Genomic DNA, 72,089 nt, shown 5'->3' on the forward strand with positions numbered 1-72,089 from the left:
ATGTTTTAATCAACACTGCTTGTTTTGGTCTTAATTGGAAAAAAAAAGAGGATTGTTTCCTTTAGCTATCGCGATTGTTGATTTGGAGAACACTGCCAACGGGTCTTGGTTTTTGGGACACCTTGCGAATGTGGTGAATGGACATAGAACACTTACGTTCGTTTCAGACCGACATACTAGATTGATAGAATCAATACCCGTCGTATTCCACACCGCTCATCATGCATTCTGCTTACAATATTTGCAACGCAACTTGCAAGACAAAATGCGTTACGTGAACAGTTCTTACCGGGCTGGGTTGTTGGCTAAATTTTGAGCGTGTGTATATGCTCCAACAGTCGCTGCATTCAACCATAGTTTAAAGGAGTTCATGAAATCCCGATGTAATGTCGCTCCAGCATTTTTGAAGGATTTGCCCCCTGCATATTGGGCGAACGCTTATTCCAGTAACTTTTTCGGAACCATTTTCATTCATGCCAATAGCATATTGAAGTTGTTTTTTATCACAACCTGCGTGAATGTTTCACTTTGCTAATTGTTTTCAATTTTTTTTCATTTTTTATCCACTAGTGGTGCACGTTACGACGAAATGAGTTCCAACGCAGTTGAGTCATTTAACTGATGGATACGAGATGCGCGACACCTTCCAATAACTCAAATGGTAAACAATATTCGGACTCAGATTATGCGGCAAAAGGCCAAACGTCGACGCAAGGCAGAAGCGTGGCATGGTGTTGTATGCCCAAGATGGAAGCACGTTTGGTTAAAGCGTATAATAAAGGCAGATCATGGCTTGTGACCCAATCAAACGATGGCGTATCTGAGGTTCACTCTTTCCCATCAATGCTGGTTGATGTTGGGAGGCATACATGCTCATGTTTTCAGTGGCAAATCAAAGGCTTCCCGTGCGCTCACGCAGTCGTTGCAATCCGTAAGAGTGGCAAAGACCTTTACAACTTTGTTGATGCGTATTACCATGTAACAGAGTACCGAAGTTCATATGCACACAATATTATCCCTATTCCAACTGTTGAAAAACCACCGTTTAACGTGGATGATTTTGTCATTCAACCACCAATTGTCAAAAGACAACCAGGCAAGCCCAAGAAGAAACAAATGCTTTCCAGGGGGGAACAAGTTCAACAAATTCGGTGTGGTCGGTGCCAACGTTTGGGGAACCATAGTAGGAAAACGTGCAAGGAACCAATCTAGCGTTCAAGTCAACCAAAAAGTTTCCGAATATTTAGTTCCAACTTTCAAATTTTTTTCCGCACAAATAAAGGTGTGTAACAAACACACCCATTTAGACATGTATGATGTTTATATATCTCATACAGAACAATTTTATTTTCCATAAGAACAATTGTGGCTTTGCATGTTTCCCTTCAATCTGATTATACCATTTACAACGTCTTTTCATAGCTTATTTTTAATTTTTGTACAGGCAAATCCGTGTAAACTGATACACAGTTATACTGCCACAACTTTTGTAACCTTCCGCACACTCACACCTTCAATACAACCCGCAACACACATTACCACATCTAACACTGCACTGTCGAATGTATTGTCCCTAACGACATCACAACACCTGTAGCACTAGCACATACACCAGCATCCATCCAATAATTCACTAAACAGCATACTCCATAATTTTCCTGTTTGCTTTTAAGTAAATTATTGTAATAGCAAACTACCTATATACAACGAACTCATAAAACAATTACAACAAACGCGAACAACACGGTTCCATCCAACATTGCTTATTCTATTTTCATTAAGTAGTAACTGTTACACACCCACAACTGCACAATTCCCAAAAAGGTGCATACATAATGCCCAAAAAATAGTACGACATGTATTGTCACTTACAACTGGATGTAACAATAACAACCCAAAAACCTAAACAAAAATAAACAACCTTCAAATCCAATGCAAAAAAAACTACGGCATAGTATTCATCCTTTTTTCCTAACCAACATGACGCCATAACACAAAAACTTCAACTACAGTCCTTAATTCCACGCACTGGATCATTAAAAAAACCCTTAACTATGTTTGCACATAAGACGCTGCAGTTAGTGCCTTGCAAAGATCGGGTCACGTCACACTGGTGCACATACTGCCGCATTATCACACATACAATCACCCCACAATCAAGCCTGCATACAAAGCCATTACGTGCAATAAGACATGTTTGCACCATTAACATTATACAAAAACAAATTCCAATAACACCTAAAACACCTGACACTTACGTGTCTGGTTTCTGCTGCAGGCACTGTGAGACAGCTTCAAGTGGCTGACTAAAATCGACTTCACTACCTGCCTCCTCCATTCCAAACGCACATAAGGACTTCTTCATCACATTGGACACATGTTCCTTCTACCATACATAATACAAAAACGGAAACAGAAAGCATTTAAAAAAAATAAAAACATTATTCAACCACCCCATGCAACACATTATCATCAAAGCGTGTACTCATTTTTACCAGAAATACAGCTTCACTGTAATGCACGTCTGTTCGCACTGAACGTTGACTCATCGGATTAAAATGCTTCCAAGTACCATCTTCAGTATCATAAACAACAAGCGTCCAGTGTGCATCATGGCAGATGAGGAAATGAATGTATCTGCATGTGCTTCCCTCTATGACATTCCTTGTAACATACTTTTCCATCGCACGAACGTCATTATTTTTCACCATTTCCTGCCACACATATGCCAGCCACGTCAAACTAAACTCATACACAAATTGAACATACAACATTCGCCACCCCAAACTTACCAGGCAGATGCTACTAAAAAAATAGGACTTGTCTGCGGTCTCATCATTTGCATACATTCTATGTTGTTCAGTTTTAAGCAACTCCGCATAAGCATCAATAACCTAACATGCACCAAAAACAAATTGACCATATTAAATACATACAACATCAGTAACCAACTACCACTATTTTTAAAAATTCACACATACGCAAAACAAAACCATCTAAAATTTAATATTTTCTTTATAAAACAAAAATAAATAAAAAATAAAAACTTACATTGCCACGGATAGAACTTAGCCTAACAAGGGCCTTCACTTTGGTGACATACACGAACACTCCATTAGTACTGTCCCCCCACATGACAATCTTACATGACAACACAGTTGACACACATTAGTCTACACATGTTAACATAAACAAAAACGTAATATAGTACTAACCCGTCTTTGTGTCGCTCATAAGCAGTTGTGATCTTCGCCTTCTCTACGACCGTCATCATTTTCCAAACACCCAAACGATTGTTTATACCAAAACCGGACCACTTATTTCCATGTAAAACAACTGCATGCACATCAATAATATCATCTCCAACAACACTTGTGTCTTCTCCTCTAACATTGCCTACAACCGAGGCCATTCTTGTCCCACGTCCAGCTAAGAATGGGTATTCAAACTCAGGCATCTTCCACTCTTTTCTCATTTTACTCTTAATGTTACGCACATAAGACTTCTGGACACCAAACCTCGGAGTTGCCTGCAACACTTGTGGTATCACTTCTATTTTAGAATCAAACATGTTCAAATCACAAGGCCCATCCACCTACACCATCCTATCATCCATTCCCAAGTTCAAATCACTCTCCCCAAAATTATTTACACACACTCCAACTGCACGTAACGGTGTCACATCGCTAAAACCTTCACCTCCAACGCCGCTGCTACCTGCACCAAGCCCCCCAACATTACAATCAATTTCCACCGTACGAAATGCTAGTGTCACATCATGAATATCACGATCTGTCAATTGGTCTTCAAGAATCGCAATTTGTTTATGCAAATCCATGTTCTCCTTCTTTAACTTCTCAACCTCTTCGTCCTTCATTTTCAAAACACACCCAAACCCACCTACAATATGGACAGCTTGCATCTCATTCTCTCTCTTTAGCCTAGATGCTTCAACTTCAAGCATTGCAATCTTGCTATCTTTCAGTTTGTTATCATTTTCTAGTGCTGATATTGCATTGCGTTCTTGTTCATTAATGACACCATCCACACCGGCACACTTTCCCCCATCATAGGATCCACTCACAATATTTTTCAGCATATCAACCACATCACCACGTGGGCAATGAATATTCTCCTCACATTTACCACCATTCTCTACCGCGTTTTCAATTTTATCCTTCACACCAAACACAACATGCTCACTTGTTTTATTTCCCTGGTTCCCTTCTTCAACAAAACTATCACTACCACCTGCCTCTTCCAGAATCCCATCAACAACATCAGTCACTTGTCCCCCACCCACTTCCCATCACCTCTCGTTCATACTCAAAAGATCTCAACCTATCGACATTCACATATGCAATTAAAACAAAAAAATAGATGCCACATTTCTACATTCACTAATAAGAAACATCCACCGCATACATACCACACTACTGAGCACAGATAACATACCTGAAACTTGACAGGCCTCGACAAATCCACCCCTTGACAACTACTAAGCAATTTCCCAATGTCCCACTTCAAAAACCTGGGAAACATGTTTTCGCTTTTTGGCTGAACTATGTCCGAATGTTCACAAAGCCAGAAATGCATGACAAACAACACATATTGTATATGTTATTCCAACAACGTGCAAAATTTAACAACACATTACCCACAAAAAAAAAACAAAAACAAAAACAAAAACAAAACCCAACAACATAACAAAATTAGCCATACAAATTATACCAGCAATACAACCATGCGGCCAGTCACCTTTCCAGGCGTGCGATGGAACTCCTTCACTAATCTCATCAATGTTGTTAGTATCGCGCCAGTCCAGTCATACATTCTGACTGTAGTCAGGTCATTGAGGTACCGAACAAACGCCCAGCTTATAGTTCCCCCATGTTTGAAAAAAAAGAGTTTCCCACACATGTACAAAGCTAACAGCTTCGTCGTGTCTTACTCATCCTGTCTTGTGCGGCCACTAGCTGCCTCTAAGAACAAAGTCTTCACCAATTTCGACGTTACTCGCAAAATGCCACGCGCGGTACGTTGCACAAAATCTGACACTGGCCTCTGCCCGGGTGATAGATCAATTCGCCTCTTCTCGCATTGTAATCCAAATAGTAGCCTTATGTCGCAGCTCCCAAGCTTCACATTTGACCCACCAATGTTGAACGCATTTTTCCATGGGTTATATGCGTTTATAATTTTGGAAATAAGCTCGTCACACTTTCTAAAATCATTGTGATTTAATTTATTCACATGAATTGCCTCGACCATGATTCAAAACGGCGTCCTTTTCAATTGCCATAAATGTGCCTCCCGCAAATTTGCCGAGTTGATAACCTTAATTATTATAGCTATATTTGACCGAAAGTTCAACCTTGTTTGAGGCTGATGTTGCACACCAGCCGCCACATTTCCCACATTACGCCCAACCCCTTGCGTGACAACTTTAGCCTGTTTGAAGAGTATACGATCTTGCATTTTCACCCCAAGTTTGTTTGACTTCGAACCAATACCCTGCTCAACCAGCCTCTTTTCACATGAACGTGTTCATGGACTCGTACCCTTCGAAGACCCTGAAATAAAAACAACACAAACTTCTCAGCTTCATTGCAATTTTCAACATTTAGAAAAAACACATACACCGTCACACAACACACATGCATCATGTAACACCCACCCACATCAACACAATCCATGGAAACAAAGACAAAAACACACACCACACACACTTCAAATAAAAGAAGTCCAACTCCCTACCCCCAACCCACTACCACCTCACCCATGACCTGACCCACATAACCCAACAACATTTATCCCAAACCTTTCACAACAATCAACTTACATTACAGAAATCCACACTACCTACCAACAAACAAAGTAAACAAATGGGACCCCAAACATGAAACCAACTAAAAACACATACACATCTACACCCTACATCAACAAAAAAAGTCATACCATTGGACCCCAAACATCAGCAGCAAATGACATCAAACACACTCCACAAATGTCACCACAAACAGCAACAAGACAAGATATAATCTATTCAAATGGCTCCCCACATATCTATTAAATACAAGAAACAAAAACAACTTTGTCACACTACCCCCCCCCCCCCCAATATAAAGATCACACAAAAAAACAAAAAAACAAAATTCCACTTCAAAACCCCTACACACAACACATACACACTTCAACTCAAACAAACCCATATCACAAACCCATTTCGCCACACAACTAACCTCACCCACACAACCCAACAACATTCAAAAACAAGCAAAATACATTACAGAAATCCACACTACGTACCAAAAACTAAAGTAAATAAATAAATGGGACCCCAAACATGAAAACCACCTACAAAAACACATACATATCTAAACCCTACAGCAACAAATTAAGTGATGACATGGGACCCCAAACATCAGTAACAAATGACATCACACACTCCACAAATGTGACCCCAAACTGCAACAACAAATCATAATACATAATCGCCGCAACTGGGTCCACACACATGCTACTAACACACGCAAAAAACAACTACGACTTGTCACATACCTTTACCAACCATCGTTTCAATCGACAGTGTTGATCACTGAAACATGCACGATTTCAACTTACCCTCGTTATCCCCGATCGCCTCAAGTGTGATGAACAAATCGGCTAAATCTTAGAATGTGTCGTCGTACCACTATCTCAGCTTCTGTACATTCCTATCATCCCCCCAAATCACGCACAGAATTGCATTTCAAAATTTTTCAAATTTCGTAATTTAGGGTTTCACACAAATCTATATATCTCCCCTTCAAAAAGTATTTGGGTCATAGGTGTGGGTTGCAGGTTTGGTGTAAACAATTTTCTTCGGGTTGGCTGTGTGCCATGTCACAAGTGCCCCACTAATGCAATAAACACAAAAAACCCTTTAGTGTGCTCCCCCTATCTGTGACACCCACAATGTGCCACGTGCCTAACCCAACCCAAACAAAACATACGTCCACTACACCCCTAATACACATAAGTCATGTGTGGCACACGTGCGCTTCTCAAAACAACCCAACCCATACGAAAAACGCTCAAAAAAATGGCAAATATGTCATTTACAAAAAAAAAAAAAAAGGACCAAACAGAACATTAGAAAACAAATGGGACTAATTGGTCTACAAGTATAACTTATAGGATTTATTAGTAAATCTCCCAAAAAATAAAAAATAATAAAAAACTATTTTTTGAAAAAAAATAAATTAATTAAATAACAAAATAAATAATATTTTATTATTATTATTTTTTTTAAATAGAATTTTGAAAAGAGTTTGGTTATGAGTTTTCAAAAGAATTTTTGAATTGTGTGTTTGGTTATGAGTTTGGAAATTTTTTGATCTAAATCGTGATTTGAGTTTAAAACCAAACGCTACCTTAATATACTTTAGCTATTTGAGTTTGAACTTATTCAGTTCATTACATTAAATAATTTAATTTTAGGCTATAGATGAAATTAATTAATGAAATTGATCATGCTCCATTTGTTTAGGTGAAAAATATTTTTCAATGGAACAATTTTCTGTGGAAATTTTTTTCTAGAAAATGTTTTTCGAAGAAAATATTTTTTTATGTTTGATGGTAGCGGTGATGGAATGATGGTGAAGGTAGAGGTGCTAACATGGTAGTGGGGTGACCGCGGCGGTGATGGCAACAGTGATGGTGGCGGTGACTATTGTGATTGTGGTGTGGTGGTAGTGGTGGTGATGCTGGTGTGATGATATTGATAAAATTTTAATTCAGAAAATATTTTTCGTTTTTAAAGTGAAAAACATTTTATGTTACTTTTATTTTTTATTGTACCAAACAACAAAAAATACGAAAAATATTTTAAAATATTTTTCGTCAAACAAACGAAACGTAGTATCCAGTAAATTTGATTTTTAGACTTATTTTGCATTAGCCTTATTTTGAATTTATTTTTTAAATTTAATTTTAAATGATACCTTTTACATACGAATGCAAAGTTGCACCTTCCCATCACGGAAACATGCATGTTGTTTGTGAGAATTTATTCACCGACAAGCTAGAGGAATTTATTGGTAGAAATGGTTTTGGAAAAATTAATTTTTTCCACAATTTTGGTCTAATTTTTAGGTGGGACTTATGTGCCGAAGTTGGTGGGTCTAAGTGGTAACGTGTTCTATGTCGCATTGTGATTCACGTAGTATATTTGGTTGCTCAAAACCATTATCAGGTGAATGAAAAATTGATACCAAAATGGGCTCAATGAAAATGGTGCGTTTGGTAAAATTTTCTTAAAGGTTTGAATTAAGCCTTGTCCCAAATTGGTTTGGTGGGCAAACTTTTAGGGGTTTATAAGGCTTAGGTTTGTAACTTGGGGAGGGCCCCAAGGGGTACCAAAGTTTTGTAGAAGGGTGAGATTATGGGCAAAGTGGGCTAGACCCATTGGACCAAACAAATACACAATCAAGCTAGGCTTGGGCCTGGGCCTAGGCACTGGTGCATGGTGTGAGTTGGGCCTGTCCCAATACTTATCTTTTTGGGCTAAAAATATTTGAATTTTATTTTATTTTTTGGTAAAATAAAATCTATCCAATTTTAATTTCAAATTTTGGTTGGAAAAAATTCAAATTTGTTTGCACCTTTTAAGAATTTCAGTACAGGTTCCAGGTATGGTATCTATTCAAACAGATCTGCTACCTATTAGATTCAAACCGAACAGCCACTATTTTATCTACAAATAGGCAGTTCCTCATTTGGATTTAGCATTCAATTTTTCGTTCTTCTCTGCTGTTGTTAACTTTTGCATTTTGCTGCATTAATTTTCTTGTGAGAAAGAGTGTAAATACAAAATGTGTTCGTTGTGTGAATAGTTTGTGGTGTTGCTACTATTCACTGTTGATTATTTTATCCTAGGAGATAGACGTCCACAATCTGAAAGCACCATAGAGAGGATGAATCTGTCTTAAGGACACAGTGTTAAACACTAGACTTAATCAAAATTTTATTTGAGAAATAAATAAGGTAAATAACTAATTTACTTTATGTTTTATTTATTTTTATCAGATTTTGATTTTGTTTTTGTAACAAAATAAGAATCTGTTTTGATTTTTGTAATCAAATAGTTTCTCTCATTTCTTTAATTCTTCGAATACAGTAAAGATTGTCCAACAATCTTAAGACAAATTAATTTTGGTGTCTTCATTGTATTTATTTTCCGTGCTTTTACAAAGTGATATTCTGGTTAAAAAATACAAATAGTAGTCGTATACTGTTTGATAAATAGTAGGAATATATTATTTGTCATTAACAATTTCAGAATATTAGTTTGTGTAGCAGTGTTATAGAAAATTATTGTGTAGTATTTTATTTTTTTGGTTTTAGTAACTAGAAAAGTAAAATTATTTTGTGTTATAATTTATTTTTTGGTTTTAGTAACTAGAAAATTAATTTGTGTATTGGTTTTTCTGATTTTTGTAATCAGATATTATGGCTACTACACCTAAAAGTGGAACTCCAATTGTTACAACGACTTCAGTCCCTATCCAGAACCATGTTCAAGTTCCAATAAATCATGTAGAAAAACCGAAAAAATTTAATGGAACTGAGTTTAAAAGATGACAGCAGAAAATGTTATTCTATCTTACAACTCTTAATCTTGCCCAGTTTCTCCGTAAAGAGACTCCAGTGCTTAAAGAGGATGATAGTGATTGGCAAGTTGTTGCCGCTGTAGACGCCTGAAAACATTCTGATTTTTTGTGCAGAAACTACATCCTAAATGGCCTAGACAACATGCTGTATAATGTTTGCAGTCCTCTAAAAATAACAAAAGAATTGTGGGATTCTTTGGAGAAAAAATACAAGACAGAGGATGCCGGCACAAAAAAAATTATTGTTGGTAAATTTCTGGACTTTGTTATGGTAGACTCCCAAACGGTAATTTCTCAAGTTCAAAGTTTTCAATTAATTTTGCATGATATTGATGTTGAAGGTTTGTCTCTTAGTGAGTCTTTCCAAGTCGCTGCGTTATTTACCACCGGCTTGGAAAGATTTCAAAAATTATTTAAAACATAAACGCAAAGAGATGACCATGGATGAATTTATTGTAAGATTAAGAATTGAGAAAGATAACCGTAAGGCTGAAAAGAGGAATGGTAAAAATCCCATTGAGTTCAAAGCTAATGTAGTTGAACATGTACCCAAACCACATAACAAGAAGAGGAAGTTTGTTGGAGATGGTCTTAAACCAGACGACAACAATGGCAATAAGAAGTTCAAAGAAAAATGCTATAACTATGGCAAGACCAGACATCGAGCCTCTGATTGCCGACGCCCTAAGAAGGATCGCGGAAGTACAGGTAAGAAGACTACTAATTTGGTTGGAAATCCCAAGGAATGGTGGGTTGACACAGGAGTAACTCGTCACATTTGCGCGGACAAAAAGATGTTCACTACTTACAATGAGACTGCAAATGGTGAACAACTATTCATGAGAAATTCATCTACTTCTGTTGTGGCTGGACAAGGGAAAGTTGTTTTGAAGATGACATCAGGGAAAGAACTTACCCTCAACAACATGTTGCATGTACCAGACATCCGGAAGAATTTAGTGTCTGGTTCTTTATTAAGTAAGAATGGTTTTAGGCTTGTATTTGAGTCTGATAAATTTGTATTAACAAAGAGTGGTATGTACGTTGGTAAAGGATACATGAGTGATGGTCTCTTCAAGTTGAATGTAATAACTGTTGTACTAAAACTTTCTATTAGTAAGAATAACACATCTTTTGTTCATATTCTTGAGTCAAATTTATGGCATGGTAGATTAGGACATATAAATTTTGATGCGTAGACTAATTAGTTTGGATTATATACCAAAGTTTGAAATTGATCCTAATCACAAATGTGAGGTTTGTGTAAAAGCAAAACTAACTAAGGTTCCATTTAAATCAGTTGAAAAAAAAACCGAACCTCTAGAATTAATTCATACTGATGTGTGTGATCTTAAATTTGTTCAAACTAGAGGTGGCAAAAAGCATTTCATAACATTTATCGATGATTGCACAAGATATTGTTATATATACTTGCTGAGAAATAAAGATAAAGCCTTAGAAATGTTTAAACTCTACAAAACTGAAGTTGAAAATTAACTTGGTAAAACCATTAAAATGGTTAGAAGTGATAGGGGTGGTGAATATGATGTACCTGTGAATGAATTTTGTGCACAACATGGCATTATTCACCATACTACAGCACTCTATTCTCCACAACAAAATGGAATTACTAAAAGAAAGAATAGAACCCTTAAAGAAATGATAAATGCCATGTTACTAAGTTCAGGCTTACCACAGAACTTGTTGGGGGAAGCAATATTGTCTGCTAATTATGTTCTTAACAGAATACCCCACAAGAAAACTAACAGCATTCCTTATGAATTGTGGAAAGGCTGACCATTTTTCTACAAATACTTAAAAGTGTAGGGATGTTTGGAAAATGTTAAAGTTCCTGTTCTGAAAAAGATTAAAATAGGACCAAAAACAGTGAATTGTGTGTTTATTGGTTATGTTCAAAATAGTAGTGCATATCGATTTCTAACTTATAAATCAAAAATACCTTATATAAATGTGAACACTATTATAAAGTCAAGGAATGTTGTGTTTTTTGAACATGTTTTTTCCTTAAAAGAAAGGATAGGAATTAAGTTCACATAAAAGAACTTATGATTGTACACAAAGTTAAGAGACTAATGACAATCAAACGCAAGAGACTAGTAATGGTCTCGACTAACAGGATTTAAATGATGTTAAGCCAAGACGAAGTAAAAGAGCAAGAAAATCAAAATCCTTTGGTCTGGATTTTCTGACATATCTGTTAGAAAACGAACCTCAAAGCTTTAAGAAAGTAATGACAAGTCCTGAAGCACCTTTGTGGAAAGAGGCAGTTAATAATGAAATTGAATCCATTATGCAAAATCATACTTGGGAATTAATGGATCTTCCACCCGGTTCTAAACCTCTTGGATACAAATAGATATTCAAGAGAAAAATGAAAGCAGATGGTTCAATAAACAAGTATAAAATAAGACTTGTGGTAAAAGGTTACAGACAAAAGGAAGGTCTGGACTATTTTGACACATATTTCCCTATGGCAAGAATAACATCCGTCCTCATGCTTATTGCTATAGCAGCGTTGTATAATTTAGAAATACATCAAATGGATGTTAAGACAGCTTTCTTAAACGGTGATCTAAATGAAGAGATCTATATGGAGCGGTCGAAGGGGTTGTAGTGCCAGGACAGGAAAAGAAAGTTTGTCGGCTTGTAAAATCTCTTTATGGATTAAAACAAGCTCTTAAGCAATGACATGAAAAATTTGATCATGCTATGCTTACTAATGGGTTTAAGATAAACGAATGTGGCAAGTGTGTCTATGTTAAAAACACTGACAAAGGTTATGTCATCGTTTGTCTTTATATAGATGACATGCTTATCATTGGAAGCAGATCAAATTAACTAAACAAATGCTTAACAAAGATTTGATATGAAAGATATGAGAGTCGCAGATGTTATATTAGGAATGAAAATTACTAAAACATCTTATGGGTACGCATTATCTCAATCTCATTATATTGAGAAAATTCTTGGTAAATATATCAAGGATGATATGAATGTAGCAAGAAAACTTGTAGATATCAGTCTTTATTTCCAAAATACTCCCAAATCATTGGAAGTCCAATGTACCTAATGAATTGCACTTGTCCTAATATAGCTTATACTGTCAGTAAATTGAGTAGGTACACTAGTAATCCCGGAGAAGACCATTGGACAGCGATCATTTAGGTTCTTAGATATCTAAGGTTTACCCGTGATCATGGCTTAAACTTTGCTCCATATCCAATAGTACTCGAAGGCTATTGTGATGCAAATTGGATATCAGATACTAAAGATTCAAAATTCACTAGTGAATATGTCTTTACTCTAGAAGGCGATATTGTTTCTTGGAAATCTATGAAATAAACATGCATCGCACAATCTACAATAAAATCTGAGTTCATTGCTTTAGACAAAACAGGAGAAAAAGCAGCATGGCTTCACCATTTTTTATAAGATATTTCAATGTGGCCAAAACCCGTGTTAGCTATTTGCATTCATTGTGATAGTCAATCTGCAATAGGCAGGGCACAGAGTCATATATATAATGGTAAGTCACGATACATTCGTCGTCAACATAATACCGTAAAGCAGTTGCTTTCAAATGGAATAATCTCAATAGATTATACAAAATCTAAAGAGAATATTGTGGATCTGTTAACAAAAGATTTGACAAAAGAGCAAGTGTATTGTTTATTGAAGGGGATGGGATTAAAGCCTATTACATAAAAGTCATCAAAATGGTAACCCTACTTAGATGACTAGAGATCCAAGAACTAAGTTCAAAGGGACAACTAAGTTATATGTGACTCACTAGAAATCACCAAGGGATTAAAATTCTCCTCTCATTCCTGTGGTGAGAGTGGTATCCGTAACATGTGTTGTATGCAGGGGTTTAAGGATAAGCTTTGCTTTTAATGATTACTTATATCTTGATTTAGGCATAAAAGTGAAGACGACTATAAGAGATACTCACAATAAGAATCACCTATATGAGTGTCGAATTGGGACCAATTCTATGATAATGAAAAGGCTAAATCCTCTAGGAGCACTCATGAACAACCAGGAACGTTCAAGGCCAAAATGAACACAACCGTGAGAACCACGATGTGTCAGAAGATATTTTGTGTAAAATCTATTGTCTTGGCTTATACAAACGGCTGAACAATTCAAGACATCGCGTCCATTGGTTAGCTAGTGAGTCCGATAGGTTATCACTAGGGAAGGTTCAAGGTCGAAAACTACTTATCCCGATGTAAGATATTTTCGATTTACACTCTTTCAAAAAATTTTGCATATTGTTGTATTTCCATTGTCATCAAATTTCATTCATGTGGGGGATTGTTAGAAATGGTTTTGGAAAAATCAATTTTTTTTCCACAACTTTGGTCTAATTTTTATATAGGACCCATGCCCCAAAGTTGGCGGGTCTACGTGGAAACGCGTTCTATGCCGCGTTGTGATTCACGTAGTATATTTGGTTGCTCAAAACCATTATCGGGTGTATGGGAAATTGATGCCAAAATGGGCTCCATGAAAATGGTGTGTTTGGTAAAATTTCCTTAAAGGTTTGAATTAAGGCTTGTCCCACATTGGTTTGGTAGGTAAACTTTTGTGAGTTCATAAGCCTTAGGTTTGCAACTTGGAGAGGGCCCCAAGGGGTACCCAAGTTTTGTATAACGGTGAGGTTATGGACTAGACCCATTGAACCCAAAACAAACACACGCGCACGTCGCCGCTGTCCGTCTGTCTGGTCGGGCGAGCTGGGCTTGGGCGCGGGTGCTTGGTGTGAGGCTGGGTTGGGCTTGTCCGGCCAAATACTTATTTTTTTGGGACAAAAACATTTGAATTTAATTTTATTTTTTGGTAAAATAAAATCTGTCCACTTTTAATTTCAACTTTTGGTTGGAAAAATTCAAATTTGTTTGCACCTCTTCAAAATTTCAGTACAGGTTCCATATATGTCCAACCAGATCCGAATCTGTTCAAATTCAAACCCAAACAGATCCGAATTTGTTCAAACAGTGCCGAACAGGTATGGTACCTGTTCAAACAGATCTGCTACCTGTTAGATTCAAACCGAACAACCACTATTTCATCTATAAATAGGTAGTCGCTTATTTGGATTTAACATTCAATTTTTCATTCTTCTCTGCTGTTGTTAACCTCTGCATTTTGCTGCATTAATTTTCTTGTGAGAAAGAGTGTAAACACAAAGTGTGTTCGCTGTATGAATAGTTTGTACTGCTACTACTATTCACTGTTGATCATTTTATCTTGGGAAATAAACGTCCATAATCTAAAAGCACCATGAAGAGGACAAATCTGTCTTAAGGAGGACACGGTGTTAAATACTGGACTTGATCAAAATTTTATTCGAGAAATTAATAAGGTAAGTAATTAATTTACTTTCTGTTTTATTTATGTTTATCAGATTCTGATTTTGTTTTTGTCACAAAATAAGAATTTATTATTTTATTTTATTTTATATACTGTTTTAATTTTTGTAATCAAACAGTTTCTCTCATTTCTTTAATTCTTCGCATATAGTGAAGATTTTCCAACATTTATGTCCACATGCATGCTTCATTAAAATGATGAAATGCTTGTCTCATAATTTGTTTTTAAAATGACTAGTCACAAAATGATGCTTCACAGGTTCAGGTCGTGGGAGGTGTCGCATGTGAAAAGGTTAGGCAATTCGGTTGCCCACCGTTTGGCTCGCATGGCTGCTGAAGTTGTTGGGCATTCGGTGTGGGTGAAAGAAGTTCCTCCATCTTTGTTTTCTTTAATTAGGGTAAAAAATTTCATTGTTTTATCTGTTTCTAATTTTTTCATTTGACTATATAAAAAATAATAATTTTGATTAGCCACAAAATCTCTATGAACATGCATAACGCTTATTATGGGTTTTTGTTTTGATAATTTAAAATTTTTATTTTATAAATTATTTAGACTCATAGAGTTTATTATGGGTACTATTTTTATCATTTAACTTTTTTATTTTATAAGGTCCTCTGTATATATTATTTTAAAAAAATTAAGTCAATTTAATAATTATAATTTTTTATTTTATTATATTTGTTTTCAAAAAAGTGGACCAACAATTTTCAAAAAACATGTTTGTTGTCTATTTTTTTTAGACAAATACGATAAAATGAAATATTATGATTACTAGATTGACCTATTCTTTTTAGTCAATGATATACACTGAGGGGCCTATAAAAATAATGATTTGGATAATCGAAACGGAACCCGTGATGAATCTTGAACCGTTCTCTTAAATTCATATTTAAAGGTGAGAGAAACTTAAAAAATTTATAGAAATGCATACCCCATTGTGTGATGTGTACGACATCCAATTATGACATTTGTGGCATTTGGTTAGGGCAATTCTACTTACACCACATATTTATCTCCTTACATCCTATTTCTTATTACACTATCTTTCAGGAAATTCTATTTTCACACACCTAATTAACTCAAGACAAATCTTTTCTTAATACACACACTTATTAATTTAATTATTAACTAATTTTCTCAATCCATACCCTTCAAATTACAATTACATCCTTCACTCATAACCATGGTACACACATTTTACTCTCAAATCCACACACTTCTATTGACCCTAATTTACATTTTTAGTTCCACCCATAAAAGTGAAAACCAAACTGACTTTTGTCACAGTTGAAAGAAAAACTTACTTTCGTTCAGAAAAAAAAATAAAAAATAAAAAATAAAAAAGTCTTTAAACTTTCCTCATCTCCATTGAAGACTTTGAAGACCTCCATTGAACCTCCACTAAAAACCATTGAAAGCCCTTGTTTAAGGTAAGAAATCTTTCTATTTTATCATTTTATTATTACATCGTTGGCCAACATGGGCATATCGAAAAGGGTTTCTATTGCTCGATTTATATGACCAGCCACGTTGCCATAGATCTTGATAACATTGTAGAAAAAATCGTTAGAGAGTTTTTAACTTCTTTCAAGTTTGATTCTTTCCATGATATCTTCAATCCCATCAGGTGTGTGGAAATAGAATTTTCCCTACTTTTCATCTCATTACACTCTCCATGATTCCTAATATATCCTCATCCCTACCAATTCATCCTCTTTTTTTACCCATTCACGTTTGAAATCCTAATTTCATCCCACCACTGTCTCATCCACCTTCAGCCACCATCGCCGCTGCGACAATCGCAACCACAAATCTTCACAACCCATCGCAAACCCAATCCTGCAGCCACCCACCACCGCTCACGAACCCAACCTTTGTAGCCGCCACCATCGTGAATCCACCCCTACAACCTAAGAGAGAAAGAGAGAGCGAATTTAAGATCTAGGGTTTGGAGGATGAGGAGGAAAAGAAGGAAGACGTGCAGCTTTTCAATTGTTTTATTTTTTTCGTCAAAACAGGTGTGCATAAAAGCATATAAGCATTGATCTAACGATTTCTTATCAAGCAACCATGAAGTCATTGGATTTGGTCATTCAATATTGTATATGCATATCTGGCAACCAATGAATTCACTTATTGATATCATTACTTTCCTTATTGTATACACACAGATATAATAATCATTGTTTCTTTGTTGTATATACACATATCCAATTATAAGAATTCTAGAGGGAGTTTCTCGTGGCCAAAAGTGTGGCAGCTTAGGCAAGTTGGCATTGGTCAAAATCACTATCAATGTAAGGAGGACAGATGATGGGTTGTGTAAGTTGAAATCGTTATGGAGGGCTATCGGAGGTAGGGAAAAGAGTGCTGGGGGTTGGAAAAGAGTTGTCAGAGGTGGGAAACGGTAAGGGAGGATTGTCGGAGGTGGGCAAATGGTGATGGAGGGTTATAGGAGGTGAGAGCAGAGTAGAGAGAGACTGAAGGGTTGGGTGGGATGAGAAATTGGTTGTTCAACTTTTAAGGGATTAATTGGTAACTTTACACAAAAAGATAAAATTGTGATAAAAAAATAAAAATTAAAGAGTAATTCTATTTTCAGCCACCTGATAAACTTAGGGTACACACTTAATGAAAAATTAACTTAATGACAAGTATATCCTTATTAAAAATTACTATAATAACCATTAATCAACACTCCTAATATTATATATATAAATTCTCTATACACATCTTTTGGAAATAAAAATATCTCAATATACACTTTTTGAAACAAAAAAATTAAACCCTAATTTTTTTTTTGTAGTCACTTTACTTCTTACACACTCTGTACTCCTCTCTGTTATTTGCAAACAAAACATCTTCCATATTGCTTTAATCTTTAAGTTTATACTCGATTATTAACATCATTTAATTATTAGTTCAATAATTTTTACTTGATTTTGATGTGGAAGAGTTGCAAACCTATAGAAGTTCAAACTCAAGCAATGGTGACAGCAAAATCAGTGATGAAAAGGTAAAATCATGTAGTATTTTTTTAAGATTTTTTTGTGTTTTTTAGTCAGAAAGGCAGTGCCGAATTTGTTGAATTAATTCGGAAATCAAATACCGTAATAATATGAATGGTTCGTTCCTTAAAAACTAATTTTTTTAATGTATTTCAGTTTTAGAGTGCCGAATAAAATTAATAATTTCGTCATTAGTGTTTCGAAATTTGTTATTATTTTCGGTTTTTTATTTCTGAATTTATTTATTTATTTCGGATCTGTAGAACCGAATTAAATTTTTCCTTCTCCTTTTGAGATGGCATGCACTGAAGAACCTGAGGTTCGATCGGATATTATGGTGGATTGTACTAGCTATTTTACAGCTAAATAGGTAATTTTTAACATAAAATTTGAAAGTTCATAAATTTGTATTCGTTAGTTTGTTTAGTTTGTTATTATGAAAGTTGTGTGATATTGTATATAGGTTTTCGACAACAAAGATGAATTGCTCACTTGGGTACGTGACATTGGAAGGATAAATGGCTTTGTTATTATTATAACTGGTGCACCATGTATAGGATCATCATCCATGGCAATGTGCATGTCATCATCATGCACTCGAGCACGTCCACGTCCACGTCCACGTCTCTCTAATTCATGGAGTCTTCTGTTCGAAGCTGTTACTGACCGACGTTCACTAGGACCGACATCCATCTGCATAAGAAAAGTTGTTCTTATCAACCCAATATAATGAAACATAATAAGCACTCCCATAAAAGGATCACATCAATGCGGGTAACAAGTAGCATAACCATGCCACCTTAATGAAATCTAATACGCAGTTATAAACCATTAAATTCACAATTTGGATGATGTGAAATTAACAAAATAAGTTAAATACATAACCCTACTACTTATGAAAGATTTAGACTAGGATTTGTTGAAAAATTACAATACAAACATGGATATAGTAAAACTATTTGTATTCTATACAGACCATTCATCAATTAGTTTGGTTGATGTTCACAACATGCAAAAAACAGATTAATTTCATTTTGGCCAATTTACCAAGGCAACATGGTCATTAATCAATACCAACATCATTTTTCAAACAATCAAAGGACTGCCCATCACTTGTCTTTGTACATGCCATTGATTGTAAACTTGTTGTAGCTGTAAGCATACAACCAAAGACCAAATTTGGCACCAATTTCAATGCTTTGAAATGACAAACCTCAAAGACAAAATAACTCAAGCTTTAATAATCTATATAATGCAATTGTTTTGTTCAGATATTTAGCTAACAAAATTTATGAAGACCCAACTACTAAGCTAATAATATCATGTGGAAATACCAATACTGCACAGATTTTTGTTTCTATTGTTATGCATTCAATTTCGTGAAAAAAAAATAAATACATAAACATACCCATAAAATAAAATTGTTGAAAAAGAACCTAAAGTAAAACAAATATTGGTGGCCTATGTAACCTGGTTCTATATCATATATTACCACAAAAAAAAAAAAAAAACCATTCGGCACTTCAGGACCGAAAATACAAACATATTTCAACAATGAAGTACCGAAATTCTTGCAGTTATTCGGAATTAAAAGGACGAACTCATGTATTTTTTTCAAAATTCATTGGTCGAAATTATACATAATATTCGAAAATCAAGGGCCGAATGAAACACACATCTTCGGCAACCCAGTGTCGCGATCTACACAGCACTTACAGCTCTCGGAAAAACATACTTTTATGCCAATGGAGTGAAGAGAGATCCGAAAATTGTCAATGTAATATCAAAATGATAAATGTAATAATAAAATTGAAAGATTTCTTACCTTAAACAAGATTTTCAACATTTAGTACATATTCAATGGAGCTCGTGAAATCTTCAATGGAGGTAAGGAAAGTGTAGATTTTTTTATTTATTTATTTTTTTTGTTTCCTGTTTGAACTTCTTCTTCTTCCTGTTTGAACCAAGGCACTTTGGTCTTCACCAAAGTGGGTGGAAGTAGATATGTAAATTGGGGTAAATTGAAGTGTGTGTACTTGAGGGCAAAGTGTGTGTACAAGTTATGAGTGAAGGATTTATTTGTAATTTTAAGGATGTGGATTGAGATAATTATTTAATAATTAAATTAATATGGATGTGTATTGAGAAAAGATTTGCCTGAGTTTATTAAGTGGGTGGAAATAGAATTTCCCAAAATTAAATGGTGTAATGAGTTGTTTTTGTGGTGTAAGTTGAATTACCCATTTGGTTATGACCTATTATGATATTAATTTTTACTCGATCATGACTCATTGTATTATTAGTTATAACTTATTGTAATGTTCGTTATGACATATTGTGATTATTCATTTGGTTATAATCAAAAAAGTTTTTAGTTATACTTTATGTAGTTTTTGTTATGATTCATTATTATTTTTTTAATTATGACTAAAAATGATTTAGTTATGACATTATAATTAACACCATATATAAAATATCATAACTTATATATGATACACAACCCAAAAAGATTGTGTATAGTAAAACATGAGATGATTTAGATGTGCTATGTGGTCTTCGTCACATCGAAAATGAATCCAAAACTATACAATAATTTTTTTGATTAATTACATTAATTTCTTGTGAAATTTTAAAAAATACATTGAATTTACAAATATGGCATGTGTTATTCTAATGTTTTAATTCTGTTAGCACCATAAATCTACAATTTTATTATTATTTATTTTTTATATAATTGTAGGACACGTGGCATCTTCTTATTCATTCGGAAATTAAAAGAAGTTATGGAGATGATGGAGAATATGAAAGACAAAGTGGATGAGTGGAAGGACACATGGCAAGACAAGAATGAAGATGGAAGAAATGGGTAGTTACTAAGTAGTTATTGCTGTATTTTTTCCTCTATAAATAGCCATTAATGGCTACATTGTGAAGAGGGAGAATTCAAATCAAATACAATTGATTTCAGTATTTCTAGTCATTTTCCTTATCTTAGGAGTAGTTTAACATAGATTTATATTTCGAACAATTTATTTTCAGCATTTCCTTTTCGAAGCATTTTATGAACTTCCTTTTCGAAGCATAGGAGTAAAGGTAAGTAATTATTACTTTGATTGTTCACTCAATCATCTTTTTCTGTCTCCCTCATTCTTCTTTTAATTTTTCTTTTTTCTACACTTGGCAATTTTGAAGTCCTCTTTGTTGAGGCAAAAGAACCGTTTACGCAATCGCTTGATAATTGGCTTGAATTTAATCTGTAAGGATTTTTCAATCTTTACTGGCATGCTCGCATTTATGATATTTTCCTTCATAGAAAAAATAAGCCAACATATATTTTTGGCACGCCCGGTGGGACGTCAAGTGTAAGAAATGAAAAATGAATTGGATTCGTCCATTTCAAATAGTCTAGATGAAATCTATTGGCGTAAACAAAAAATTTTAGATCTTTAAGAAGAGATCCATTTTATTTGTGAAACAAACTTTCATTCATTACAATATTATTTGGTGGAAGAAAAAAGACATGATTTAATTGGAGAAATTCATTAACTTGATATGAAAATTTGCCAATAGAATGATGAATTGTCAACTCTCACTACCAAGTCTTTAACTGAGGATTTAATGGTCGAAATTGGTGAATTTTTTCAAAATTTTTCCATGGTTGAAAATAGCAAAAACAAAGAGTTGATTTCATCAATGGCTCGGGGGGTTCAAGAGCACGTTTTTAAAGAGCCAAATTATGAAATTAACATAACGAAAGAGCATGTTTTTTAGCCAAATTTGGCTAAGAATGATGTTTCATACATGGCTCGGGGGGTCCAAAAACTAATTTTTAGAGAGTCAAGTTATGAAAATAACATTCTTACGGGGGATTTTCATAAGCCATTAATGGCTAACATGGAAAAACAACCCACTTTGCCAAAGAATTATGAAAATCAATTCTGTGAAAGTCATGTTTTTACACCAAACATGGCCGAGAATAATGAACAAGTCACTGTTCATGAATTCAAAATTTTTGAAATTTTTCAAAGTGTCAAAAAGTATGAATTTTCATGGTCACGCTATACCATGACTTTTGTTGTTCAAAATCTATTTTGGATTTGTGGATCACATCAAACGTTGACTTTGATGAAATGGCTAGCAAATAATATTTCGTTATTGAAATATATTGGGCCAAAAATATGGTTGATCCATAAAACCATCATCATTTAGTTTTGTGGTTACCTTTGAAATATGTCCCAAGACACTTCGAAGCATGTTATTCATTGAAATATCATTTTATAACCATTAATGACTTGTTAAAATGCCAAACTAATTTCATAGTAATCCAACTATTTGGATTTGGTATGAAGAAATGTCGTGAGCACTTTAATTTTTACAAAAAGGTGTTTAAAAAGTAGAGCAAATAGAAATAAATATTTATTTTTTGATATTTCTTGACTTTTTAATTTCTTTTGATAACATTTACCTTTTATATTTTTTTCAGTGAGTTGCCAAACGACCTCTCGTGTTTCATGCTCTTTTTTTTTGGTTTTTGGTTTTGTTTTTTTCCTATCACAGATCATTGTCAATTCTCTCAAACATTGTACGTTGCATCAGACAACAATATCAATTAAAAGAAACATTGCACGCGGACTCAAAGTTGACCACATGTTTCAGCACAAGAAAGCAAGCAAGATCATGGAAGAGTCTGCTGGCTGACCAGCGACCTTCATTGTTTAACAAATTACACTCACATCTCCCAAAATTTAGAGGAATTATAATCAGTGTGTTTGGTTTGAATTTTTTAAATTAAATTTTTTAGAAATTAAATTTTTTTGTTTTCATATTTTTTTATTTTTAGTAAATATTTTTAAAATTTTAAATATTTTTTTTACTTTTTTAGATGCACCTTACTTAGATGTATCTAAAAAGTAAAAAATTTGTGAAAAAATATTTTTAAAAATTAATAAATACATAAAAATACAAAAAAAATGCACTGAATTTTCGTTTTTTTTTTATATTTTTGGTACTTAGTGAATTTTTAAAAGATTTTTTTCAAATTTTTTTTACTTTTTGGGTATATTTATGCTAGGTATGTCTAAAAATTAAAAAAAATTGCTCAAAATATTTAAAAAAAACTCAGTAAAAATGAAAAAATACGAAAAATAAGAAAGTATAATTTTTTGAAAAATATTTTTAAAAAATTATAACCAAGCATTTTATAATTTTAATATAATTATATTAAATTTATTTAAAATTTTAATTCACAAACACTTAGTTTTCTTTTCATTAATAATTTATTAGTCATATAGATGAAAAAAATAATATTATAATTTTTTTTATATTAAGATATATATTATTTTATAATTATTCTAGTGTTTTTATACAATCTATATTAATTTCGGACCCTATAACCATATTAAAAAAAGTTAGCGTAAGTATCAAAACAGTGGGGCTGTTTTTATTTTTGAGGTTAGTGAAATTTGTCCTTCAATTTTTATGACAAATTCTAGGTTTGTCAAATAATTTAAAGTTTTTTTTTTTCATTTTGACTTTTTTGTAAAAAAACATATGATTAAATAAGTGTTGGTCAATCAAATAAATTTTATTTAAAAACTCTTTTTATGCCAAAAACAAAAGCTTGGCTTTTTTATTTGGGTTTTTTTTTTAAGGTCCTTGATCTTATGATTTTATAGCATAAAGGACATCAAATATTTTTATGATGTCTAAGGTCCATCAACAATATTTTCATAATGTCTAAGGTCCCTCAACCTTGATCCAGAGAAATTTCAGTCCAGAGAAAATTGGTAGTCCAGAGAAAATTCGTGCAGAGAAATTTCAGTCCAGAGAAAATTGGTCCAGAGAAATTTCAGTCCAAATTTCTCTGGAAAATCTAATTATTCTCAGAATTTTATGCAGAGGGAGCCACACATACACCATGCATATTTTTGGTGAATGTTTGTGCACTGATAATCAAGAAATGTCTTTTTTATCTTGAAGAAGTTTACGAATGATTTTTTTTTTCCCCTTCCCTTTTATCACTTGATGCAAGTTCTTCCCAATTCCTAAGAAAAAACAATGTATTGGCTGTAAATTCAAAATTCTTTCTACCATTGTGTTTCGTATACAATTCGTGGCATTTATATTTCCGCTTCAGTCTTCCATTAATGGGAGAGTTCTACAACTTCTTCAGCGCCGAATCATGACCATTGTCATCATCTCACGTCACAGAGAAAATTGGTCCAGAGAGATTCTGGACCAACCCTGATAAAATTTAGTTCAAAAATCAGAGAATTTCTCTGGTTTCAACCTAGAGAAAATTCAATTCAAAAACCAGAGAATTTCTCTGGTTTCAACTTCAAATGAAAAAAAAAAAATTCAATTCACAATTTGGAACCTGGAATGCTTAATTTGAAACCCAGAGAATTTCTCTGGACTAGCATTGCTATTGCTTGTGGTGAACCCAACACAACTGCAATTGTTCCAGCACTTTTCCATACAATCGCTAATGCTTAAGCCCGAATTATCGTCACGGTCACTGGATTCGGCCGAGTTGGAAGTGAAGGCTCGGAGCAATAATGAGATGAAAAGGACTTTTACTTGACTACTTTGCCTCTTGTAGAACACAGAGATGCTGAGGTTTTGAACTCCAGGTTTATCTTCTTGTTCGACATCTTCATCAACCTCTATATCAGTAACTAAACAGCACAAATGCTGCACAAACTTTATTACCAAGAAACAACAACAATACCAAAAGCACACATGTACAAGAACACATCATTTGTGTAGTTGACAGATATAATACAAGCTGTAGAAGGGGAAATTGAATCAGTTAGACTCAACTAGTCAGAGAAAATTCGATCTAGAGACTCTAGACGAATTTTCTCTGGACTTCACAGAGAAATTCTAGTTTACAGAGATTTTCTCTGGTCCAATTTTCTCTGAACTTCACATTTCACAGAGAATTTCTCTGGTCGAATTTTCTCTGGACTTCACAGAGAAATTCTGGTTCACAACAAGTAGATGGCTGTCCACTAGAAGCAGAATCTTCCATCCATGTATGATGTGATAAAAGAACTTTTTCTCTGTCCATAAAACATACAAAAGTGCATCCAGAGTCTTCCATCCATGCATAATCTTTCATCCATGTCTATCCACCAGTGCTTCAAAAGAGCATCCTGCAAAATAAGATCATTGCTCGCTTGTGCTTCTACATCTTGCTTCTCAGTCTTTTCAATTTCAGGAACTAAAGCATCTGTTTCAAACATAGAAGAAGTTGAAATTTTTTCCTCCCCAAAACTCTTAGTCTCCCCAGGCTCTGAAACAGCTGCATCTCCTACAACCAGACATTCCATTTCTTGTTCTTTTGCATCTTGCTTCCCAGATTGATCATCACACTTGTTCATTGTAAGGTGCAAATCTAAAGCATTAGGGACAGAAGAGTAAGGAAAGTGTATGAAATAGACTGTAAAAGCTTGACGGAATAGTAGGGAAAACAGGGGATGATGAATTAAAATGAAATTGAAGGGGTTCAAGAACTTGAAACCCTAGAATGAGAAAGTGTATGAAAGAGGAGGAGGAAGAGGAACCTCGTTGATTATCGCCCTACATGTCCACAATTCCACTTCTTGGAGACCAATTAAGCATTCGACGAATGATGAGAGTGATGATTCATCGCCGATTGCATAGCAGCTTCGCAATTGGAGTTTCTTGAGCTGTTTACAACTCCTCCAGAGCCAACTGAGGCCGTAATCGCAGTGTTGAATCCCGGACAAACCTAGGGTTTCTAATTGAAGTTTGGTTTCGGAGTTTCCGATCATTGAATCGGTCAAATTGAGTTTGTGTAAATCGAATTGTCCAGTGTTGAAGACGATCGAGAGGTCTTTCAGTGAGTGGAAAGAGATGAGCCAGTGAAACTTTCATCTGATATATGTTTAGGGACCTTAGACATCAAAAAATAATTTTGTGGATCTCTTCCATTACGAAAAGTGGAAGAGGGACCCTAGACCGATTTTCCCTTTTTATTTTTTATTTTTGTAAGCATTTGACTTTTTGACTTACTAGTCTAAGAAAATAAATAAATGAATAAACTGCTAAAAAAAACATTTGCTAAAAAACTACCAAAAGTGCTCCGTGGATATGGGTTGATCTTTTTTGGGTAAATTACTAATAGGTTTTAATAGTTGGATTTAATTCTCATCAAGTTTTATTGAAAATAAATCTTAGCAAAATTGTCGCTAAAAATATTTTTTTGTGACAATTTTTTACATATGTCAGTAAAAATTGACAATTATTGACTTTTTTTTGTCATAATTTTTATAAATTGTCGCTAAAACTTATAATTCTCATAAGACCTATTGGACAATAAATACACTTATTAAGACCTACACGTAAGTACCCCATCTTTTTTTGGGAGAATGAATATGGGTTGATCTCTCTCTCTCTCTTATATATATATATATATATATTTATTTTCATGGAGATAAGATTGAGAGGACATAATTTCTTAAAAATAATTCACTAAAAACGAAATTAACTAAAAAAATTATAAAATAAACAAAAAGCCACCAATTATAATTGATTATTACTAGTGTGTTAGTCTCCTATAATTTTTTTTTTTTTGGTTAGCAAAAAGATTTTTTAGTAATAGTATTTTTCTCATTTCTTTTTTCTTTCTCATGTAGTTGTATATATATTTTTTCCCATTATTACTTCTTTTTTTTTTTTTTACCTTTGACTAGGTATTTTTAGAACCCTTGACTAATGTAATGATAATGGAGATTGTTTTATCAAAAATTATTCAGTACTCTTAAAATAGTACGTGATTATGTCACTCATTAATCACCAAACACTATAATTTTTACTATTCTCTTATGTCGCAAATATAAAATCATAATTTTACTTAGTAATCACGACCCTTTTAAAATATCACTTAATTATCTCAAAATCATGTTTTATTTGGGAAGATGATTTGTGACTAAAATAGTCACAAAAGACAAAATAGGTTATTTTAGTCACAACAAACAAAATATCACATCTAATTCATAATCATTACACTCTTCTCTCACAAAAAAAATTAAAAAATTCTTCTCAAACTAAACATTTTAACCCAAATTAAAAATTTCAAAAAAATCAAAAAATTAAAAAACCAAACCACCCCCAAAACTAACCGTGAGTTACTTGTTGGAGTCTTCGCAAGCAAAACTACACCTACCCAAACCTACCAAGTCTGTTGTCTCTTTTCCTTGAGGTGTGAATGGGATTTTAGAGCCTAGTTGCCCCAGCCTGTTTCATTATCATAGGTCCAAATCATCATAGGTCGTGGATCATGAGTCAATGGAAAGAACAGAACTATGCAAATCAGTCAAACCTAACCTACAAGGCTGTTTCGTCATAAACAAAAACGATGATAAATGGGGTTGGTTAACACTAATTGTCGTTTGACAAAAGTTGTTTTAATTAAAAAAATTTAGTTTGAGATTAAAAATTTATTTGGCAAAAATTTTTAATTTTTTATTTTATGTGAGAAAAAAAATAAAATAATTATAAATTATGGAATATTTTGGATACATAATAAAAAGTTAACTTTTTGACTTTTTAACTTTTTTAACCAAAAAAATTACAAAAAAAGTCGTAAAAAAACTAGGGGTATATTTGGTTTGGATTTGTAGAGTGATTTTGGAAAAAAATTTCTAAAAAATTTGTTTGGTTTGTGAATTTTCTAAAATAATTTATAAAATCACTTTCTCTCTCTTATCTAACAATCAATCACTTTTTCTCTCTCCTCTCTCATTCTCAATCACTTTTTCTCTCACACGCATCTACTCAATTATAACAAAATATCAAATCATTACAAACTCTCAAACTCCAAAACTACTTTCAAAATCACAACCAAACAAACCTAAAAAATTTCTAAACTCTCTCTCCCAAAATAATTTTTAAAGACTACTCTTCCAAAATCAAACCAATTTTAGCACAAAAAAACCAAAGAGTTACAAAAAAAAGTTAAAAAATCAACTTTTTACCAACTTGTCAAAATACCACTATATATAATATCTAATTTTATTTACTTATTTAACCTACTTTATCTTTTATATTGTTTTAGTTCCAATTGAAATAGCCAACGAAGCCTTAGTAATTGGAAGTTGTTCAAGCCTTAATAGTTGGTAGTTGTTCAATTAGGACTGGCTCAATCCCAATAATCTTTCCTTTTTTTTTTCATTTTTGTTTAGGAAAAACATATAAATTTTTTGTAATTGAGTTTGGATAATTTGAGCCTTGCTTATTTAAGCTCCAACTAGAACAAGCAAGTTCGGGCAAAGGTCGGTCTTGGGCTCAACCTTGGACAAGTCTCTCTAACATTTTGGATTGAACTTACCCGAGGTACACTCTTAACAGTTTGGCAAGAAGGTTCGATGCTATGGGGTAATGAGATTTGGGCCTCGTTTGGAAAGTAAGGCCTCGTTTATTTTCAGAGGTAGAATGGAGGGGATTAATAGTGAGAGAATTAAGTAAAATTGTGTTTGTTTTGATAATAATTGTTAGTGTATGAATTGTTAAATTATTTTTATAGAAAATAATAAAACAAATAAAAAAATACAAAAAATTAAACATTAATATTTATAAAAAAATTCCCAATATATAAAAGATAAAAAAAATAAAAAAAAATTTCTAATCCCCTCACTATTTTTCTAATACCATCTCCCTAACCTCCATTTCAATCCCCTCCCCAACCTCCATCTATATCACCTCCACCGTCCTAATCCCCTCCCCAACTCTACAAACAAACACAACACTAAATAACACCTTCACCATCCTAATCCCCTTCCATCTACATAACCCAAAACAAACGGGCCCTAATAGTTTTAGTTTAAAAGTCAAAAAAGTTACTAAAAAAATTAAAAAAACCTGTAACTTATATAAAAAGTCAAAAATTTCATTCTCTCTACTTTCGCACATCTTTTTTGTAAAAAATCAAAAAGTCATTCCAAACATATAAGTTTTTTTTGTCTCATATTTTAGTCAAAAATTACTAAAATAACATGTTTCCGAACGAGGCCTTAGTGTCACTATTATGCCACAATGCATAACAAGTGCTCCTTAATAGGGCTCATCTTGGGCGCATCTTCATAATCTGAATAGTTAATTTTGTAAAACTCATCAAGTATATTATGTATGAAAAAAAATTAAGTTGATCGAATATTAGTAATTATATAACAATATCACATTTGTCATAAAAACGGAAAATTACACCAATAGTCTCTATATTTTTGCTCTTGTGTCATTTTAGTCCCTATAATTTCAATCGACTCAATTTTGACTTTAAATTTCTGATTTTATTTCAATTTGGTTTAAATGACTACAATTGTGTGTTGTTTAATGAAAAAAGCGCACATAAACAACATGTAATATGTTTTTATGGATAAAATTATAAACTTATTCAACTTAAATAAATTAACTTCAATTAACTTATTGACTACTTTTCTTCAAAAATCCTAATTGACATTATTCATTGGACTAAATTGACATCAAAACTAAAATTATGGGTCAAAATCGAGTTAATTGAAATTATGAACACCAAAATGACATAAGAGGCAAAGTGCAAGGATTACCAATGTGATTTACCCTCATAAAAAATAAACATCAAATATGATTTTGAGAATGAACTATTCATTTTTTTAAGACAAACATATTCGACTCGTGTGATAATTGATACTCGATCCAATTTATTTATTTATTTATTTTTTTTGTAAATATAATAATGAATGCTACAAAATATATAAGTTTAAAACATGAAAGTAGACCTAACAAGGGCCCTACGAAAGAACACAACAATGAATAATGTGTCTTGGTGCACAACAATAACACCATATCCAAGGTTAAGCTGAACCACCGAGGGTGGTGGCCCAGTTGTGAAGGCATTGCCTTCCCACAGCCATGAGTCAAGTTCGACTCTTGGGAGGCGCGCAAAATCCTGGATTTTCCAGGGGCTCGCTTCGGCGACCTCGCGCTGTACTCTGATCGAAACTTGTTCGTGGCTGGGGCGGTTGATGAGCTCTACTGGTGCCTCGGTGGTTGATGAACTCTACTGGTGCCTCGGTGGTGGGTCCCTTCCTATGGGTTGGGTTAAATCAGGCCCCCAAGGCCTGGGCTTGCGGATGTAGTGATGACACTCAGAACATCCTTTTTTTGTTGGACAAAAAAAAAAGAAAAAAAGGTTAAGCTGGATATCTGGCAAAAGATTCAAATTAATCTAAACTGTCACAATAATAGCATTGTTCTATATATATATATATACAACTTTGGATACCTAGCACAGGGTGAAAATTAGATTAAAATTATGTATTTATAACATTGTTCTCTAGAAACGACTTTGGAGCAAGCAAGATGGCCCAAATGTTAAGAGCTTTGCATATTCTTCTTAGCTCATAATTGGCTTTCATGTGTGATTTTACCCTATTTCGTCCCTTGATAATACGTACTAATGTCTTTATGATACCAAAAATAAATAAATAACCTGTCGGTGAAGTCATGCCTATTTGACTATTTGATCAGTGAGTAAAAAAATCAGTCAAAATGGCTTGAGTAAATGTGAGAACAAACCAAAAAAATAATAAAAATTGATAAGCCTAGAATAATCATGTTTTCATGTGTTGATGTCTCATTTTTAGGGCACCTCTTAAAGAGAGGTATCGAGGCCATTTCATTTTAAAAAATAATTTTAATATCATTTTATAATTAGAAAGATGATATGTTGTAATATTATCAATTGGACTAAAGATTCACCAGCACACACTTCAAATATTCAGTCAAAATAGCGGAATAAGTAGAGCTAATATGAGTAATGTTATACCAAGGCAAACATCATAATTAAGTCCATGAATATATTAGTTCATAAACCAAAGTTCATATATTTTATTTGTATTTTTATATAATAAAGTACGTAATGGAAATTGAAAGTAACTTATAACAATCTGTAACAAGATTTATATACTTTAGGTGTAGAGTCATGTTGATCATTCAGAATTAATAACGGAAATAAGCAAATGGCAACGGGGGTCATGAAACATGGCAAACAGGGAAGACGTCTCAAAATGAAGAAACTAACTGTGAGTGGAATTCCTTAAATATTATTTTTTTCCTAATTATTATGGACTATTAATGGGAAAATCACTGACTAAAGGTCTTTACGATATATTAAACTTGTGCTTAATTCAATTTGAGCATGATTTAGACATAAATTATTGTATTAATTTTTGTGTTAGAGATTTTTCCAAATTTGTATGCAAGTAAATTAGGGTCTTTCTACAATATATACCCCTAAAAGGAATGTATCATATGCAACTGAGAGGGTAATTTGTAAGCAAATTGGGCCGAGTTAGGACGAGTCTTCTTTGGAAGTTGGGCCGCGCAATGGGCCAAGGAGATATTTTGTATTTCGGCTTTAGGCCGAGGTAGGTACCAGGACGGCTGGATGTGTTGCTGAGATTGGGACCTATTTACCTTATAACCGCGATAATGGCAGGGTGATGGGCCGAGCTAGGTGTAGCTCGGCAGGATACCAACCTCTAGCATGGTCATCACGGCTCGCCCATGTTGAGCATGGAGCCAAGGTAACATCAATGGCGAGGGCCGAGCTGTGTATAGCTCGGCAGGGTGGCGTTCAATAGATCGGCTTTCAATCACACGGTCCGAATGGCAGGGGACCGAGATAAGGCAGTTTGGTCAGGAATGTATAACCGAGGTAAAGGGTTCAGCCATCTCACTTGGCTTGCAGTGATGAGACTCATAAGAGGACTCTGCTAAGGAGAGTAGAGTCCTACTAGGATTATGCAAACCATCTCACTTGGTTGGTAGTGAGTAGGGTGTGTGATTCTTAGGAGGACTCTTATAAGGAGAGTTGGAATCCTACTAGGATTATGCCAGGCAGAATCTATAAAAGCTCATAGCAAGACCTATGGACAGGTATCATAATCCCAATTTTGACTCTCAAATACACAGAGCTTTTGTCTATTGTCTATTTGCTGACTTAGGCATCGGAGGGGTTTCCGGCACACACCCGCCGCTAGTTCACGTTTGTGTTTTCAGGAAGTAAAGTGACAACGTTTGGAGGAGCGCAAACTTGATCAACAGGATCATACGAGAAGAATTATTTCGTGCTCGTACAATTGGTGCCATCTGTGGGAATTCCAGAAAGAACAAAACCTCTTGATCGAGTTTTTCCTCCCTAGTTGAAATCAATGGCGCACAACGAAGATTTTCCGCAATCCGCTACAGATGGGCAAACCCCGGAAGGGGGTGGGAGGCGCGAAGGTTTACCTTCTATCCTACCCATGGCGGAATAAGATCCCCAGCAAAGGAATCCGCGGAGAGAAGCGAGAGAAAGACGGGGCTCAAGTCTACACCGCTCTCAAAGCCCTGATAGACAGAGGCAGAAAATGGATCCTCAAGTTCTCGAAGATCGCATAAGGGAGCAAGACGAAGTAATAAGAAGAATAGTAGCTGACATAGAGTCTATGAAGAGCCAGATAAAAGGCAAAGGGGTGGCAACGAAAGAAGGGCGCAAAGGCAACACGCCCTCTTACCACTCGGAAGATCGTGGCAGACATGTCACGCCATCGCAAGCAGAGAGTAGAAGCCTTAGGTCGGGCAATACACAATCGAGGACTTCTAGGACACGCTACTCCAGGCTTGAGAGAATGAGGATTGAAAGGGCTCGAAGGAGAGAAGACACTCAGGCTCGCGACCCCCGCACAGTCTCCGCACTACAACGATTGGTTCCTAGAATACATGGGAGTGCCGAGGTAGGAATGCCAGAGTCGCGCCTTGCCTATGAACCAGTGGACAAAGTGTTAGTAAGGTCACAGAGCTCGCCGTTCATTCCGGCAATTGAGGACACACCATTACCCTTAAACTTCCATCAGCCCAAATTCATTACTTATGAGGGGAAGTCGGACCCCTACATACACTTGAGCCACTTTTACCAGGTTATGGTCATGTATCGGCGAAACGAGGCTCTAATGTGTATCATGTTTCCTTCCAGCCTTGGTAACCTGGGTTTAGCGTGGTTTAAAAGGTTGCCAGAGGGTAGCATAGCTTCGTGGGCGCAACTAGCGGAGGCATTTGTGACCAGATTCAGAGCGAACACCAAGACACCAATGGAGATTGACCAGCTTCTCTCCATAGACATGGACGAGAAATAAACATTGAGGTCTTACAATAACCGGTATTGGGAGACTTTTAATCAGATTGGAGATTGCCCTACAAACCTAGCTATCGCATAGTACAAACGTGGTTTGCCGGCTGGCAATAAGTTGAGGGATTCAATGACAATGACGTCGCCCCTTACTATGGAAGCCCTAATAGAGAGAATGCACCAACACATCCGGGTAGAGGAAGATAGGGCGCGAACCAAGGAAGAGTCCGGCACAACAGCGATACCAGAACAAAAGCCTTTGGCGAGAGTTAACACGGTTGACAAGTAGGACCGACCATACAAGAGTCTTTGCCCGACTGGGGGGCAATTAAGAAGTTTGGCCAGAATAACCAAACATTTACCTCTATTCAACCGAGATTAGGATCTAAGCTGAAGAACGTTGGCTGGAATAACCAACTTTGAGCTCTCTTCAGCCGAGATCAGGATCTAGGCTGAAGAGGTTGGCCGAAATAACCAACTCCTCGCTCTAGGTTGGCAGGAATAACCAACTTTGAGCTCTCTTCAGCCGAGATCAGGATCTAGGCTGAAAGAAGTTTGGCAGGAATAACCAAACATTTAGCTCTCTTCAGCTGAGATAAGGATCTAGGCTAAAGAGTGGTTGGCTGGAAAAACCAACAATTTCCTAAGCCAAGATAAGGATCTAGGCTGCAGGAAGTTCGCAGGTATGACCAACATTTAGCTCTTTTCAGCCGAGATAAGGATCTAGGCTAAAAAGTGGTTGGCTGGAAAAACCAACACTTTCCTAAGCCGAGATAAGGATCTAGGTTGCAGGAAGTTGGTAGGTATGACCAACAAAACTTTTTTGCACCTTTTAGCCGAGATCAGGATCTAGGCTAAAGGCGGTTGGTAGGTATGACCAACAAAACTTTTGCACTCTTTGGTCGGGGTGACAGTTACCTCGACCAAAGTAGGTTGGTAGGTTTGACCAACAAGTTTTTTGGATTCTTCAGCCGAGATGCGTATCTCGGCCAAAAAAGGTTGGCGGGATCAGGTAAGGCCAAGCTAATTAGTTCAGCTAGGCATCCAGTCGGAATGATGCAAAACATTGAAAAAGACAGTAACCGAGCAAAGAGATCGAAATTTTTCATTACAAAAGGTGGGACATATAGCTCGGTTACACAGAAAGAATGTCTTTTAGTGCGATTGCGAACTTGAAGGATATAAATGTTGAAGGCAAAAATGCGGGGTTGGCTGTTCAAATTTTTGGAGGTACATAACGGTTGTAGCAGGAGAACGAGGATAATGGGGGCACGTCACGTATCCTGGGAATGATGTCGTATCAAACATGCCAGATTAATGGAAGGACGTGTTGAGCAACTGACAAGGCTTATTAGGGCCAAACAAGCTGTGAAACCGAACAATTTTTTAGCTCGGTAGAGTGGGGTGTTCTTAGCTTGGCTGGAGGAAAAATAATCCCAATCATGCTATACAGATGAAATTAAGGGGCAATTGAGAGGGTAATTTGTGAGCAAATTGGGCCGAGCTAGGACGAGTCTTCTTTGGAAGTTGGGCCGCACAATGGGCCAAGGAGATATTTTGTATTTCGGCTTTGGGACGAGGCAGGCACTAGGACGGTTGGATGTGTTGCTGGGATTGAGACCTATTTTCCTTCTGACCAGGATGATGGCAGGGTGATGGTCCGAGCTAGGTGTAGCTCGGCAGGATACTAACCTGTAGCATGGTCATCACGGCTCGCCCATGTTGAGCACGGAGCCGAGGTAACATCAATGACGAGGGCCGAGCTGTGTATAGCTCGGCAGGGTGGCATTCGATAGATTGGCTTTCGATCGCACGGTCCGAATGGCAAGGGACCGAGATAAGGCAGTTCGGTCAGGAATGTATAATCGAGGTAAAGGGTTCAGCCATCTCACTTGGCTTGCAGTGATGAGACTCCTAAGATGACTCTACTAAGGAGAGTAGAGTCCTACTAGGATTGTGCAAACCATCTCACTTGGTTGGTAGTGAGTAAGGTGTGTGATTCCTAGGAGGACTTTTATAAGGAGAGTTGGTTTAGATCTGGGTTTCATTGTCTTATACAGTTGTTCATGTCTTGTTTCCCCTTACTTCTCTTTAAGTTTGGTTATTGGGATGTGTTGGTTGCGTTTGGAATAGGTTGGTAGTTTGTTTTTCCAATTGTTGCTGCCCAGGATTTTACTTCTTCGCTCGAGCAACACATCTTGCGCTCGAGCGGTCTTTATGAATTTTCAGTACTTTTGCAGGTCTGCAGAGATACTAAGAGTTGGCATTTTTCGTTTGAGCGGTCTTTCTTGCGCTCGAACGGTGTTCGCTCGAGTGAGTCTTCTTGTGCTTGAGCGGTGGTCTTCTATCTGTAAAACTTCTGGGAGTTGGTATTCTTCGCTCGAGCGAAGATTCTTGCGCTCGAGCAGTGCAACTTATTGTGTCTAGTCACTCGAGTGACATTTCTTGCGCTTGAGTGATCTGTGTGTATGATAATTCGTGAGAAGCCACTTTTGAATCACTTTTTCATTTCTCTCTCTCTCTAAACATTCCAAAAACCCTAGATTTACACACTCTTTCTTTAAAACTCTATTTCTCTCTACAAATACACCTAGATCCCTTGAGTTCCTCACTCATGTCCCTTTGTTAAGAAGGTAGAGCACGTCGTGGGTTTCCTTTTGATCGGAACAAGTCGATTTTTAGTGTCTTTGAGTTTTCTACACACACTCTCTCTCTCTTTCTCTCTCTCTCTCATCTTCTAAGCTTGATATAGGGATTGCTCCACACTTTCTTATGATTTTTAACTTAGCTATTTGTATTTTGAAACAATATTGTGATTGTCATGACCCAAACCTACCCCTAAGGATTTAGCATCGTAACCAGCTAGTAATTCGTGATTACCAAAGGCCTGCTTAACAGTAATAATAATTATACAATAAGAGAGGTCGGCAAAAGCTTGTAAACATTAATACATAATGTCCAAAAAGCTGTGAAGACTTAAATGAACAGACAATTTCTATATACTGTAGACGTCCCCGAACGTCCTGGGAGGGAAATCCCGTTTTGTTCATTTAAGGCTCACTACAGTTCAGGACTCAAAGTCACGGTCTTGTATCTAATCTCGCAGAGTACAATGCAAGACCGATGAATCGTCAAAGAGTCCAAATCCGGCAAATCGTTTTTGAAAACAGATTTTTTTTTTTAAAGAAGTGCCAAACATGGACTGCTTTGCCAGATACAGAGTCGCCACCTAAATATTTTATTTTGGGGAAAATTTAGGAAACCCTAACTCGTGCCTAAGGCCACGTGTCCGTCATCACCAAAGTTTCCTCGGCTCGGGAACTTGGGTACGATTGGGGAAGGTCACTTCGTGAGTACCCCCGCTCGCCTGATCAAAGATCGGTCTCTACTAACCATGATATCGAGTTTTGAAAACATTATGCGTTCTTATTCCGGTTATTAGCCTAGATTTACTATGTGATGCGCACAGCATACAAGTATAGACTGGATCGCCTGAATTGGAACAAAACATCTCATGTTTGTTTATTTGAAAATGGTTTAATGGTGCTACTAGTAAGTAGGCTAAGACGTGGATTTGCCACCCTCGGGTGGGCTTAGAAAACAAGATGATTTGCCACTCTCAAGTGGGCTTAAAACTCACAATCAAGGCATTATTTCAACTCAGATAATCCAACCTTTACCCACAGGCATTCAAGCAGGTATATCACATAAGCAGTTAGCCTCATGGTAAGCATGCTATCATGGCAGTCACTCACACACACGCAAGAATGCTAAAGCATAAACACTTACCGAGTACTCCGAGCCAAAACAGAAACTAGTTAGTAATCACATGCATGATCTTAGTTCATGTTAAGATGGCTAATGCAACACATGCAGGAATGCAACTACAATAGGCTCGGCTGTTCTAAGATGGCATATGAGATGCTACAACTAACACGTATTAAACTTGAAATTGAACTACAATGCAGTTAGTATGATGCGCCGAGCCTGGTGCATGCAAGACATATGAATGATGCAAACATGCATAGCATAAGGATGCTAATTGAAACATGCCCTAATCTAGCCATCGTAAGCTGGTAAATAAAAGGGAGAAAGAGGTGGGGTTGGAAGACATACATCACACACACACACACACTTATTACAATTGGCCCTCTCTCAGAGGGTCCGAATAAGTAATACAGGCCGCCTAATTAACTAACTAATAAGCTAATTAATTACAAAACCAAATGAATAACTAGCTACAACTAATTATTTACACAACTTTAATTAATTAACAAGTTAACTAATAAACAACAAATGAAGATGCTCCAGCTCTGTTCGAAGAAGGAAGGTATGCATGCTTGCTCTGGTTCCTCGCCTCGGAACGCCTTCCGGTTGCTCTTTAGAGGCTCTGTTTGCAGGGTATCTTCCAGTGTTTGTTACTGAAACTTACCAAAACACTGCTGGAGGGTTCACCAGTAGCCTGCCGGCCATGAAAGAGGCACTGCCGGCCAACAATAGGGCACTGCCGGCCAAGGATGAGAGCCTGCCGGCCATCAGTGGTGCACTGCCGGCCACTGGTGTGCTGTGACACCAAGCTGCAACAAAGCACAAAATAGAGAAATTGGAGGGTCTCCCAAGGGTGTATATGCACTATGCCACCCAAAATCACCTCAAAACATCAAGGGAGAGGTATAGTCGGATCCATGACCATCAATCACACATCCCGATGCATGATGGCCAAAGATCCGACTTATGCAAATCAATATGAAAATAAATGCACAAATACAATAAGTAAAGCCTAGAACTCTATCATGAATCATCAAGAGCTTCGGCGACCGAGAATTGAGATACGTTCCATCACTCGGAGTATAAAACGTCCCTCGTTTCCCGTGTTTGGACTAACCCTAAATCCAAACACAATGCAATATGCATGACATGCACAAATGCAACTAGCATGCAATCCTAATGCAATGCGACCTAACCATGCAAACATGCAAGGATGAGACGCAACGTGCTACTAGCATACACAATGCTATAAACTATATGGCATACACAATATGACTAACAACCTAGCATACGCAATGCAATGGACTAAAATGGCATACACAATGCACGATGGGCTTATACCAATATGAGCGGACCTCAGCCACACACAACTCAGTGGCCATAGGATGGAAATGAGACAACCGAGACACATGCAAACATGCACGATGCAAGGGACCGATCCTAAGGAATCAAATGCCACTCTACCAAACCATGGCAAGGGATAAAAGATGGCATACAAACATGCAATTTCCAGCTCTGAGATATGATGCTCAATGGTCCCGAATCATGGAAATATGTCACCCAATGCATGAAATAGGCCCCGAAACTCAAAACTAGGCAAATGCATTGAACTATAACCATACAAAGCAAGCATTATTTGGACATGAAGCATGAAAATAGAGCCAAGGCAGTCCTAAACATGCACCAAATCAGTTCCAAGCATGGCCAAAAAGTGCTAACATGAAGAGCTAAAACAACATGCAACGTAGGCTAGTAAGCATGGTTTTCACTACATGTATATGAAGCACAAGGGTGGTCACCAAATCAGCCCAAAACAGAAACATGGCATGTCAAATAAACCCCAAAAACCCACTGAAATGAAGTCCACACATGCAAGAATGACGAGTTCCTTTGAAAGACTACAAGAGAGGTTACTCTACACATGCAACAAGGACACTTAACATAGCAAAACCAACTTTGGAAATGACTTATGAGAGTCCTAAAACCCACCAAAAAGAGCCTTAAAGGAGTCAATGAAACATGCAATGAAAGGTCCCTTCGAAATGCCTTGAAGATGGTTGCTCTAAACATGCATGGGGGACACAAAATATGATAAAATGGGCTCTTGAAAGAGCTTAGGAAGACCTTAAAACTCACAAAATAAGGCCTGAAACATGAATCCAATACATGCAAAATAGAGCCCCTTTGGAAGGCCAAAAAGGCCAACAAGCAAGACAAGGAGAGAGAGGGTCACCCCCCTCTAATTTTAGCTCTCAAAACAGTATGCTAGCCACTGAAAATCCACTGGATTTCAGTGGCTAGAAGGCCAAACAAAGCATGAAACAAAGAACTAGGAGCAATGCTCAAAACAAGATGCAAACAAACATACAAGGGGGGAGATGACCCCTAACAGAAAAGAGACCTTAAACAAACTTCAAGAGGAGTTCAAAATAAGGCTTTTCTTAGTTTATGATAAAGCTCGAAAATGCTTGCAAGTAAGGCTAAGATATGATGCAAAATAAGCCTTAAAAGAGAGATGGAGCATACAAGGAGGTAGATGACCTCAAACAGAAAAGTATCCTTAATCAAACTTCAAGAGGGGCTCAAAATAAGGCACTTTTCAGTTCATGCCAAAACTCAAAAATGCTTGCAAATGGAGCTAAGGTATAGAGCAAAATAATGCAAAAAATGGGAAAATGAGGATTTACCCTTGTAGCACAGGAATGCAGCAACTTTTGGACCAAGGAAGTGAGTCTTTAACCTCTGCAAATCAGTTCCAAGGTGATGGAATGGGTGATGGAGGTGTTGTGCAAAAGTGCAAGGAAAATGGACTAAAACAATAATAATATGGAGAGAGAGAGCTATCTCTCTTGTCAAAGTGCTGAACCTTTGATATAGAGGGAGTCCTCTTGCTTATATAGAAGAGAGCAAGAAAAAGCTTCTTCAAGAAGCTTTTTAAGAGCTCCATCCCTCCATACACATGGAGGGCAGAAAACAAAAAACCAGCTGGTTCGAAAGATCTAGAGGAAAACCAGCTGAGACAGAGGGGTCAGTAATGGCCGGCAGTGGCTCACTGATGGCCGGCAGGGCTTCAGCAGTGGCTGGCAGGCACAAGTAAATGACCGACAGTGTGATGCCATGGCCGGCAGTGCACCAAGAAGGTCACTTCGAAAGGACTTAGTCAAGGTCCAAAAAAAAAGGGCAGAAATGATACAGGGTCCGGGAAGCTCGAACCGGTGACGTTCTGCCGCGACAGTCAAGTACTCAGCGAGCAATCGAACTAGTTGTTGGGTGTACCTGCAAGCACAACCAAGTCTCGAGGACGGTCAAAAATGGGGTGTCTACATATACATTTACCGATACATACATAAGTCTAAGTCCAAACATATAATCAACACTTAAGTCTATAGACACCCCATTTTTGACCGACCTTAAGACTTAGACGTCACCAATTGAGCCCTCGGTGATGTTGCATATTGTGCCCGTTCTGAGGCTGCGGAGTCTCGGCTGCGAGCCTTGCCTCCGGACTTCAAGGCTCTTTTGTGCTTTGCCTCGATTTGCGAACCAGGTCCTGCTTTCTCTGTTTTCTCTTCCCGAAGGGAGGGAGAGGTCTCGTAGACCATCTCTCAATGGTCGTAGGCTACGCTTCATGGTCGTAGGCCATTTTTCCCGTTTGGAGCCTAGTTTCCGGTTTTCGGAGCCGTCAGACCGTGTGCCTCGGTTTGGGACCGCTTAACTATTTTTGTTTGCTCCGATTTTTGGCACACCCCTTGTTTTCTCCCTTTAGAGGGACACTGTGGCCCGGGAGACCACCTTCGTGGTCATACGCCACTTCCGGTACCTAACAGCCTGTTTTCGGGGCCCTAGACTGCTCGTTTTGGCCCCCGAACCTTCGTTTTACATCCGTCTTGGCCCATTTTTGGTAGGGACCCTATTTTCATTGCTAGGGAGGTGTTAGGATGGTGAGAGGTCACCTTTTCCCCTAAAAAACCAGTTTTCTCTTTTTCTCTCTCCAAAAGTCGATTTTCTGACAGAAAACTGGTTTTTCTCACTTTTAAGCCACAATTTCTGGCTTTTCATACCACCATTGTGTTGTGCTCATCTGGGAGGCCACCAATATGGATAGGCCGACCAGTAATTCTTCTTGACCCTTTTGAACCTTACTAAAAAACTGGTTTTCTCTCTCTTGGGTCACATTTTCTGGTTTTCCACCATACAGCTGTGTTGCACTCATCTGAGAGGCCACCTTTTTGGAGTGGCCGGCCAGAAATTCTTCTTGAGCCTTTTGACCCCTGGTCAGCCGACCAAGGGGAGTGGCCGGCCAGCCACTTGAACTGGCCGGCCTGCTTCTTGCTTTTTGCCCTCTCTGAATGCATCACAGCTGTGCCAGCTGTGAGGCAATTGGACCATCCTCCATACACGTGTATGGAGAATATGTGAAGCCCTTTTGGGATATTTTAGAGCCTCTCCTCTATAAAGGGGAGGCTGATCTTCTATGGCAAGGGTTGAACAACTTTGAAGGCTTACAACTCTCTCTCTCTCTATATCTCTACACTTGAGCTTCCAAACCCTAGTTTTCTTGGATCATTTGCACTATAACCCTTAGCACCACACCTTCTCCATCCATTCCATCACTTTGGGACTGATTTGCAAGGGTTAAGGGTTCACCAACTTAGTCCAAAAGCTCCAGCTTTGCTGCTCTTCAAGGGTAAGCACCTATTTCCCTTAAACTTGCATGTTTTTGCTCCATTGATTAGCCTTACTTGAAAGTATTTTTGGATCCTCTTAAATATTGATTAAGGACACTTTTCTTTTTGAGGTCTCCTACATCCTTGTATGCTTTATCCCTATTTGTAGGCCTATTTTGTATCATATCTTAGTCCTACTTGTGAGCATTTTCAAGATTTGTCATAAACTAGAAAAAGTTTCCTTTTGATCTTATAAACATGTTTACTTAAGGTCACTTCTTTGTTTGGGGTCATATCCCCCCTTTCATGCTATATTTCTTCATGTTTTGAGCTATGCATGTGAGCACTTGCATTGGCCTTTTAGCCACAGAAACCCAGCAGATTTTTAGTGGCTTAGATGTGCCTTTGAGCTTCAAAATCACAGAGGGGTGACCCTCTCACCCCTCATTCTCTTTACTAGCTTTACTGGCCTCCCAAAGGGACCCTCACTTGCATGTTGTGAAGTCACTTTTTGGGATCAATTTGGTGAGTTTCAAGGCCCGCCTTAGCTCTTTTCGGAGCCGCTTTGGTCTTATTTTGTGTCCGTAATGCATGTGCAGAGCAATTCCATTCAAGGCCTTTTGATGAGGCCTTTCATTGTATGCTTCATTGACCCATTTTAGGGCCAATTTGGTGAGTTTTAGGCTTGTCATATTTTATTTCTAGAGTTGGTTTTGCCATGATAAGTGTTCTTGTTGTATGTGTTGAGTAACCCCTTGCATGGCCCTCCAAAGAAGCTCATCATTTTTGCATGCATTGGATGCATTTCAGTGGTTATTTGGGGTTTATTTACCATGAAATACTTCTATTTTGGTCTGGTTGGGTGAGCCCTCATATGCTTCATATAGCTGTAGAACAACTCATGGTTTACTAGCCTATGTTGCATGTTGTTTTGACCCTTCCTGTTGGCACCTTTTGGCTATGCCTTGAATTGATAATGTGCTCATTTTGGACTACCCTAGCTCTGTTTTTAGGTCTTGTGGTTGAATGATGTTAGTTTTGCATGCTTGTAGTTCAATGCACTTGCCTATCTTCGAGTTTTGAGGTTCGTTGCATGCATGTACTGAGATATTTCCATGTTTTGAGCCTATCATTCATCACATTTCAGAGCTTGTTTGAATGCCATGTTGCCATGTTTTCATCTCTTTAAATGCGTTTGAGAGTCGGGCTTGTATGCCCCATTTACCGACCATTAAATGAGCTCCATTTCGTCGCATTCCGAGCCATCACTTTAGGTCAATTTCCCACTATTTCAGACCTACCTAGGGTCTGTTTGGGGTTGGTTTTGCTTTTGGTGCATTGCTTCAGGTGCCTCTGGTGTAATGCACTTCACTAGTTTCGGTACCCGGGCCCCCTAGCTTGCATTGTGTGCCATATTTGCATGTCTCTGAACCATATTTCATGTTGTTTTAGAGCTGTAATTTATGCTATTCCATGTCATGTTTCATCATTGCCATACTTTGGTAGAGTGGCATTCCATGCCGTATTCGGTTCTCTCATTTCCATCACATGGCCATTGATGTGAGTGTGGCTGAGGTCCACTCATGTTGGTGTAAGTCCATCATGCATTGTGTATGCCATTTCGGTCCATAGCATTGTGTATGCTGAGTTGCGTGTTAGAGCATTGTGTATGCCATTTCATAGCATTGCGCATGCTAGGTTGTATGTTAGTCGCATTGTGTATGCCATCTCAATTGCATTGTGTTTGGGATAGGAGTTAGCCCAAGCACGGGAAACGAGGGACGTTTCGTACTCCGAGTGACGGAACATGTCTCAATTCCCGGTCGCCGACACTCCGGATTACCCATGATGGAGTTTAGGTCTTGCTGTGTTTTCATGTGCATTCATATCACATCGAGTTGTGCAATTCGACTCCTCGGCCATCATGCATCGAGATGCGTGATTGGTGGCACGAGGAACGAGGACTACACTCCCTGAAGAGTAGTCCTGCATACATATGTGAAAATACTTTGCTGTGCCCCTTTCTTGCTCTCTGTTGCAGCAAATCAGAAATCAACAGCCTTCCAGAGCCTGGCATAGCATTCCGGGATTAATTGCAAACAGAGGCGAATCGGGACATCGCAATGGATTTCCACGCCAGGCAACTCAAGCATGCATCTTTCATCATTTGGAACAGAGCTGAGGCGGTCCATAAGCTTGCATGCTAATTTACTTGCTTTCCTAGTTAAATTGTTAATTAATTAGGGTTTTTCGGACTGTAATTATTATTCGGACTGTATTATTTATTCGGACCCTCCAAGCGAGGGCACAATTGTAATAAGTGTGCGTGTGTGTGATGTATGTCTTCCAACCCCACGTCTTTCTCCCTTTTATTTACCAGCTTATGATGGTTAGATTAGGGCATGTTTCAATTAGCATACTTATGCTTGCATGTTTGCATCATTTATCTGTCTTGCATGCACCTGGGCTCGGCGCATCATACTAACTGCATTTGTATTTCAATTCCAAATTGAATACATGTTAGCTGTAGCATCATCATATGCCATCTTAGAATAGCCGAGCCTATTGTAGTTGCATTTTTGCTTGTGTTGCATTAGGCATTTCTGTATAGTTAGGATCATGCATTGATTTCTAACTAGTTTCTGTTTTGGCTTGGAGTACTCGGTAAATGTTTATGCTTTAGCATCCCCGCATGTGTGTGAGTGACTGCCATGATAGCATGTTTACCATGAGGCTAATTGCTTATGTGATATACCTGCCTGAATGTCTATGGGTGAAGGTTGGGTTATTTGGATTGGAACAATTCATCAATTGTGAGTTTTAAGCCCACTTGAGAGTGGCAAATCATCATGTTTTCTAAGCCCACCTGAGAGTGGCAAATCCACATTTTAGCTTACTTGCGAGTAGCAAACCGTTTTCAAAACAAACATGAGATGTTTCGTTCCAATTCAGACGATCCAGTCTATACTTGTATGCTGTGCGCATCACATAGTAAATCTAGGCTACTAACCGGAATAAGAACGCATAATGTTTTCAAAACTAGATATCATGGTTAGTAGAGGCCGATCTTTGATAAGGCGAGCGGGGGTGCTCACGAAGTGACCTTCCCCAATCGTACCCAAGTTCCCGAGCCGAGGCAACTTTGGTGATGACGGACATGTGGCCTTAGGCAACGAGTCAGGTTTTTCTAAATTCCCCCAAAATAAATATTTAGGTGGCGACTCTGTATCTGGCAAAGCAGTCCATGTTTGGCACTTCTTTCAAAAAAATCTGTTTTCAAAAACGATTTGCCGGATTTGGACTCTTTGATGATTCATCGGTCTTGCATTGCACTCCGCGAGATACAGGACCGTGACATTTGAGTCCGAACTGTAGTGAGGCCCAAGGGCGCGTCTACAGTTTCTGGCGACTCTGTTAAAGAATTAGAGAACTTTACTCGAACTCATGATATCGTGTTTTGACTACATTTATGTGTTTCTTTGCATTGCATGTGCATTGGTGCGCCTAGGACACCGTGTTTGCCGTATGCTATTCCTGAACAGTTTGCCAGGGGCTCGCTTCAAGAAGCGTGCCATAAGGCTGACCGGTTGCGTGCTCTGCCACAACGGGAACACAAACTCCAGTTTTACCAGGGCACCCTTTTTTACCATTCGACCTAGTGCATATTCGGAACCCATAGTGACCATTCCAAACTAGGACAGGTTGCTTACCCGTTTATAGGTTGTTTGAAACCGCTGCGTGCATAATGAAACCCTAGCTCCTGACAAAATAGGACAGGGAAACCCTACCCCAACATAGGGGTGTTTTGGCTCTCACTTGTTTGTTATATGCTTTTAGAGTGCGTCTCTATACGAATGCATGCATCAGTTTACAAGTTTGGGCATCAGGCCTGCGGGCGCCAGTTCAGTATTTTGGGTATCAGGCCTGCGGGCACCAGTTCAGTATTTTCGGAATCAGTTATCTGCGGGTATCAGATTCAGCTTCGGGGATAGTGATTTGGGAATAACGATCAGTCTTTGAGAACAGTGTATCAATTGCATGTTAATTATACCCGACTGTGTGTTGTGTTTATTTACGCTGTTATGCTGTCTATTTGTCTGCTCATTTATTTTCTTATCATTGCTTTATTTATCTTTTGTTAGGATAGTTTAGCACAATTGCTTCAGACCAAACAGATATTTCCCAAGCCCTCTGGACAAGAGGCCGTCGACTCAATCGATCTGAGGATATGGTTGATGGATAACCAGTGTATCATTCCCTACCCCCGGTTATCAGACGGAGGTCGAGAAGACGCAATGTATCCGAGCAGAGGTTGCCAGAGCAGTGGATTACCCCATCAGTGGACGACTTGAGATCCCAATTGTTGCTATAGAGATAGACCTGCAAGTAGTTCAGACAGATCAGGGCAGTATGGCGGGACCGACAGGAGTTAAGAAAATGATGCGTCAGATGCAGGACACCATGAGAGCCATGCAGCAGGATGCTATTCGCCGAGATGAATTTGCCAAACAACAGCCCGAGATCATGGCCCAGGAGGCAGAGTTAATTGCCAGGTTGCAACAACAAACCGGGGCATCTACTTCACACTCAGTTCCTCTCCCACCAGGAGTCACGGCACCCGGGGAGGCACCAAATGTCCAGACAGATACGGACATACCAACGGGGCCAGCTCCGCCCCCAATTCTGCCTCAACTATCTAAGGCACCTACGCCTGTCAATCAACTGGACTCTCCCTTCGAGTTTGAGGTAGACCATACAGCACTGAAATTGAGCAAGCTTGAGAAGTTGTTTAAGAAATCGTAGGGGATGAAGTCCATTCCAGACATCAAGGACGGATATACTGATGTGGCTGTGACGCTACCAGATAGGTTCAAAATGTCACAAATCGACCTCTTTGACGGATCCAGAGATCCCATGGTCCATCTTCGGTTGTTCTCAGATATACTGCGACCGATAGGCCTCACCAGACCACAGAAGCTTTCACTATTCGGCCGGACCTTGTTAGGTGTGGCCGCTATCTGGTATGCAAAATTAGAAGATGATGTTAAGCGGAACTGGGACGAGATAGCCGAGGCTTTCATTACACAGTGCTCTTATAACACTCAGATCGAGATTACAACCCGTGATCTTGAGACAACAAGGCAAGAGCCTAAGTAGAGCTTTTCGGATTTTGTGGCCCGTTGGAAGGCGAAGGCCTCAATGATGACCCTAAGGCCTACAAATAAAGATCAAATCCAGATGATTGTGCGCAATCTCCAGCCAAAACTGATGCAGAAAAAATTGTGCTCCCCTTTCCTACCTTTTCAGATTTGCACGAAATGGGGGTACAAATAGAGGATGTTATGAAACAAGGTTTGATTGACCAAGATAGAGAGGAACCTCGAAGAACCTTCAACCGCAACAACAACACAGGCACCAGCAATGTCGCAAATGCTAGAGCTTCAGAGGTAAGCATGGTCACCATCATTCCCCCTCCAAGACCCATGGCAGCTACACCTTTTTCCGGCGCGTCCGGAAGCAACACACAAACCACCAAATTCCAACCCAGAGGCCAAAGAACCTTCACGCCTTTATACATGCCCCTGTCCAAGGCTCTAGGGGTATTAATCAGGAAAGGGCACTTAAAGCCCCTAGAGCCGAGGCCATTGCCAAATCCACTTCCTCCTTCTCATAACCCAGCAAAATACTGCGCATATCACCAACTACATGGTCACGACACTGACCAATGCTTCAGATTGCGTCATGAGATTCAAGACCTCATTGACAAGCAGGTGTTTGTACCTCCAGAAAAACCCAATGTCACAACAAACCCTCTCCCACCGCACAACCAAGCTCCACCTCCCAAAAGAATCAACTTTATCCAGACTGGGGTCGTGTCTTACGATCCCAGCATATATATTACCCCAACCCACCTATCCAAGCCGGAGGTACTCCTTCCTGACTGCACTGACTTGTGCATGTTGGACATCTTCAGAGCCCAACCCAAACCATTGGTGGTGGCTGTCGAAGACAGAACGGGGGAGATTCCAGGGGCAAATGGGATTGTCGAGCCAGGATCTGAGGAATCTGAGAGTTTTTTATACAGTTCGAGCGACTACATCCTATCAGTGGGCCAAGTTAGGCCGAACTTTGAATTGCCGGCGGGGGCAGAGCTTTGTATGATACAAGGGGATGAATCTAGTCAGAGGATAGATAACCTGGCAGCTGTGGAAAAGGACTTTGCTAACCTCCAATTTTTCAATGAACAAGAGCTAGAGGGCATGGTAGTCAATTGGTCAGATTTTGGGGAGTCAGCAGAGGTCACCGGGTGGCTTGATGACCTGCCAGACGTTGTTGACGAAGCTTAATTGGAACAGGGCCCAGCAGGGGCAAGAATATCAGTGGGGGCCGGAAGGGCCGGAAATCAGAATGAATCGCCGGAGAGCGCCGGTGCTAAGAATTCCGCTCGAGACTTGGGCATTATGAATGCGGGAATTGTTGAACAGCCAGCTGTACTGACGCAGTTGGAACAACAAAAGTTTGAGGATGCCGAGAGAATTAGGAAAGCTAAGGGCCCTGAGGGGACTGAGAGTGCTGTGTGCACGAAGATAGAGAATGCTGCGAGCATGTGGACGGAGAGTACTGCGGGTGCAATTGAACCGGAGCCAGACAGGTGTCTGTTGGCTGCCGACGAAATGTGGTGGGAGGACGGTGATTTATGTTTTGCCCACACAGATGAGGATTGGGGGAGTAATCAACCAGATGATACCTGGTATATCGGCGAAGTCGATCATATGACCAAGAGCGGGCGGTATTTCAAGCCCCCGCACCTAGACCAGCCAGAGGCATTTGGAAAAGATAAGGAGGCAGAGAAGCAGAAAGAAAAGCAACTTGAAGAAGAGGCCGTACTGAAGCAGTTGAAAAAGATACAGGCAGACATCTCTATCTGGGGACTGCTTATGGCATCGCGAGTGCATCGACAAGCTGTCTTATTGGCCATGGACAAGGCCAAGCTCTCAATAGACACCACGCTCGAACAGCTGGTGGGCTTAGTTTTTCAGGGAGGAGCTACCGCGATGTTGACCTTTTCTGACAAAGAACTGCCACCTGAGGGTACGAACCATAACAAGCCACTCTACATCTCCGTGGAGTGCAGAAATAAATGGATACCCGTGGTGCTTGTCGACACAGGGTCCGTCATCAATGTGTGTCCAGCGAGGACTGCCTATGCAATCGGTTTGAAAACCGCAGACTTTTTGCCAACAACCCAGGTGATTCAGGCATACGACAACACAAGCAGAGAAGTCATGGGGACAGCGAAAATTCAGACCAAGGTTGGGCCAGGGCAGCATGAAATTGACTTTCACGTCCTAGAGGTTCCCGCCACTTTCAATCTACTCTTGGGGCGGCCGTGGCTGCATCAAGTGAAGGCAGTTTCTTCTACCTTGCATCAAATGGTGAAATACCTCCATGGAAAGGGAGTAGCCATTGTTTTTGGGAATTCATCGATCCATCCATCGCCAGAAGTATCTACGCCAGTTTTGGAAATTAAGCACGGTATGGAGGATGTGTTCTTATCCGGTTTTACCTTAGCTGAGGCTCGGGTCGTGCAAAACATCTTAGCTGTTAATGAGGGGACGTATGTCAGTGCTCAATCAGTATACCTCATGAACAAGCTTCAACACATCCCGGGGATGGGATTGGGAAAGAGCGGCTGGAAGGGCGTTGCAGCATTGGCCGAGGTGCCACATAACCCACATACCTTTGGTTTGGGTTATCTGCCCACCAAAGAGGATTGGATAAGGAAGGGTAAGGAGATGGCTGGGAGAGCCAGAGCGAAGAAGGCGGGGAAGCCTTTTGACTTAATGCACCGGCCCATTCAGGGTACCCTAAACGGATGCTTTGTCCGGGAGAGGGAGGACTTTTCGTTTTGTGGCTTCCCAGAGCCGTGCCTGAACGCGAGAGAAAGCACGTGCCAGGTTTTGAGATTTTCTTTGACCTGCAGTTACCCGAGGATGACGTTGCCGAAAAGCAGACAGACCCATTAGCTGAGGTTGAGTAGAGCAAGAAAATAGAGTCTAAGGACGCCGAAAGTGAAATGGGGGTAGCACTGGCGTGTCTACTTTCAGATCCTCCGATCGAACAGAAATGCTTGAGGGATAACTTCTCGATATGCGTGATCGAGAATGGAACGGCTGCGGGCCTACCAGCAAACATTTTGGATGCATCTATCGCACCCTTTCTCATCTGGCAATATGAAGAGGGATTTTTGTCAAGCAGTACCGGGTCAGGTAGTGAGCCAGAATCCGATTCCACCGAGTCTGTTGAGTCGGAATCAGGTTCCAGCTCGACTGAGTTTGAGTCCGGTATTCCTGGAGATGATAACCCGGATACCACAGTCCTGTTCAGGTCGTCTTTTTCTTTCTCTTTTGAGTCTGTTGTAACCGAAGAATCGGACGATTTGGGTGTGCTTAATAAGAATGATGTGGCTGTGGTTTCTGAGTACTTTTATGTGCCCTTGATTTATTGCATTAACTCAGACTTTCAAAATTTTGATGAAAACGACGAGGAAAAAATTCCTCCGGTTTTGCAACGCTTAATTGAACAAGAGCGGTAAAGATTTGTTAAACCCTTAATGGATGAAATCATTACTGTGAATGTCGGTACTGAGGAGGACCCACAGCTGGTCCAGATCGGGTCCACGTTGTCTTTGGAGGAGCGCGAGCGCTTAGTCGCTTTATTAAAAGATTTCAAAGACGTTTTCGCGTGGTCCTACGTAGACATGCCTGGAATCGATCCTAAGATCGTACAGCACCGGATCCCTCTTGACCCTGAGGCCCGACCCGTTAAACAAAAACTCAGAAGGATCCGCCCGGACTAGGCTCTCAAGATTAAGGAAGAGGTCACCAAGCAAATTGACGCAGGTTTCCTGCTGGTATCCGAATACCCAACTTGGTTGGCCAACATCGTTCGGGTGCCGAAGAAGGATGGTAGGATCCGGGTATGCGTGGATTTCAGGGACTTGAATAAAGCTAGTCCGAAGGACGACTTCCCCTTGCTGCATATCGATGAGTTAGTGAACTTCACAGTGGGGTATGCTTTGCTTTCGTTCATGGATGGATTTTCGGACTACAACCAGATAGTGATGGCACCTGAAGACCGAGAAAAGACTACATTCACCACCCCGTGGGGAACTTACTGCTACAGAGTGATGCCATTTGGGCTAAAGAACGCTGGAGCTACATATCAATGAGCCGCGACCACAATATTGCACGACATGATCCACAAAGAGGTTGAGGTGTATGTGGACGACATGATTGTCAAGTCCAAGGAAAGAGAGGGCCACTACACCGCCTTGCAAAAGTTCTTTCAAAGGATTAGAGAATTTCGGTTACAGCTGAATCCTCAGAAGTGTACGTTCGGTGTTACAGCTGGAAAAATGCTGGGGTTTCTCATTACATAGAAAGGTATCGAAGTCGACCCTTCCAAAATCAAGGCCATCCTAGAAATGCCACCACCAAGGACTGAAAAGAAGATGCGAGGCTTTCTGGGTAAAGTGCAATTCATAAGACGGTTTATCTCAAAATTAACCTTGACTTGTGAACCACTTTTTGGTCTCCTAAAGAAAGGAAAGAAATTCTAGTGGGACGGCCGATGCCAAGCTGCTTTTGAACAGATCAAGGAATATGTACAGAACCCACCCGTGTTGTCACCGCCTGAGCCGGGGAGACCGTTGATATTGTACCTTTCAGTAACTGAGACTACAATGGGTTGCATGCTCGCACAGGAATCAGAGGACAAAGTGGAGAGGGCCATCTACTATCTGAGTAAGAAGATGCTAGAGTACGAGACCCGCTACACACCATTGGAGAAGGCTTGCTTAGCCTTGGTATGGGCTACCAGGAAGCTGCAGCACTACCTGTTAGCTTACTCTGTAATGTTGGTTTCACGTCTAGATCCCATCAAATATCTCTTCGAGAAACCGGCACTTACAGGTAGGCTAGCTCGTTGGTTGCTGTTGCTTTCCGAATTCGATCTGAAATATGTGACGCGCAAGTCAGTCAAGGGAAAAGTAGTAGCAGAATTCTTAGCCGATCATCCAGTGGAAGCAGATGAAGCAGTTGAGTACTTATTCTCAAATGAGGCCATTTTGCATATTGACGACGAGTTTTGGACGATGTATTTCGACGGAGCGTCCAACCAGTACGGGTATGGGATAGGAGTATTGCTGATAGCACCCGACAATTCCCATATCTCTCTAGCCTTCAAACTCCAGTTCAAAGTCTCGAACAATGAAGCAGAATATGAGGCATGCATTGCCGGTCTAGAAACAGCTCTGGAATTAGGGGCAAAACGGTTGGACATTATCGGGGACTCGAATCTTATTGTGTCTCAAGCAAAAGGAGACTGGAAAGTCAAAGAAGAAAAGATGATAATGTATCAACAAACCTTGGACCTGCTGATTCCTCGATTTGAGAAGCTAAACTTCACTCATCTACTAAGAGAAAACAACAGGTTCGCAGATTCACTAGCAACTCTATCTTCCATGATAGACATCTCGTTTGGAGTCCGGATGCGTCCAGTCATTATCGACCAGAAATTTGTGCCGGCTTACGAGTCAATTGTGGCTATAGATGAGGTTCAGGATGAGAACCCCTGGTATTACGATGTTTGGAATTTCTTGGAGAAAGAAGCATATCCACCAGGGGTAAATGCCAAGGATAAAAGGGCAATCAGAAGAATGGCCGTTCAGTTCATCATCTGTGGAGGTAAATTGTATAAGAGAGGTCATCTGGGAATGCATAAGCTGTGCGTTGAAACTGAAGAATCAAAACGCCTGATGGAGGCCATCCATGGAGGGGAATGCGGTGCGCATATGAACGGGGTAATGCTAGCACGGAAAATCCTCAGACAGGGTTACTACTGGTCTACCATAGAGGAGGATTATATCGGCTTTGTTCGGCGATGCCACAAATGTCAGATCCATGCAAACCGCATGAACATCCCGCCGTCGAAGTTGTACAATATGACTTCGCCATGGCCATTTTCAGTTTGGGGAATTGATATGATCGGGGTTGTTACCCCGAAGGGATCTAATGGGCATGAGTTCATCTTGGTCGCGATAGATTATTTCACAAAGTAGGTTGAGGCCCAATCCTATGCGGTGTTGAAGGCGTCACATGTTGCAAAGTTCATCAGAAACAACATCATCTGTCGATATGGGGTCCCAAACGAGGTCATTTCGGATAATGGTTCCCACTTCAAGAAGGAAGTGATTGACTTGTTGGAGAAATACAACGTGGCTTTTCATAAGTCGTCTACATACCGGTCGCAAACCAATGGAGCGGTCGAGGCCGCCAACAAGAATATCAAACACATATCGCAGAAGATGGTGGAGACCTACCGGGATTGGCCAGACAAGCTGCCGTTTGCTTTGTGGAGGTACCGGACTTCAATTAGAACTTCTACCGGGGCGACTCCGTATTTATTAGTTTATGGGATGGAGGCTGTTCTACCTATTGAAATTGAGGTTCCGTCTCTGCGAGTGCTGGCTGAGTGTCAGATAGCCGAAGTAGATTGGCAACAGAACAGATTTGAAGAACTCATGCTTTTTGACGAGCGCAGGCTGAAAGCACTGTACCATGTTTAAGGCTATCAACGCAGAATTGCCCGGGCTTTTAACAAGAAAGTTAAGTCCAGGAATCTAAAAAAGGAGATTTGGTGCTCAAGGACAACCGAGCTCCCATCCACGACCCAAGGGGCAAGTTCAGACCCAATTGGACTGGTCCCTATATCATTAAGTCTATCTGGTTGGGTGGAGCTGTGGTTCTAATGGACCTAGATGGCCTAGAATTCTCACAACCGATCAACATGGACAAGTTGAAGAAATATTACCCCTGAGAGGCTCGCTAGGCCGAAAACCCGAAAGGGCGACCTAGGCAAAAGCCAGAGCACAAAAAACTTGAAATTATAAAAACTGAGCTCGCAAGGTTGAAAACCCGCAATGGGCAGCCTTGGCAAAAATTAGAGCGTAAAAGGAGAGTGAAAATAATCGAGTGAACCTAAGCCTGAACTACGTAAGGCTTTATTCCCATCCCTGGGATACGTAGGCAACTTCATCCTGAAGTTCAGCCATAAACTTTTCTCCGATTAACTTTGTCCATTTGATCATCTCGGCCATCTTTGTCTATTCAGCATTCAAGAGTTCGGTTATGATCTCCGGTGCAGTGCTCTTCAGACTAGGGGCAACTTTCCGTTACTGCGCAGTGCTGCGGTACTATTCAGACTATGGCCAACTTTCTAGTTGCTGGGATTCGGGGTTGTGCATCTCAGTGACAGATTTCAGGCATGCCTAGTTTTGATCCATATCGAAAATGGTTTTGAAAAGTTTTAATAAAAGTTGACTTTGTTCAAAATTAATCTTTTTACAACTTAGACCATTTTTGGACCAAAGCGGAAAATTTTCAGTACCCACAACCTTCAATTTCATTGATTTCTATACAGAGTTCTCCTGCTCTTGCATATAAATTGAAGTTGCTTTTTATTACAATTATAAAGAAAACTTGAAAGTACGAATAAAGCAATAAATCCGAGGCACAGCTATGTCAGGTGTTCCTACGCCCCCTCCCAGAGTTGGTCGAAGCCTCTGATGCCAAAGTGGGCCCTTTCCTGTGCCTCTTTATTAAGCCAATCCAAGCACTCATCAGACAAAGTGCAATTGAAAGTGGGAGCAGGGGCCAAGAGCTCTCTAGTCCTCCATGCTGTAGCATATCGGGCAAGCTGTGCGCCTCGAACCGAGAATGCAGCAGGATACTCTATCCCCTCTAGCGGGCAAGTCTGATCATGTCCGAATTGGCGCTGGAACTGGAACGGAAAATAGAAGACGCAGTGTGTCATGCCAATCAATTGAATCCCAGGTTGACGGGTCATGTTGAAACTCATCGCCGGCAGATTAAGCCAAAGGCAGCGCCAAGCGATGCGGTTTGCAGACAAATTGCACATCCAGCTATACCACCACCCCTCATCAAGGGCATCGACCAGGCGTTGTCGGAAAAAGTAGCCGCGAGCTGAGTATGCAGGGCAAGACTCCACAATTTGTAATTTGTCCATTAACCACACCTAGGGAGGGATTGAAAAATGAGAGAATAAAGAATAGAGAGATGTACGATGAGAGAAAAGAAAGAAAAGGGTTTTGTGAGAAAAATCGAGTCTGAGAGCCGAGTGACGTGAGCAATACATGTGTGAAATTGGGTGGGAAACATTAGCTGTAATAGTAGTGGGCTCCCCGCAAGCCTAGCCGTTTCCCGGCGGTAAAAAGTGTCTAAGCCCATCAATGTCTCAGCCAATGTCATAGCGATGCAACTCTTGCCCTCCTTCAAACCTTGGGCAACCTCGATCAACCGGACACTGGATCCTCTGGAACCTGAGGCAAGTAAGAAATGAGATAGCAAGCATAGGCAAAGCGCGTGTTGCCGATAGCCCTGCCGATGATGGTCGCCGCGGTCACCAGCATCAGAAAACCGGCAAACCAAGCTCGGGATGTCCAACTCCCCGTCATGAATCAATGATCAAGCATCATGCAATGTGAGGCCACACATTTGTCCTAAGGCTTGGACGTGGCCGAATCGGAATTGAGGCAAGATTTCCTCGTTGCGTTCGGACTCCATCAAAACTTGGAAATCCTCAAAAGTAGGACACATCTCTTGCCCGCTAAAGCTAAAGACGTGTGTTACCAGATTCCAAAACCTTGCCGCGGCATAGAGGAAAGGAAGATGCAGCGAAGTACGGCCCAGCGTGAATAGTGCATTCAAGCCGAAGCCCCGAAAGTTCAACTTTTCCGAGCCGTCTAGAGAAGCAATCCAAGCTGTGAGATTTTGGGTGAAGAATGCCTCCATTTTGATGCAAAACTAAGATGAAATGAAAGAGCCACGAGGCTGGAGCTTTTAAAGAGGATAAGGCACTGTTCGGAGGACACGTGTCAAAAATTTGGTGGCTGCCAAGCTAGGTGGTCGGCCGGCCACCTTTTCTGGTAGGCCGACCACCCCCCTTCCCTCCAATGCAAAAAGCTGGTCGGCCAGCTCCCCTAGGTGGTCGGCCATAGAGAGGAAGGTGGCTTTGGTCTTGTTCTAGCTTCTAGAAGAAAGTTCCTAGCATTTCCATGCATTGGGGGTGTTGAAGGTGCGAGTTTTTCTCTGTTTCGGATGCATTCCGTCACCTAGATCATCCGAAATGCATTTGTTTATCGAGTTGTTGTTAAATCCTGCTTATCGAGTTGTTATTTTGCTTATTGAGTTGTTGTTTTGCTTATCGAGTTGTTTAGTTTATCAAGTTATTAAGTTTTGTCGAGCCGTTGAGTCTTGTATATTGAGTTGTTACCCTTTGTTTAATCAACATTGTTGTATTTCTCTTATCGAGTTGTAAACTTGCTAAGGTTCAGTTCTTTCTTAGTAAGTTTAAGTTGCTTTGTTTGTTGCGTCGGTTCACTACCTGACTTGGCAATTTTCAAGTGCACAATTCCATTCAATCTCATTTTGTGCAAAATGATGCGATGCGATGCAAGAACATAAAATGTAACACTTTTTGAACAAAAGCTGTTTCATTCCATCATGCTTCCTTTGTTACAGCATTTTACAACAAGGGTACAAGTTTTACAGAAAATAAAACAACCTAATAAATGTACAATGTGCTATAACTACTAGTAAAAAAGGCAAATAAAGCAGGAAACAGTTGCATCAATGCTATCAAGCACAGGAGTAAGAGGCTCTCTTTGTCCTCTTCTACGGAACAACCTCAGCACCATCATCGTCGTCTGAGTCAGAGCTGTCATCCTTGGGATCCTCCTCGGCCTCATCTCCACTGCCGGAACCGGAACCGGAACCGGAACCACCCTCTCTGTCAGCAGATGTCTCTAACTGGGGATGCGCAGGCTCCTCCTTCTCGCTGGACCCCTCCTCTATGACATGTGCTCTGCGTCCGGCTCGTCTGTGAGACGACTCCCCTCTCCCAGCTCCTCGGGAAGGCCCAGATGGCCCGGCCTGTGGTCCGGTATGTAGCGGAGGCATTTGAAAAGAAAGAATGCAATACATCAGCCAAAGTATGTATATCAGATATAGATGCAAGAAAACCACATGAAGTGGGTGCAGGCAGATACAGTGCATGAATGTGGTGAGTGTCAGATGTGCTCTACACATACAATTAAACAATGTAGTAAGATGTACAAGTTCAACATGTCATCAGAAGTATGATAAATGCGAGAAAATTAAAGAGTACCTGAAAACCAAGGATGGACAACTGCGCCTCTCTCCGCAAGACCATGCCCGCGAGCGAGGCCACTAATCCGAGCATCCCGTCCATGTACTCTCTGGGTGGCTGCAAATACAAGCTCAGATCATCAGTGACTGAATGAATGCCTAAGTATCTGGGTGATAAATGAAAAGCAGTGGAGCATACCGGTGGTGAGTCAGGGTCACTGACGTATCGGTGATCAGGCATAGGAGGCTCTATCGGAATCGGGTAGGAAGTCCCGTATCGCCATCCCATCAACTCAGTAGGGATATTTGGCCATCCAGCGTGATGATAAGTCGGAGGAATCGGGGGGACCAGCCCAGCCCCACCTCTCGACGTACCGGCTCTGCTAGTGGAAGGAGCATCTGCAGCCCGAGCTCGACTCGAAGATGGTATGTTAGCAGACCTCCTCGTAAGGGTACGAATGCCTGTCAACGGGGGCATCAGGTATGTGTGATGGTAGGTCGCGTACTCCCCCTCCTCCAAATGTAGCAATACATCAGTACCCAGCATGGCACTAGTAACCTCCTGGGGAGTGAGCCTCCCGGTAGTCCGCATGTCGACTGGAGGTACTGAGGAGACGTCCTGATGAGGGTAGCCCACCGTCTGGCGCATGAAGCGTTCCCCCAAGAACCAGGCCCTACCAACCGGCCCCTCAAACAGGATCCTATACCGAGAGGCGGCCCATCCTTCGGCAAGCTAAAATCGGAGGTCCCCGCCTAAAGGCACCCAGGGCTGCCAGGTGATCTGCAGATAACCAATGCATAAGCCGATTAGAAATCGTAGATGTGCAAAATAAATCAAAGATAAAAACATGGAGGACTGAGAGTTCTGAATTACCTCTGTCGGTCGCACCGTGTCGAAATACTACCACAGGTACGGGAGGGTCTCCCGAGGTCTCGACCGGTACTGGCCCTCGAAAACGAGCGAGTAGGGGGTCATGAGGGGCGCCCTCGAGCTCTGGGGCTAGCGTCGGGAAGTACGCAAAAATCCATAATTGTGGAAAACAAGGCAAAAGCCATCAGAATACAGAATGCTGAGTGCAGAATCCGAATACAGAATGCTGAATGCAGAATGTGAGTACAGAATGTAAAGTGTGTCGTGCGTGCAATGTACAAATAATGAAAAGCAGAAATGTAAGTCAAGAGGGCAGAAGGTACCTCCCAGGCTCTCCAGTAGCCGCCAACTATGTTCCCCCGTCCGCAGGAGGTCGCGCTCATGTAGCAATAGAGGGTAGCCAAGCCGGCACCACCCCAGTCATACTGACTGACCTACGAGAGGTCTACCAGGGCACTCAGCAAATATAGCCCAACGGTGTTCCCCCTATCGGCGAACAGAGTGGTCCCGAAGAGGAACATCAAAAACCCTCGGGTGTACTGTGCTATCTCCTCGGGAGTCACGGGCTCCCTCTGTTTGAAATATGAAGAAAACCAGGTGTACCGGACTCGGCCCGAGGATCGGTCGACCGGTGGGCGAGCTCCCAATAGATAAATCCAGGCGGCCTCCCATTCGTCCATGTCCTCATCATAAGGGATCACCCAGCCTCCCACGTCGAGGCCTGTCAATACAGCAAAGTCGAATGGGGTCATAGTCATGTCCCCAGCAGCTAAGAAATGAAAAGAATTGGTGGTGTCCCACCATCTCTCCACAAGGGCGCCCATCAACGTCCTGCTGGCAGGATAGCGAGATATCCCAGTACAGAAGGGTTCGAACCCTGCCTGATCAACCCAATCACGGACGACCTCTGGGAGCTCTGCATACCACTCCCTCGCAGCAATGGAGCCGTATCCCCGAGTAACACGGGAGGACACCTGCATTCACAATGAACACATGTATTCAGTTTCAGAATGAAATGAATAAGCTGCGTGCAAATGAAATGTATAAGCTGTGTGCAAATCAAATCAAATACAATGTTGTGTGCTGCGTGTTCACCATCAAATATGAGCTGCGTGTTCAGAAATAGTGTGTGCTGCGTGTTCACTATTAAATATGAGCTGCGTGTTCAGAAATTTGAAGTTTGGGCTGCGTGTTCAACTTTTAACAAATGTGTGCTGCGTGTTCACAAACAAAGTTTGGGCTGCGTGTTCAACTTTCAACAAATTTAGGCTGTGTGTTCAGATTTCAGAAATAGTGTGTGCTGCGTGTTCACCATCAAATATGAGCTGCGTGTTCAGAAATTTGAAGTTTGGGCCGCGTGTTCAACTTTCAACAAATGTGTACTGCGTGTTCACAAACAAAGTTTGGGCTGCGTGTTCAACTTTCAACAAATTTGGGCTGTGTGTTCAGATTTCAGAAATAGTGTGTGCTGCGTGTTCACCATCAAATATGAGCTGCGTGTTCAAAAATTTAAAGTTTGGGCTGCGTGTTCAACTTTCAACAAATGTGTGCTGCGTGTTCACAAACAAAGTTTGGGCTGCGTTTTCAACTTTCAACAAATTTGGGCTATGTGTTCAGATTTCAGAAATAGTGTGTGCTGCGTGTTCAGAAATTCGAAGTTTGGGCTGCGTGTTCAACTTTCAACAAATGTGTGCTGCGTGTTCACAAATAAAGTTTGGGCGGTGTGTTCAGATTTAAGAAATAATGTGTGTTGCGTGTTCACAAACAAATATGAGCTGTATGTTCAGATTTCAGAGATAGTGTGTGCTGCATGTTCACCATCAAACATGAGCTGCATGTTCAGAAATTCAAGTGATTGAGCTGTGTGTTCAAGATGCAAACAGAATACTGTGTTATAGACTAAACATTCAGAACAAGCTATGTACTAGAATGAGCAGAAGTATGACATGCGAATGTGTTCAGAGCGAGCAAATAAGCATACGTAGCATAAAATGCACGGAAAATGCAGAATTAAGGCAAGAAATGTAAAAAAGGTGAAGTACATACCTCCCGTGCCTGATAGGAGAGATGGGACTCCGGCTTCCGCAATGGCAAATCCACGGGGGCTCGATCGTCGAAGTCCGTAAAATGATAGAAAACTGCCCGCGGGAGGATGTGCGTCGAGGGGTCGTACCTCTCGGGAATAAATGGGCGAATCCTCGGTGACAGAGACATGATATCTGGATCGCCTCCGGCACCTGGAGAACCTCCGTCATGGGGAAAATGACCTGCCATTTCAAGATATCTACAAAAAGGAGCAAAAATGAGCAAAATGAGCCAAAATTGAAAAAAGTCAACAAAAGTCAACTCTCGGGAAATGAAAAAGTCAACAAAAGTCAACTCCCGAGAAAATCTTCCAAATGTTGAGAAAAACTTACCTCAAGTGGTGAAAATGAAAAAAAAAGCTCCGAAATCAAAATTTAATCGGTTCAAAGTGAAGAGAACTGAAAGTTTTCGCGAAACAACTTTGCGTGGGGCGTTGGAAAACGCGTATACAGTGTAGATCTGAGAGGGAAAATGCTCTAGGAAGGAGGAGAAGGTGATTTCGGATCTAAAGTTGTGAGGAATCAAGCTTTGGCCGAATGTATTTAAAGAAATGAGGATGAAAGTACCAAACTGCCCCGGATTTGGGCTAGGTGATCGGCCGACCACCTTTTCTGGTAGGCCGACCACCCCCTTCACTCAAACCTGGTCGGTGGCCTCCAATAGCCTCCAAACCTGGTCAGTGGTCTTCCCAAGGTGGTCTCCAAGGTCTCTGCAAATTTTGGTGGTGATCGGAGTCCCCGGCACCCGAGAAAGTACAAGAGAAGTGCACTTTTTGTTGCAAAATCCCTTCGCGGGAACTTCAACTCCAACTTTTGATGCGTGTTTCATCGTCACTCGTCAAGAGCAAAATGTATCCTTTTGAGCACGTTGTGACCCTTCCGGGAGGTAAACCGGAGGTCGCAATTGAGTCGCACTTGTCAAAACTTGCATTTCTTTGCTCGTTATTTCGTGTCAAACATGCATTTGAATTTGCACTTATCCTGCATTTTTATGCACGTCACTTGCATTCTCATGCATACCACTTGCATTGTTGTGCACGTTTTATGAGTGTTATCATACCCTCACGCTTAGCTTGCGTTGACACGCGCGTGTCTCTCGCATTGCGATGCACTTTTCCATGGGCACCCTGTTTGTCTACGTTCGATATAGCGTTGAACATGTGTTGCTAACTATGTTGTGCTTGTTAAGTTTCTCTCTTTTGCAGGCACGATATTGTATGTACGGTTCATTTGAAACTGGTGCAACCAAACGAGGTATTGTATCTTCTCCGTGTGAGACGTGGCGAGAATTGAATAATTCTCTGCATTCTTAAACTGCATGAAATGTAGTTATTGCTTTGCATTCTTGCCTAAAACTGTTGCGTGTGTGCTTCATTACAGCTTGCTGCTTTGCATGATCATGAGTTACATCCGGCTTTATGCATATCATTTTGCATCTTGCCCCCTGCTTGCGGGCACATCCTTGTTACCTTGCCTGTTTGTCTAAGTCTTCGGCCTTGTCAAAAATGGGTCGTCTCTAGGCTTTGACATTCACTCCCGTCAATTACGACTTTCGAGTTCTGTCAAAGAGGGGCAGCTATAGACACCCCATTTTTGACTGACCTTAAGACTCAGACGTCACCAATTGAGCGCTCGGTGATGTTCCATATTGTGCTCATTCTGAGGTTGCGGAGTCTCGGCTGCGAGCCTTGCCTTCGGACTTCGGGGCTCTTTTGTGCTTTGCCTCGATTTGCGAACTAGGTCCTGCTTTTCTGTTTTCTCTTCCCGAAGGGAAGGAGAGGTCTCGTAGACCATCTCTCAGTGTTCGTAGGCTACGCTTTGTGGTTGTAGGCCATTTTTTCCGTTTGGAGCCCAGTTTTTGGTTTTTGGAGCCGTCAGGCTGTGTGCCTCGGTTCGGGACCGCTTAACTACTTTTGTTTGCTCTGGTTTTTGGCACACCCCTTATTTTCTCCCTTTAGAGGGACACTGTGGCCCGGGAGACCACCTTCGTGGTCATACGCCACTTTCGGTACCTAACAGCTTGTTTTCGGGGCCCCGGACTGCGTGTTTTGGCCCCCGAACCTTCGTTTTACATCCGTTTTGGCCCATTTTTGGTAGGGACCCTATTTTCATTGCTAGGGAGGTGGTAGGATGATGGTGGGAGGCCACCTTTTCCCCTGAAAAACCAGTTTTCTCTTTTTCTCTCTCCAAAAGTCGGTTTTTCTGACAGAAAGCTGGTTTTTCTCACTTTTGAGCCACAATTTCTAGCTTTTCATACCACCATTGTGTTGTGCTCATCTGGGAGGCCACCAATATGGGTAGGCCAACCAGTAATTCTTCTTGACCCTTTTGAACCTTGCTAAAAAGCTGGTTTTCCTCTCTCTTGGGTCACATTTTCTGGTTTTCCACCATACAGCTGTGTTGCACTCATCTGAGAGGCCACCTTTTTGGGGTGGCCGGCCAGAAATTCTTCTTGAGCCTTTTGACCCCTGGTCGGCTGACCAGGGGGAGTGGCCGGCTGGCCACTTGAACTGGCCGGCCTGCTTCTTGCTTTTTGCCCTCTTTGAATGCATCACAGCTGTGCCAGCTGTGAGGCAATTGGGCCATCCTCCATACACGTGTATGGTGGATATGTGAAGCCCTTTTGGGATATTTTAGAGCCTCTCCTCTATAAAGGGGAGGCTGATCTTCTATGGCAAGGGTTGAACAACTTTGAAGGCTTACAACTCTCTCTCTCTCTCTATATATTTTTACACTTGAGCTTCCAAACCCTAGTTTTCTTGGACCATTTGAACTACAACCCTTAGCACCACACCTCCTCCATCCATTCCAGCACTTTGGGACTGATTTGCAAGGGTTGAAGGTTCACCAACTTGGTCCAAAAGCTCCAGCTTTGCTGCTCTTCAAGGGTAAACACCTATTTCCCTTAAACTTGCATCTTTTTGCTCCATTGATTAGCCTTACTTGAAAGTATTTTTGGACTTTGTCATAAACTAAAAAGTGTCATATTTTGAGCTCCTCTTGAATATTGATTAAGGAAACTTTTCTGTTTGAGGTCTCCTACATCCTTGTATGCTTTATCCCTCTTTGTAGGCCTATTTTGCATCATATCTTAGTCCTACTTGTGAGCATTTTCGAGACTTGTCATAAACTAGAAAAAGTTTCCTTTTGATCTTATAAACATGTTTACTTAATGTCACTTCTCTATTTGGGGTCATCTCCCCCCTTTCATGCTTTATTTCTTCATGTTTTGAGCTATGCATGTAAGCACTTGCATTGGCCTTGATTTGGCATTTTAGCCACTGAAATCCAGTGGATTTTCAGTGGCTTAGATGTGCCTTTGAGTTTCAAAATCATAGAGGGTGACCATCTCACCCCTCATTCTCTTTACTAACTTTGCTGGCCTCCCAAAGGGACCCTCACTTGCATGTTGTGAAGTCACTTTTTTGGATCAATTTGGTGAGTTTCAAGGCCTTCCTTAGCTCTGTCCAGAGCCTCTTTGGTCTTATTTTGTGTCCGTAATGCATGCGCAGAGCAATTCCATTCAAGGCCTTTTGAGGAGGCCTTTCATTGTATGCTTCATTGACCCATTTCAGGGCCAATTTGGTGAGTTTTAGGCTTGTCATATTTTATTTCCAGAGTTGGTTTTTCCATGATAAGTGTCCTTGTTGTATGTGTTGAGTAACCCCTTGCATGGCCCTCCAAAGAAGCGCATCATTTTTGCATGCATTGGATGCATTTCAATGGTTATTTGGGGTTTATTTGGCATTAAATACTTCTATTTTTGGTTAGTTGGGTGAGCCCTCATATGCTTCATATAGCTGTAGAACAACTCATGGTTCACTAGCCTATGTTGCATGTTGTTTTGACCCTTCATGTTGGCACCTTTTGGCCATGCCTTGAACTGATAATGTGCTCATTTTGGACTACCCTAGCTCTATTTTTGGGTCTTGTGGTTGAATGATGTTAGTTTTGCATGCTTGTAGTTCAATGCACTTGCCTATCTTCGAGTTTTGAGGTTCGTTGCATGCATGTACTAAGATATTTCCATGTTTTAAGCCTATCATTCATCACATTTCAGAGCCTGTTTGAATGCCATGTTTCCATGTTTTCATCTCTTTAAATGCGTTTGAGAGTTGGGCTTGTATGCCCCATTTATCAACCATTGAATGAGCTCCATTTCGTCGCATTCCGAGCCATCACTTTAGGTCAATTTCCCACCATTTCAGACCTGCCTAGGGTTTGTTTGGGGTTGGTTTTGCTTTTGGTGCATTGCTTCGGGTACCTCTAGTGTAATGCACTTCACTAGTTTCGGTACCCGGGCCCCCTAGCTTGCATTGTGTGCCATATTTGCATGTCTCGGGACCATATTTCATGCTGTTTTAGAGCAGTAATTTATGCTATTCTATGTCATGTTTCATCCTTGCCATGCTTTGGTAGAGTGGCATTCCATGCCTTAGGTTTGGTCCTTGGCATTCGTGCATGTGTGCATGCATTTCGGTTCTCTCATTTCCATCACATGGCTACTGATGTGAGTATGGCTGAGGTCCACTCATGTTGGTGTAAGTCCATCGTGCATTGTGTATGCCATTTCGGTCCATAGCATTGTGTATGCTGAGTTGCGTGTTAGAGCATTGTGTATGCCATTTCATAGCATTGCGTATGCTAGGTTGTATGTTAGTCGCATTGTGTATGCCATCTCATTTGCATTGTGTTTGGGATAGGAGTTAGCCTAAGCACTGGAAACGAGAGACGTTTCGTACTCCGAGTGACGGAACGTGTCTCAATTCCCGGTCGCCGACACTCCGGATTACCCATGATGGAGTTTAGGTCTTGCTGTGTTTTCATGTGCATTCATATCACATCGAGTCGTGCAATTTGACTCCTCGGCCATCATGCATCAAGATGTTTGATTGGTGGCACGAGGATCGAGGACTACACTCCCTGAAGAGTAGTCCTGCATACATATGTGAAAATAATTTGCTGTGCCCCTTTCTTGCTCTCTGTTGCAGCAAATCAGAAATCAACAGCCTTCCGGAGCCTGGCATAGCATTCCAGGATTAATTGCAAACAGAGGAGAATCGGGGCATCGCAATGGATTTCCGCGCCAAGCAACTCAAGCATGCATCTTTCATCATTTGGAAGAGAGTTGAGGCGGTCCATAAGCTTGCATGCTAATTTACTTGCTTTCCTAGTTAAATTGTTAATTAATTAGGGTTTTTTGGACTGTAATTATTACTCGGACTGTATTATTTATTCGGACCCTCCGAGCGAGGGCACAATTATAATAAGTGTGCGTGTATGTGATGTATGTCTTCCAACCCCACGTCTTTCTCCCTTTTATTTACTAACTTATGATGGTTAGATTAGGGCATGTTTCAATTAGCATACTTATGCTTGCATGTTTGCATCATTCATCTGTCTTGCATGCACCCGGGCTCGGCGCATCATACTAACTGCATTTGTATTTCAATTCCAAATTGAATACATGTTAGCTATAGCATCATCATATGCCATCTTAGAATAGCCGAGCCTATTGTAGTTTCATTTTTGCATGTGTTGCATTAGGCATTTCTGTATAGTTAGGATCACGTATTGATTTCTAACTAGTTTCTGTTTTGGCTTGGAGTACTCGGTAAGTGTTTATGCTTTAGCATCCCCGCATGTGTGTGAGTGACTGCCATGATAGCATGCTTATCATGAGGCTAATTGCTTATGTGATATACCTGCCTGAATGTCTGTGGGTGAAGGTTGGGTTATTTGGATTGGAACAATTCATCAATTGTGAGTTTTAAGCCCACTTGAGAGTGGCAAATCATCATGTTTTCTAAGCCCACCCGAGGGTGGCAAATCCATATTTTAGCCTACTTGCGAGTAGCAAACCGATTTCAAAACAAACATGAGATGTTTCGTTCCAATTTAGGCGATCCAGTCTATACTTGTATGTTGTGCGCATCACATAGTAAATCTAGGCTAATAACCGGAATAAGAATGCATAATGTTTTTAAAACTAGATATCATGGTTAGTAGAGGCCGATCTTTGATAAGGCGAGCGGGGGTGCTCACGAAGTGACCTTCCCCAATCGTACCCAAGTTCCCGAGCCGAGGCAACTTTGGTGATGACGGACACGTGGCCTTAGGCAATGAGTCAGGGTTTCCTAAATTCCCCCAAAATAAATATTTAGGTGGCGATTTTGTATCTGGCAAAGCAGTCCATGTTGGGCACTTCTTTCAAAAAAATCTGTTTTCAAAAACGATTTGCCGGATTTGGACTCTTTGATGATTCATCGGTCTTGCATTGTACTCCGCGAGATTAGATACAGGACTGTGACATTTGAGTCTGAACTGTAGTGAGGCCCAAGGGCGCGTCTACAAAGTCCAAAACACATTTAAGTACAAAATAAAAGACATGTTAGGGAATTAAATCCTAGGCCAAAAACAAGTTAAAAAATATTCACTTGACGTCATATAATCATTCAAAAAGGAAGGAATTAAGTCATGCCAAAAAGCCTTGACAATAACCGTTCAGAACCTCACAATGAGGCATAATAGGTTGGCTTGACAAAACAGGATTAGGTTGACGCCGCTAACTTTGCTCTGGTGCCTGGCCACCTACATATATATAATAAGCTATGAGCTAAAACCCAGTGAATAACAAATGCATAAAGGGCTTGTGAATGATGTCCTTATAGCAACTGAAACAGTCGATTTCAGTAGTAAATCAGTTCAATAAGCAATATTTATACATTTCAGTGTCATATGAAATCATTATAGTCATAAGTGGCATATCCCATAGTAGAACAGTTCAGTAGGTCTTAAGGACCGAACAGTCACTTGATGGCCATCAATACAGTAACAGTAGTTCCAAAGATTGGAACTGATAGAGATCTCTGTAATAGTAGCAGTAATAGTAACAGTAACAATAGCAGTAGCAGTAACAGTCAGTTGTTATGGATGCCACGAGTACAGTTACAAAAGTAGGACAGCATTCATTCATTAAACAATCTCATTTCAGAAAGTGGTTTAGTCAATTAATCAGAAAATAATTATAATTGAACATAGGTTTACAACATTGTTACTCACAGTGGGCTCCTCAATATACGTGCTTAAATGAACTAAAATTGTGGCATCCAACCTAAACAAACAGATTCTAGCACAACTAAATTACAATCATGCCATTCCATTATTCAATCATTTATATTTCTATTCAGTTTGTTGTTTACTTGATCGATTTCTATTTGTTGTTCAATCCTTCGGTTCTAACTTTCATTCTATATTCATTTGTGTTCATGAGATGCAAATGCACATGAAAGCACCTTAAAACCATGCAAACAGGGGCACAGAAGGTAGAAAAGATGAGCGAAAAACAAAATCGGGTCTGTCCAAAGAGCCACATGTGCAGGGGTCCTGGCTGCACGTATGGGACCTCCACTGCACGTGCACCCCGCAGGTGCAATTATTTTAGTATGCAAGCTCCAATCTACCCTGTTTTTTCACATGTACGACGCTGGGTGAAAAACTTTCTGAAATTCTGTTCAAATTTGTAGCTCACATTTGTATCAATACAACTTCATTCCATACATTATAAGTCCCAAAAATTCTTCAAAAACACTTGAATTCACAAGTTCTAGCTTCAAACAAAAATGAGTGAGTTTAAAACAACCTCAAATTGTCATGAAGAAATCAAACCCTCACTTTGTTATGTAAATGTATAAACCATGCAAGTGTAATCTCTAAAATTCAAACTTCCATGGAAGTCCTTCTCAATTGAATAACTATGCAAGAATTTAAATGGATGAAACCAAATTTCCATGAAAATTGTGCCATGCATGTAGCTATGTGAAGTGAATTTGGTCAATTCTTCCATACCAAGACATGCATGTATTATCTATCAATTACATTCACACATCCTTCACATAAACCCCAAATTCTTCTTGTTCAATTTGAATTCCATAATTTATGAGCATAACTCTTAAACTTCAATTCAATTATATTTCATCATCTCATAGTCTTAATTACACTAAATTAAATTATACTAAGGTGAATTAGGCTCTAATTCCTATCCAATTTCTTAATTCTAACTTGTTAAAAAAATAACGAATCAGACAGGTTTAATCCACACCTATCTGTTCTCAATGACAATACCATATACATATATGACACATGGCACGTATATCACAATTAACACATAAGCACTTGATCAACACTAATCACATAATTAATTTCATTAATTTACCTAATTGAGGAGACGGTTGTCAAAGTGACTTGGGAGAATTTTGAACAAATTTAGGGTTTTTGATCAAAACTCAAAAGAGGGGTTTTCTAATGGTTTCATGAAAATGGTTGTGGGATTAGAAATGAGGCTGAATTATGATAAAATAGTTGGTTTCAATATGTAGAATTGAATTTGGAAGAAAAATGGAGTTTTGCCCTAATTGTGTCAAATGTTGATTTTATATAAATTATGGAATTGGTGTTAGAAATATGAAATTTGATTGGTTTTGATGAGGATGGTGGAGTGGGCTATGTATTACCACTTACATCTTAGAATTTGGAAAGTTTATCTTTATGGAAATAGATTATCTGTTTAGAGATATCTGTTTTGGGCTATCGGTGTAGGATAACTATGATTGTTATAGAAATTGCATGAGAATTAGGGAAATTTAAACTATTTTCTTATCCATTGTATTGAGCATTGTTGCATATTCAACACATTTGGAAATATTGTTGTTTTGAGAAAAAAAAATGGTGAATACTTTGGTGAATCTGGGTAGGAGTGTAGTTGTGATATTAAGTTGGCTTGTGTGTCCTTGGTGAAAGACTAGAAACCCGCGCAAATAGGGGTCTAGCTTCTGGTTAATATCGGTAAAAATGACAAATTGGTAGTACTTGTATAGTCTATTAGTAGACATGTCCTAGAGATTCACAATGTTATATTCATTGTCCTGTTTTCTATTATAAAGGAAATGATATCATGTATTGAGAGGCAAACTTGGTATTGCACGGTTTTAAAAAGAGAAAATGAAAATATTTTGGCATGAGCATTGCATATGCATTCACCTTATATTTTTGTTAAGATTCTTAAATTGTGTTGTAGTATCTCTATTGGGGTTTGGCTCACCCTATGTGGAAAATCATTTTCAGGTGTTAATGACATACCTCTGCTAAGGCAATAGCTTTTGGGAGGACTTGGAGCAAGAGCTTCATTTTGTGTATTTATTGTATTAATATTTTGTACAAGCCAAGGGCTTTAACTGTATTGGATTCGAATCCACTTTTGTTGTAACAAAGTATTGATTTGGAAAGCTGTAAGTTCTTAGGGCATTTATTATTTGTTTAACTTCCATTCTATTTCTTTATTTTGCAACATATGCTATAGATTCAAGCCCAGGCTTGTGAATGTATAACCGCATATGTGACTCTTTTGTAAACTCAATTGGACTTAATGGAAGATGATTACTTCATCATTGTTGTTATTTATCAGTGTTGTAGATGGGTTATTATTTTTATTTTTGGGCGTCACAAGAAAATTGACATCTAATGCAATTTGATAACGCCGCAAAGCCTTGAAAGTACCACTAATACCTATTGTAGCGTTTTAAAAACATTGACTAAGTAGTCATCGTCTCAATTTTGTGACATTTATTAAACAATGCACTATTATAGCCAACATTTTAGAAAACATGGCTAAAAGATTAAAAGCACTTTAAATTTTTAGTTGGACATCTCATCTCTTTGAATATCTTGTTTTCAAATTTATTTATTTTTCGTTATATATCCCAATTAATTTCAATGTTATCCTTACTTAACCCCCCAAACCTTGACTTTATCTCAATCCAACCACCATATATACCACTACCTCCGGCCGTTACCTTTAGGCTCTCTTTACCCTCGTTTGCTACTCTTTAGTACCTCTCCAGTCTCTTTAGCCCATCCTTACCCTTATACCCCAATTCTCAACCCAACTCATTCTTTTGCTACAACCTTCTTTTCTTACTAGGAAGCCCTAATCAAGTCCCCTTCTTCGCTATTAACTCCCTTCCTTATTGTGATGCTAGCACAAGAGAGAAAATAGATCTAGAATTTTTATATTTAAGGTTTTGGGAAGAAGAAAAAAAAGAAAAAAAAAGAGTAAGGTTAGGTTGCCATATTTATGTTGAAGTAGTGGCAGTTGTGGAGGGGTGAGAAGGGGTTGGGTTGTGGTTGTTGAAGATAGAAAAAGAATAAAGGTTGACAATAGAGTTGCGAGGTAGTGATTAGAGATAGGAATATGTTAAAGAATAACATATAAGATGGAAAAAAATATGAAGAATGATCTGAAATGGTTATTGGAGATAATAGTCTAGTAATTGTTGATAGTTGAAGTAATTTGCTTTAGAGTTAGAGTTTTAAGTTTTTTTTGAAGTATTGTAATTTTTAATAGGGTAAATTACACTGACACCCCCTGAGGTTTAGGTTTATTATAATTCCTCCCTCACCTTTTGGAAATTACATCTCCCCCCGAGGTTTAAAGTTTCATTACAAATTTTCCCCTTCAGCAATTTATTTTTTTTTAAATACCAAATTTGCCCTCATTGAGTAAATTACATTGACACCCCTTACATTTTAGAAATTACAATCCCCTCCCTAAGGTTTAAAGTAGCATTACCAATTGTCCCTTCGGTTAGTATTAGTTGGAAAAAAAATTCATTGAAAAAAAAATTAATTGGAAAAAATTATTTGAAAAAAAATTTTGTTAGTAAAATTTTTAAATTTCTGTTTAAAAACTAACGTAAGCTCATTTTTTGAATTTACGTTTTTTCCTCAAATTTATAAACTGAGACAACCATTTATAAACTAAAAAAATTATCAAACAAGTTTTTATGACATTTTTTTAAAATTTTTGTAAATATAAATTGAAAATTGAAAACGAAATGGTTACTAAATAGGCTTTAGATGGTAAAAATATCATAAAATTTACAAATAATTAAATAAGTTACCAACGTAAGAAATTACTTATCAAAAGATTCTTAGGCTATGTATGGTTTGATTTTTAGAATTTTTTTTTAAAAAATTAAAAATTAAAAATTATTTTGATTAAGAAATAAAAAATAAAAAATAATTATCATTTTTATATAATTTTTATCTTTCGAGTGGTTAGAAATAATTTTTTACAAATTAAATTGAAACAACCATACGTATGTATATAACGTTAAAATGATAATTATTTTTTACCCTTAAATGATAATTATTTTTTATTTCTTAACCAAATTAATTTTTAATTTTTTTAAAAAAAATTCTAAAAATCAAACTATACATAACCTAAGAATATTGTGATAAGTCATTTCTTACGTTGATAACTTATTTAATTATTTGTTAATTTTACCACATTTTTACCATCTGAGGCCTGTGTGGTAACCATTTTGTTTTCTATTTTTAATTTATATTTACAAAAATTTTAAAAACTGTCATAAAAACTTGTTTGATAATTTTTTTTTATTTTATAAATGGTTGTCTCAGTTTATAAATTTGAGAAAAAAACGTAAATTCAAAAAATGCATTTATGCTGATTTTTAAACAAAAATTAAAAAATTTTGCTAACAAATTTTTTTTTTCAATTAAATTTTTTTTTCAAATAATTTTTTTCCTAATTAATTTTTTTTTGATGAATTTTTTTCCAACTAATACTAACCGAGGGAGCAATTGGTAATGCTACTTTAAACCTTGGGGAGGGGATTGCAATTTCTAAAATGTGAGGGGTGTCAATGTAATTTACCTAATGAGGGTAAAATTGGTATTTAAAAAAAATAAATTGCTGAATGGGGGAATCTGTAATGAAACTTTAAACTTCAAGGAGGAAATGTAATTTTCAAAAGGTGAGAGAAAAATTATAATAAACCTAAACTTCAGGGGGCGTGAGTGTAATTTACCCTTTCTAATAATTTGATTTAGGGATATAAGGGTATTTAAAAAAAGAAAATAGAAAAGAAAAGAGAAGGAAAAAAAAAAAAAAAAGTTTATATGCAATCCAGATACCGGGACAACCCACAAATAAACCCTAGATGCATCGGGTACGGGCCGGATACCGGGAAAACCCACCCGCCACTCCCACAATGTGCCTGTTATGTTATCATATGCAATCCAGTTCCAGTTCTGATATGCAGTCAGTAGTAGTCTTCTATAACTTTCCAGAAGCAATTCGGGCAGTTGGATTCCTCCAAGCCAGACCCAATCAATCAACAGTCCTTTGCTTGGTATTCGAGAGAACTAGTGAA

The 72,089-nt window shown here is 39.3% G+C and overlaps 2 protein-coding genes and 1 long non-coding RNA gene across 5 annotated transcripts in view; all 3 read left to right on the forward strand.

Moving 5' to 3' along the window:
- Positions 1 to 1,212, forward strand: part of LOC145821164 (uncharacterized) — a 2,869-nt gene extending 1,657 nt beyond the window's left edge. The window contains exons 6-7 of the mRNA XM_082917711.1: positions 339 to 446; positions 683 to 1,212. Coding sequence (XP_082773837.1) covers positions 339 to 446; positions 683 to 1,212 — 638 coding nt within the window. The remainder of the gene's footprint in view (positions 1 to 338; positions 447 to 682) is intronic.
- A 15,131-nt stretch (positions 1,213 to 16,343) lies between these two features.
- LOC114320245 (uncharacterized) lies at positions 16,344 to 18,433 on the forward strand. Its single transcript, XR_014329058.1, has 3 exons — positions 16,344 to 17,071; positions 18,008 to 18,069; positions 18,325 to 18,433. It is a non-coding gene; the product is annotated as an uncharacterized LOC114320245 (long non-coding RNA).
- Positions 18,434 to 71,821: 53,388 nt separating this feature from the next.
- The window catches only part of LOC114300768 (developmentally-regulated G-protein 3), a 44,583-nt gene continuing 44,315 nt past the window's right edge, over positions 71,822 to 72,089 (forward strand). For 2 of the 3 annotated variants that reach the window (XM_028245632.2, XM_082889650.1), the window contains exon 1: positions 71,822 to 72,089. This exon is cut by the window's right edge and continues 71 nt beyond it. The gene's annotated coding sequence lies outside the window, so the exon portion shown is untranslated. The other variant, XM_028245631.2, reaches the window with a different exon arrangement.

This window comes from Camellia sinensis, chromosome 1 (assembly GCF_055761805.1).
Source record: "Camellia sinensis isolate YWXY chromosome 1, ASM5576180v1, whole genome shotgun sequence".
Classification (NCBI taxonomy): domain Eukaryota; kingdom Viridiplantae; phylum Streptophyta; class Magnoliopsida; order Ericales; family Theaceae; genus Camellia; species Camellia sinensis.